General features: G+C 41.4%; 1 long non-coding RNA gene across 3 annotated transcripts; it reads right to left on the bottom strand.

Moving 5' to 3' along the window:
- Positions 1–36,549: 36,549 nt before the first annotated feature.
- LOC140626238 (uncharacterized) lies at positions 36,550–52,464 on the bottom strand. Of its 3 annotated transcripts, none has more exons than XR_012025431.1 (9): positions 52,407–52,464; positions 50,300–50,418; positions 49,630–49,811; positions 48,608–48,684; positions 47,948–48,514; positions 40,106–40,365; positions 38,918–39,080; positions 38,647–38,788; positions 36,550–37,038 (listed from the first exon to the last, which is right to left on the bottom strand). It is a non-coding gene; the product is annotated as an uncharacterized lncRNA (long non-coding RNA). The 3 variants fall into 3 exon arrangements; XR_012025429.1 differs by having other exon boundaries at positions 52,359–52,444; XR_012025430.1 differs by lacking the exon at positions 36,550–37,038 and adding an exon at positions 37,812–37,959 and having other exon boundaries at positions 52,359–52,444.
- Between the last annotated feature and the right edge of the window lie 19,625 nt (positions 52,465–72,089).

Here is a 72,089-nt window from a genome sequence, read left to right as displayed (position 1 = left end):
TTAGGTCAATATTTGTAAATATTTTTAAGCTCTTGCTCATACTGCCAAGTTGCTTACCAAATGAATCATAAAAATGTAGCTTTATAAAAAAGTGATCATCTCACTGTATCTTTGTAAGCACAGGTTATCATTTGTTTAAACCTTAAGTTAACTAAATTATAAACAACATGACTGATATGAATGGACAGTGAAATGGACCCCACATCTGAATTTCTCAGCGGTCCATTCACTTCCACTGATATGTTGGTAAAAACTGGTCAAAAAAGCAAAAAGTCTTAGAAGACCCTCAAGCACACTTCTAGGACTCCTTTCCTCCGCCAGGTATATTGAGGTACAACTGAAAAATTGTGATATATTTAAAATGTACAATGTGGTGATTTGATTTATTTATACTTTGTGAAGTGATTCCATATTTCTTCATTACAGCTTGAGAGAGAAACACATACTGGGGTCCAAAGTCAAAGAGATCATTCGATCATTTGGGATCACCTCTGCCTTTAAAAAAAAATTGTTATTGAAATTTTGTTGACATGCCACTTTGTATTAGTTTCGGGCGTATGACATAGCAACTCGACAACTGTATATGCATTATGCAGTGCTCACCATGACAAGTGCAGTTACCATCTGTCACCATATGTTATTACAATGTTATTGACCATATTTGCCATGCTGTACTTTTCATCCCCATGATTTATTTATTTTATGACTGGAAGGTTGTATCTCTTAGTCCCCATCATCTACTTTGCTTATCCCCCATAACCCTCTCCTCTGGCAACCACCAGTTTGTTCTCTGAATTTATGAGTCTGTTTCTGTTTTTCGTCTGGTCGTTTGTCTGTTTTGTTTGTTGGATTCCACCTGTGAGTGAAATCATATGATATTTGTCTTTATCTCTCTGACTTCTCTTCTTAGCATAATACCCTGTAGGCTCATCCGTATTGCTGCAAATAGCAAGATCCCATTCTTATGTATGACTGAGTAATATTCCACTGTATGTGTGTGGAATCTTCTTTATCCATTCATCTATCAGTGGACACTTAGGTTGCCTCCATATCTTGGCTATTGTAAATAATGCTGCAATGAATGTAGCTTCTTGCGTTAGTGTTTTTGTTTTCTTTGGGTAAATACCCAGTAGTGGAATGTTTTCTAATCTAAGGAAGTATTACCAAACAATATCAGGAATTGAATATAATCCAAAAGGGATTTGTCAGAGATGGGCTGAAATATATACATACTTGATTCAAAAACAAAATTGAAAACCAGCTATTTGCAAAACCATCATATGCTTATGCAATGTTGCATTTCATATATTACCTAAAGGATTACCAGATAGAGCCATGGGTGTGTCAATGGATGACAATAAAATGTCTGCTTAAACACCAATATTATATGTATGTCCAAAGTCAGCATGGTTTGGTAGATTAAATACAAGCTTTAACATAATACAAATCTAGATTTAAAATATGATTGTGGGGGATCCCTGGGTGGCTCAGTGGTTTAGCACCTGCCTTTGGCCCGGGGCATGATCCTGAAGTCCCAGGATTGAGTTCCACATGGGGTTCCTGGCATGGAGCTAGCTTCTCCCTCTGTCTGTGTCTCTGCCTCTCTCTCTCTCTCTCTCTCTCTCTCATAAATAAATAAATAAATCTTTAAAAAAATATGATTGTGCTACATACTGGCTTTCTGATTTTGCCAAAGCTCTGTAACCTTTCTAAAACTCTATGTGAAAATTTCTAGCACATGGTAGGTGCCTAATAAATGGAGATAAAGCATGAGGACTGGGTCAGATAATCTAACTAATATATCTTATAATTATGGAGTGACTGTTGCACTGCAGATTAAACAACTCTATTGATGTGGGACAGTTGTAGTTATGGAATTTAGATTCAGCAGAGTGGTAATGATGTGTCTTTGAACATAGTTATCACAAATGCAGGCAAATGCAAATGTTAAGAACCTTGGAATTCATATGTGATTGGAGGTTACAAGAAAGAAAGAAAGAAAGAAAGAAAGAAAGAAAGAAAGAAAGAAAGAAAGAAAGAAAAGAAAAGAAAAGAAAAAAGAAAAGAAGAAAAGAAAAAAGAAAAGAAAAGAAAAGAAAGAAAAGAAAAAAAAGAAAAGAAAGAAAAGAAAAGAGAAGAAAAGAAAAGAAAAGAAAAGAAAAGAAAAGAAAAGAAAAGAAAGAAGAAAAGAAAAGAAAGGAAAGAAAAAAGAAAAGAAAAGAAAAGAGAAAAGAAAAAAGAAAAGAAAAAAGAAGAAAAGAAAAGAAAAGAAAGGAAAAGAAAAGAAAGAAAAGAAAAGAAAAGAAAGAAAAGAAAAGAAAAGAAAAGAAAAGAAAAGAAAAGAAAAGAAAAGAAAAGAAAAGAAAAACAATTAGCAACTCTTTCAAATCGGGTTCCATAGCTGTCACGCCACATGTTTCTGGGGACTGTTTCAGCTGCTAACAATGGGATCATTGAAAGATTCTTTGGACAAACTGGCAGGTGAGTGTGACAAATATAATTACATTGAGAAAGTAAGATCTCAATTCTCAGGGAAGGTAATTCAGAGACTTTAATGCTAAGGGAAGAAAAACTGGTTCAGATAAAGGGGGCAATGGGGAAATAAATTAGTACAGCAAAGGTGTCATTCACTCATATATCCTGTCATTTGCAAAGTCCAGGAGCCGGCTGGAAGTGACTGGACCCAGAAGTCTGTTGAGCTGTGGACTGTGAGTCTGCTGTGTCTCTCACACAAACCTCTTCCTTTCCAGAAGGAAAGTGGTGATTATGAGTATGGAGATCCCGTTATCTTGTAGAAAACAGACAAAACAAGGATAGATAGATAGGAGAAACAGTCTCCACCTGCTAGCCTAAAAACACCACCTAAATTTTAAAAGTATAGTAAAGAGAAATTGAAAATGAACCACCCAAGTGTCCTCATGTGATGGCTCCAGTCAGAGAAGACAGGGTCTTCATTCATTCATTAATTCATTCATTCAACTTTAATTGAAGGGCTACTGTGTACAGGTGCTGGTAGCACCAGAAAGGACCTATGACCCTCAAGGAATCTCATGGTCTGGTAAAGGAGAGCAACAAGTAAAAAAGAAGCCCAGTGCAGTGAAACAAATGCCATGATGGATGGTTTCACAAAATGTCAGTGGATGTAGAATGGTAACCATCCCTGGATTCACATTTTATGTGCCAACGGAAGAAGCCTGTCATCAACATTATCTGAGCCCTTACTACCTGAAAGTAAAGTTGAGGTTTTTTGGCTACGAATAGAAACCATCCCCTCACTAAAGATTGCTACAGACATGAGAGAGAGAGACAAAAGTAATCAAGTAATTAATTATTAAAGCGTTTTCATATTATACCTTGCAGAGAGATGTATAAACCAAATGAAGACTTCCACTTGTCTTCACTGGACATTGTGAGGAGCCATGCCATAACTCTGGTATCTCTCTGCTGAACTTGCTTCCACTTGCCAACAACGTTGTTCATATTGTGTGCAGAACCGAATGTGGTATTGTGCAGGAGGCCTTGCTACTCCCAAGGCAAAGGAGATGTGATAAAAGACACATAATGCCAGTAGAAGAGAGAGATGACAGCCCAGCAGCTGTTGATGCCGACTAGATCGTATGGTTGTTTTCCTGCTGGATTCTACGCTGGAAGTGAAGAGTGAAGGAGAGCATCCTCTAACACTCAAATGGCTTCAGGGAACATTTCAAAAATGCAATTAATTTCAGCGTTTTAGAGATGAGTACAAGCAGGGCTCTTGTTGTCTTTTCCTCTCTTATAGGAATTAAATTCACAATGTGAAATTTCACCTGTCTATTTTTTTCCTCTCTGTAAAACCTCGTTGAACGGCACAGGCTCAGTAGGACACGTCCCATTGGTGCTATCCCACTAACCTCTCGTCACCTGTCTGATGCTCTGCTCCTCCCTGCTCTTGCATGACTCACATGCCAGCCTCACTGGCATTATTTCTAAAAGTTGCCCTCAAATCTCTAGCCTGGAAAGTGTTGCTCATGTCTCGAGGCTTTTGCAAGGATTGTTTCTCAATTTAAATAAAACATTATTGCATTCCTGTCTACAGGTTCTCCTGGGCCTATGCAGATGATGATATCCTGATACTTTACTTAGGAAAACAAAAAGGATCTTGCAGCCTTCTTTGCTCCCTTGGGTAAGACTTCACTTCACTGGTTTGACAAGAGTCAACTGACTTCCATGGAGCGCGCAGCTATATGGTCCCTCATGCTCCCTTGTTTCTGCTGTGATCAGTCAGGTTAGAAAAACCACAGGTGTCCAAAACCAGTTAGACAAGGAAAATCTCATTTTGTTCCCTCTTGCTAGGGATTTCTTGGTTCTATTGCTATCACTTGCTTACCTGCAGAGGACGGCAATGCTAAAGGCATAGCCATGGACTGGCATCTGAGCGGCCATTGGAACAGGAAGGTCAACGAGGTTAGATTTGGGCTTCATAAAATTGTCTCCAGGTCAACCAGTAGCAGAAAGAACTAATATTATCTGTGGCTGAAACTTTTGCTTGTGCAATGTGAAGAGAGGTGACAGTCCTACTCTACTTTTAAGCAATCAGTATCCTCCCTGGAACCTTTATCACATATTCTCTGAGAACCATAGAGAGCAACACTGACTCATGGGTCTAATTCTTTCTCCACGCAGAATTCTCTAACAAGGAGAAATCTAACTCAAGAGGGTCTTAATTCCTAGTCATTGAAGGTATTGAAGAGTGTATGTCATTCAAAGTTCAGATGGTTACGGCAGTCACTAGATGACCTCGGTATACCTGGCCCTGAAATTCTATCATCCCGTATCTTTGAGCAATCTCAGGTCATGATGAGCCACATTCCAATGCCTAAATGAGATCCTTCTTCCAAGGCCCTTATCTTGCTATGGACGCTACTGTCACCAACACTCCAGCCAGCAATCCTCCAAAAGCAGGCCCCGATACCAGATTTGAGTACAAGTAATTTACTTGGTTAGTGCAAGGAACATTGGCAGGAAGTGAAGAAATGACACAGTGAGGGAACTTAGCCAAGAAAGAATACATCACTAAGTCAACTAACTGTGGGCAATTGGAGTCTTAATCTCAGAGGGGAAGTCTGGGTAACAGTGTGAAACTCAGGCTTTAGACATTCCATATGGACAAGGGGACAAGCATTTACATACCATCTGCTATAGGTCCCTGGTTTAGTGTTGCCCCAGCATGGTGTTCTTTCCTTGGTACTTCTGGACTGCTGTTGGCTGGAGCAAGGGGGTCTCCATGGTTACTGAAAGAAGGCTCAAGCATTGATAGGTAGATTCTAGCAAATGGGAGATATATATAAATATACAGATTGAGTGAGATAGAGAGAGATACAGTGAAGCCTGATGGAAATGAGCTAGGCACTGGCAAGTCTTTCATATGCACTATTCCACCTATTTTCTAAGCCTCAGATGCTGACTTCCAGAATGTGCCTCATTTACCCAAATAGAAGCAACTATTAACCTAACTCTCCTAGAACCATGTTTCTCTCAATCATGGTCACTCTGCGCTCTGGGTTTATCAAACCACAACCCACAGTTTTCTGACGAGACAGGTACCAAGAATTTGTATCCTGAGGAAGGATACTCAACATAGGGAGTCAAACAACCACAGCCTTCAAAAAGTATCTTGTCATCAATTTTAAAATAATCCAATATTATTTATTATTGGATTATTATATTATATTATATTATATTATATTATATTATATTATTATTATATTATTTATTTCTTATTCTTATTTATTTCTTTTCCAAAACAATGTGTTAGAGATAAAAATAAAAATACCTTAAACCTTTGTGATCCCAAAGGTCAAAGAGAGTAACAATTAATATTTTGGTATATTTTCCTTCTCTTCCTCTCTCTCTCTCCCTCACTCCCTCTGTTTCCCCTTCCCTCCCTCCTTGTCTCCTTCTCTCTCACACACACACATTAATTTAATTTATCTGAGAAAAAAGTGAATTTAAATAATTCAATTATATCAAGTTTAGTTATGCATAAAGAATCAAAATATATCTGAGCCCAAGAAAGATGCTCAAACTACAAGCGGTAGAATATTTCTGTTGAGATCAGAATATGACTATAGAATTTCGATTCAAAAGAACCAGATGGTTAATTTCCCATTTAAAAAAAAAAAAAAGAGTACTTTTGAATGCCTGGTACATATGTTAATATGTCGTGATTGCCAAGATCACCCCCAGGAGAAAAATGCCAAGTGAAAATAGCGTGTACATTCTCCCATTTGTGTGACAAAATATAAACATGGACTTATATACTCACAACTGATTTCATATGGAGGTGTTATTTCTAGAAACACAGAATCTTTTTTCTTTTATTTTTATTTTGAAACACAGAGAAAAATCACAAAATACTACAAATGAATTTTCCTAAATTATTTGGGAATAAATTGCCCCAAACCCTTGAATAATTGAGATTATTTTCTAACAAGGAAATTCTCTTACCTAACATGATAGTGCCAAAAAAATTAGGATATTGACTTTGGTATTTTATTACATTTAATCTTCAGACATTTCAAATTTCACCAACGTCCTCTTAAAGTTCTGTCGGTTTTCCCAACAAATATGTTTTTTATAACAGCAATGTCCAATCCAAAGTCTTCCTGGCATTGCATATAGTTGTTATCCTCCATTAGTTTCCATTGATCTAGAACGTTCCTCAGTCTTCTCTTGACTTCTATAACCACACTTCTCATAGGCCAGGTACCGTGCAGACCTTCCCTCAGTTTTGGTTTGTCTAATATTCCCTCTTTATTAGATTTAGGTGATTATCCTGAGCAATAATATAATAGTCGTAATGTCATGTTTTCATGGCATCCTCTCAAGTGGCCCTGAATTTCAATGTATTCTATTACTGGTGATGCTAATTTTGATCACTTGATTAAGGGGGTATTTCCAGGTTTCTCTACTATAAAGTTATTTTCCCATCACAAATAATAAGTATTTTGGGGAGAAACATTCTGATATTATGCAAATCTCATTATTCATCAAACTTTCAGTTAACTTATTCATACCACTAATTTATTTATACCACTATGATCCTATGGATTTTTTTTATTCCATGGGTTTTAATCCGTTACTTTCATTATTTAATGCAATGTTGAAATTCATTCAGATTTGGCCAGAGGGAGCCCCTTTAAGCTGGTGTCTGTGTTATTTTTATTTGCCCTCATCATTTGTATTTTCTGGCTTATTTTTTCTCACTTCAACCGTGGAATCAGTCATTTCTCTGAGGAGCCTTGATTCCATTTAGTAGAAGTTATATTTAGAAACCATGATCTGGGCACTAAGTATGCTCTTTGCTACGGGGTCTCATAGCTCACAGGCTCTTTCAGTGGACAGGGCTAAAAATACATTTATTTATTCACATATCCATATCCATAAATATCACATTTATACTTAATATCTAATCTCTATCTCTATCTATTGAAAACAACAAGATATATAAGTATCTCATCTTCCAATTCAACGCTAGGGTTTAAGTCACAGGGTTTTTTTTCCCCCTTTTTGCATTTGAAACACTCAGATGACGGGATCCCTGGGTGGCGCAGCGGTTTGGCACCTGCCTTTGGCCCAGGGCGCGATCCTGGAGACCCAGGATCGAATCCCACGTCGGGCTCCCGGTGCATGGAGCCTGCTTCTCCCTCTGCCTATGTCTCTGCCTCTCTCTCTCTCTCTGTGACTATCATAAATAAATAAAAATTAAAAAAAAAAAAAAAAAGAAACACTCAGATGTGAAAGTGAGAAACCAGGCTTCTATTATAGTTAACATATCACATTTTGATCTGTGCTCTACAAGTAACCGATCTCTTCAGGCTCACCTATGTATGTGGTGGAGACCTTGGAGACGTGGCTCATCATTCCAGGCTCCGGCTCTCCCCGGGTACCTGCCCTACCACCCTCCCCCTTGGACTCTTATACCCACACCAAGTAGCCTCCTAACCTTGGGCACAGACTGATTCTTCATTTTGCTGTGGCTCTGATAAATGCACTGGACGACTGGAGAACCTCTTACCTTGTCAGGGTGTCTGTCTTGCTTGGCCCCATCTGATGATTTTAGATAATCATTTGGAAAAAAAAAAAAGTAGAATAACTAAGGAATTCAACTGCCGTTGTTGCTAGAGAGGAGAATTAAGTATTTAAAGATGAGAGACTGCTTTTATTTTTTGTTCTATAACCTTTCTCATGATTTGATATGTTTAACATGAATGATACCTTATATTACTTTTCCAATTTAAAAGATACATGAAAAGAGTTGGATGGATGAATAAATATAAACATTTTAATTGATAAACAGTAATCATTTTATGAGGAACGCAGAGATTTATGTTCTTACATACTTGCTTTTAAACAACTATGAGTGTTTTAGTTCATTCTCATAAAGAAAGAAAAAAAAAGAAAGAAGGAAAGAAAATTTGCAAATGGTGCCTCTAAAAACTTAGCGAAATCCATGTCTTCCATTTCACTAAAGAAGAGCTAGACATGGCCAACATGCACGTGAGAAAATGCTCTGCTTCACTTGCCATCAGGGAAATACACATCAAAATGACAATGAGATCCCACCTCACACCAGTGAGAATGGGGAAAATTAACAAGACAGGAAACAACACATGTTGGAGAGGATGCGGAGAAAAGGGAACCCTCTTACACTGTTGGTGGGAATGTGACCTGGTGCAGCCACTCTGGAAAACTGTGTGGAGGTTCCTCAAAGAATTAAAAATAGACCTGCCCTACGACCCAGCAATTGCACTGTTGGGGATTTACCCCAAAGGTACAGATGCAATGAAACGCCGGGACACCTGCACCCCGATGTTTCTAGCAGCAATGGCCACAGTAGCCAAACTGTGGAAGGAGCCTCGGTGTCCATCGACAGATGATGGATAAAGAAGCTGTGGTCCATGTATACAATGGAATATTCCTCAGCCATTAAAAAGGATAAATACCCACCATTTGCTTCGACGGGGATGGACCTGGAGGGTATTATGCTGAGTGAAGTAAATCAATCGGAGAAGGATGATCATCATATGGTTTCACTCGTATAGGGAATATAAGGAATAGTGAAAGGGGTTATAGGGAAAAGGAGAGAAAATGAGTGGGAAAAATTAGAGAGGGAAACAAACCATGAGAGACTCCTAACTCTGGGAAATGAACAAGGGGTGGTGGAAAGGGAGGTGGGGAGAGGGTGGGGGTGACTGGGTGATGGGCACTGAGGGGGGCACTTGACGGGATGAGCACTGGGTGTTATGCTATATGTTGGCAAATTGAATTTAAATTAAAAAAATTGAATTTAAATTAAAAAATACTGCATCTTCTTTTTTTAATTTTTAAAGATTTTATTTCTTTATTTGAGAGAGAGTGGAAGAGAGAGAAGGAGCTGGGGGGCGGGGTAGGGGGAAGCAGACTCCCCCCTGAGCCTGATGCAGGGCTGGATCCCAGAACCCCGAGATCATGACCTCAGCTGAAGGCAGATGCTTAACCGACGGAGCCCCTCAGGTGCCCCAAAAGACCCTGTCTTCTAAATCAGTCACACTTGAGATCAACTCAAAGCCTCCTGTAAATGATAAATAGCTATGCAAAAGGAGTCATTATTTTTATTCAGTAGAAGTGATCCAGTTCTCAGGTTTTCAAGTCAATTGGGCTCGAGAATCCGAGCCCAGGCTTTAGGGATGACATTCCACGTGGCTCCTTAGGGTCTAAGCGGTCTAACCCTGCAACGTTTTAAACCTCAGCAAGCTACCCAGACCCTCCTTATGTTATCACGGTTCTATAAGAAATTAAAACTTCTCCATAAATAAGAAATTGTCAATACTGAAAAATAAAGTGCCTAAGAGATATCTGTCATGGAAGAAAAAATCTATAAATATTCATATTTTATAGAGTAATCAAGATGTTGATGTTAATATTAGAGCAATAACTTTAATTGTATTTCAGCAAACGGATGCCAATTAGGAAACAAATTATCTCATAGAAGCATGTCTTGCACACAGTTTTGCCCTGAAGGTAAGCCGAGGGCTATGCCAGCTTCCTGAATTTTAATGCACAAGTGAACACCTCCAAAATTATTAAAATTAAAAATAAGCATTTAAAGGGCTTTAAATTATGCCAAAAAAATAAATGACAGCTGCCTGCTTACTGGTAAAGGCAGAATGTTTTCTCCCATAGATGGAAGAAGAAAATTACTTCTAAGAAAAAGTAAAAGAGGGGCATTTAGGCTGCAATCCCCCCGCCGTTTCTGATCAAGAGCTCAGAATTATACGCTGCCATGCAGACCTCATTTGAACTTTCTAAACTCTTTAAAATTCCACATTGTCGAAAATAACAAGTTTTCACTTCAGATTTCTCTTTGCCTATCTAGGAAAATTCTGATGTGAAGATCCAACAGGGTAAGAGATATGCATCAAAAAACAACTGTTCAAAGGGACCCAGGAAAGGCTGGGGAACCGCTGACTTTTCACGGTCTCCAGGAGCTCTACTCCACCTGGTTCTGGTGCAGTGTCTCCCCCAGTCCCGGCTTCCAGGCCTGAGCAGGGGCTGGCCTCCCAATGTGTGCTGTCGGATTTGCCTGCGTCAGGGAAACTGAGGTGCTCCAGAGCTGGTCACCCTGCGAGCCTTCTGCTTATCGCCATGGCAAGCGTGTACGTTCTCGATATTGTGTGGATCAGGTTGCCGTGTGTCTGGCCACCATGGTCTCCCTTATTGGGTGGAGGCATCGTTCGGGAAGGCCTTATTTCCACAAGCGTATCTGTGTTTTTAGTGTGACTCAGGTGTTAGCTGGGATCCCCCTGGATCCTCCCTCTTTATGTAAGTTCATCTAGAACATCCATGTTCGTGACACGGAGAAGTCTAAGCTTCCTCTACATTTAAGAAAGTTTCAAGGGGGACGCCCGGGAGGCTCCGTGGGTTAAGCATCTGACTCTTGGTTTTAACTCTGGTCATCTTCTCAGGGTCATGGGATCAATCCCTGCATCAGGCTCTGCTCAGTGGGGAGCCTGCTTGAGATTCTCTCCTCCTCCTTCTGCCCCTCCATCCACTTGTGCTCTCTCTCTCTTAATAAACAAATATTTAAAAAGAGAGAGAGAGAGAGAGAAGTCTCTAGGAACTTATTTTTCCACAGAGCCTATTGTTTCTGAGTTCACACATCTGAATATGTGTGTTCAGACATTACCTAAGACCCTGGTTTCAACACCCACAATTCACTTACATATTTTTCCCTGAATAAAGCTCTTACTGGGGTAACGTGTTGCTCGGCATGCCCAAATTGAAAGAAAATCTCATCTTAGACGTTCCTGTCTTAAGACAACCTTGCCAAAATCCCAGTCATGGGCCGCACTTAAATATTCCCCTAGTCCCTCCTTTTTTCCCTCTTTCCCATTGTCCCCTTTATCCCCAGCACCCACATTCAAGAACAACAAATTTATTTCTCCTTTGCATTTTTTAATCTCCAAATTTTTATAATAAGCTTGCCCTGCCTATCAACCCTGAACATAGTTACCAAGCTATTTTATTCTACCAAACTCCCCCGCCTCCAAATTAAGTTTCATCTATTAATAGAGTTTAGAGGCATTAAGGTCAGTCTATAACAAAGTGGTGGTAAGGGTTCGATGCGTACTGAGTGCAAGGTTTATATAGCGGGGCAAAGCGTCGGGCCTGTTTGCCCAGCTCAAATATACAGAATGGTGCAATCACTGTTGATACCGCAGACTCACCAATCTGCTTGGAAATTAGAAGTCACAGACTCATCCGTGGCCTGGGATTAATTTATCTCTGAGTTAGGACTTCCATAAAGATTCCTACAGCCTCTTGATTTGCTTTCAAGACAACATTCTAGCGATTGCTGAACAATCTTTACAAAACTCTGAGTTTTAGTTTCTACATTAAGTGGTGGATCGACCACTAAGAACTTCGGCGCATCTGCCAGACTCGCAGCTTGGAAGTTCACACCCGGTCTATGACAGGCTTCCAACCCGATGGCGTTTCCAGCCCCATTTTCAGAGTGGGATTTATGTTGCCCCCCACCCCCGTCGGTTTTTTTATGCCCCTGCTTCGTAGGGGCACCTGCGTTTCAATGCATCATTGCAACCAGCTCCTCAGAGGGGCCTTTCAAATTGCTGGAGAAGGGCAGTCAGACCTGCTGTGGAACTAAAATACATGATGGTCCCAGTTCTTCTATTCCAAAGTCTGTCATGACTGCCCACATACTGATCAGGACAGCGATTCCAGGAGCTGTTCAAGCATTATTACTATGAGGAAAGAGCCAATGAGTTGTAACCTCACGCCTCTACTGGTATTTTTCTTAAACTGTGGCCTGTCTGCAACTCATCTGGATTTTATGTTCTTGAAAGAGCACTAAGAGAGTCACCAGCTTTATGGACTGTGCCGCCTAAAAATATATATATATATATATATATATATATATATATATATATTTGAAAGCTTTAAAATGAGACCCACAATTCCAAGTCTGAGAAACTGTTTTCCTGAAGATAGCCTACTTGCCAACTACCCTCTCACACGGGCTCCCTTTGAGGCATAAAATTGAATGTACCAAGATGCTTGGTACTTATATTTAGTTAATTGTGGGTGCAATCAGCCAATTGAGGATACAATTAGACACTGCAATTAGCGGCTGTGGTCCAAATTATCGGAGAGAGGCAAAACAGGAGGTCTAGTCACAGCTTCTTTAAAGATGCAGGTCTGTGGATGAAATCACTGATGAAAGTCATTCAAATGAATATATCCATGAAGCCAAAGAGAAAATGGGAAAATTGCATAAGCTAAAACTTATTTGTACAACAGAAGGGCAATAACAGTATCACTGCACTTGCAGATGTGTATATATATATATATATTTTTATAGTTTACAAATTGGCTATCAAAGCCATTGTGTCAGAGGCTTCTTTTACCTAAAAGACGTCCACCTCAACCACCTCGTAGAAGCCACAATGTGCGATTTTGAAGCAAAGACAGAAAAACCCTCTCCCGCCGCTGTATGCCGTCTAATTGAGATCAAATTGTTCTCTGTTAGAATTCCACAATTTGATAAGGCGAAAGGGAGGAGAACTAATATTTACTCACCTTCCCCTATGTTCCCGGACATGCAGTGGGCACTTGACAAGTGATGTTACACGTAATCCTCGTAACGGCTCCACACGGGAGATGTTGCTGCTTCTTTCACAGATGAGGAAACTGAGCCTCAGTGAAGTTATTGATTAGACAAAGCTCAATAGCACTGATAAAGCCAATTTGACATCAAAGGCTCTTTCTTCAAAATTGTAATCTTCCAAATACGTGGCTTATTTTCCGTAAGATTTGAATACCACCAAACCTAACTCCGGAAAGCACCAAGGTCTAAGCTCCAGGAAAACGTCAATCACCTCATAAAGTTTGGTCTTAAACGTTTGGAAAAGGATCGCTTTCCTTGGTGGAGATCACACTGATGATGAATAACAGCTTAATAGCTGCCATCCTATTCCATTCTCATAACTTTATATATACTCCATGTGGTTGTGGTTCCTCCAAATAATCGGGGGTTGGAGGAGAACTGCTTTGAAGATTTACCAATGAGTTCTTCCATAGAATTTTAATTTTGAATTACGTCTTTGTTTCAGCATTTAATTAAATTCCATTTTAGAAATTCACCAAAATGGAAGAGGAGGAGAGATAAATGGTCATATGGAATTCAATGCTTTTTAATTACAGGAATCCATTCACTTTGTAATATCAGTGTAACAACGCCTTAATGAAATTGAATTATTTCTCTTAAAATTGACTTAATTAATGATTCAATTTATATTAGATTGATTTTATAATCTAATTTTAACTGTAATAGTAAAGTTTAGAGTTCCTTAAAAAAGATACTTTCAAGAACTATTAAAATCTGAACTTCTTTGAAATGGAAGTTTATATCGGAAAAAAAAAGATGAGTTTAGTTAAGACACTCAAAATTTTACTACTCTATTTTGTTTAAGGAAAAAAATGCAATAATTTTATATTGTAATTAATTTTAGGGTTTTAAAAATCCAATTATTTCCTGAATAAGCTATTAAACGTTATTTCCTTATGTAAGAAGAGAACGAACGGCTTAGAGAAGAATGGCTCCACGGTATTTAACGGGCTTTTAGTCTATTAATGAATCTCGGTACTTGCAACCTGCCAAGTTCTCCAACTGCTCACTGTAAACCTGCCTCCCCTTCTGCTGAAGTCGAGGCCTGGGCTTTAGGTCCGATCCTTTGTGTTTCAAAACTTGTTCATGAAAATAGTTCACTAAACAGTTATGGAGAAGGTGAGAGTTTACTCTTTTCTGCAATTTCTCGTAGACTTTCCCTAAGGAAGCATATATGGCCCTGACAGTCTTCCAGCGACTTCCAGCTCGGGATACACCTGAAAATCTCTCAGTAGGAAGAAAAATAGTAGCAGAAAGCCCTCTTTAATGCCCTCACCAGGACACCCGGGTGGCTCAGTGGTTGAGTGTCTGCCCTTGGCCCAGGGTGAGGAGATCCGGGATCGAGTCCCACGTTGGGATCCCTGCATGGAGCCTGCTTCTCCCTCTGCCTGGGTCTCTGCCTCTCTCTCTGTCTGTCGTGAATAAATAAATAAAATCTTTAAAAAAATTTAAAAAATGCCCTCACCTTTCTGAAGGTCTTGCATACAAAGAAAGGTGTGTAGTTACTTCTTCACAAATATGAGGAAATGAGAATAATTGTATAGTATTGATTCATTTAGCACTTAGTCATTAATCATCCCTGCATCACCCTATATTGCTGCTACAGGAGACCACCATATAGTATTTTTGAGCCGCACAGACTTACTCTCTTACAGCCCCGGAGCACAGATGTGTAAAACGGGCCGCCGGCTTCCCTTCCTTGTGGAAGCTTTAGGGAAGAAGTGGCTTCCTTACCTTTTCCTGTTTGTGCAGGCCGCCCACCACCCTTGGCTCCTCTCTCCACGTCTGCTTACCTCCTCCCAATCCTCTGACTCTGATTCTGTCTCTTCCCTATAAAGACCCTCAGGATTTCACTGGACCTACCCAGATAGTCCAGAATAAACTCCTCGACTCAAAGTCCTTAACTTATTCCCATCTGTAAAATCCATATTGGGTGGTTTCAGGGATTAGAATGTGGGTGTCTTTGGGGGGGGGGGCATTCTTCAGCTTACCACAATTTTATACAGAATCCATTTCAGATTATTGATTTTTTTCATGTGGAGGAAAGGGAGGGTGGGAACCCAATTTTCTTGGTCCTTTTTTTTTTAAGATTTTATTTATTTATTCCTGAGAGATACAGAGAGACAGAGAGAGAGGCAGAGACACAGGCAGAGGGAGAAGCAGGCTCCATGCAGGGAGCCTGGGACCCCGGGGTCACGCCCTGGGCTGAAGGCAGATGCTCAACCACTGAGCCCCCCCAGGATCCCTTTCTTGGTACTTTTCTTAACACTTTCCCCCTGTCCTCGCACACCTAAGGCTGTATGTGCTTTTGCTTGCACACACACACACACGCACACACACACACACACACACACACACACAGTTCCCATTTCCACCCTGGAGAAGCAACAGTCTATGTTAAAGACCTGCTTCTCCTGGTCTATAAGGGAACATAGATATATCTAAAGGGGGAGAAACATCGATAACATTGTAATACCTCAAAGACCACCACTCCCCTCACACACACACACACACACACACACACACACACACGCACTCCTTCCGAATGATAGAAAATCCAGAAGAAAAAGAGAAAAAAAGCGGAGAACAAGGTGCAGGTAAGATTCCACCCCGCTGCCCCTCGTTGCCTGAGCCTCCCCAGAACACTTTCAATTATCTAGTAGTTTGCAGGATTCAATTTTGAAGCCTTGATTTAATTTATTTTGTGTATCTCCCGCTCCCTTTCCTCTCCCCTGCTAATCCCGTCTCCCTCATGAACCCCTTCTTTCTTTTGAAAGAAGCTGGAAAAGCAAGAACCACCTTGCTTCCTCTTCCTTACGTGGCGCACCGGAAAACGACGTGTGCTGGGGCTGCTCAGTGGGGATGGTTCTCTCGGCCTTGAAAACCGTTTTATTCCACAGTAAAATCACAGCTACTACCTGGTCGCTCTTCCGCCCAGTACATGTATTGTGGTTCGGGATCCGTCTCCACCGCCCAATGAAACCCTCTTTTCTCCTCTCCCCAAATCTGGAACCAATTGAGAGGCCAATCGACAGATGGAGGTCAAAACCAAAACTTCGCTTCTAAGAAAGCAGATTAGAGAATGTGGTTTATTTTCAATCTCAGACAAAATAAGCATGCTATCTCTTTAGTCCAGAATTAAGGCTTAAAGCCAGACTATAGCAGGCTGCTCTGACTATCTGCCCAGCTTGCAGAGCAAATTGAGGGAAAAAAAGGGGCTTACTTCCCTCTCCCAAAGTCACTAAGCAGGTGAATTATTCTCGTCCCTTGGAGTTTGTGAGGAGCTGGAATTATTTTCATTTTCATGGGAAATTAAATGGATATAGCCCTCATTTTGGAGACAATATAGTATAGGTTGGGAGCGGGGCGGGGGGCGTCCCATTCTAAGAGGGAGATTCTATTTCCAAAGGGAAGGACATACAGGCTAAATGCTTTCAACATATTAGCAGAAATGTCTTCCAAAACCAAATATAATGAAATGATTTTATTTTTTTTTATTTTTTGTTTTTTAATGAAATGATTTTATTTTATTTTATTTTTAATGAAATGATTTTAAATTGCTGTACTGCCTCATAGGAAAACATAGTGGAAAAAGGCAGAAGAAAGGGTGGCAATGGAAGTAGTTGGACGAATGATTGGTTTGGCAAAAAGATCAGCGGGCTTTAGGTGAGTCAGCAGAAGGAAACAAAAGCATTTCAGATGGACGAGTAGGTCCTAGGCGAGCTGTAAATTCCTGAAGGGCAGATCCCGGGGCTTCTTGCATTTGTGTGTCTAGCTCTTGGCAGGGCACCTGACACCGCGGGGGCGTTCGAGGCCTGGCAGTGATACCAGAAGAAATCAGAGCGCTTCACCTGATGGGGTGTTCATCCCGTTGGGTAAGAGACAGCGCGTTCACCAACGGAGGACAGTCAGCCCACCCCGTGGGAAGCTCGGAGGCACCACGTTTCAGGATGGCCTCCTCCGAGGCCAGACAAGGAACTGGCTTCACCTTCACCTGGGGGCTCCCAGGTGGCAGGGGGTTGGTGTAAGACGACGATCTGATACACTGTAGGAGGAGACCTTATGTTTTGTTTGCGATTATCAGAATCATTCGTAAGAAATCACCTCCGTGTCACTGATGTTCCAGAAACAAAGCTCACACAGCTTCAGTGGTTCTGTCTGTTTGGGGGATTTTTTTCTTTATTCTTTTTCTTTTTTTTTTTTTTTCGGGGGATTTTTTCAAGTCTGGTCTCCATTTTAATTTATTTGAACAGTTGGTTGACAGGTCTGGGATATTGCCTTCGCCTTCTGAGGTCTCACATCCCTGGTTTGCATACGGTGTACGTATTTCCAAAAGCCCTTTCGTATCTAAAAATCTTCTATCTAAGCGAATCTTCTCCTTTTCCTCCCTAACCAGACCCTGCTACAAATCATTTTGCTTCCTTCCAGAGAGTTTTCTGACGCCGTTTTTTGTTGTTGTCTTTTTTTTTTTTTTAATGGCTTTAACCTCATTAACAAGCTCCCAGTGAGCCCTTTAATATACTATTTTAATGCCCAAATTCGCTATGAGTTCCAGGAGAGAAAATGCTTTTGAAGGAAACCCCAGGCTGGGTTTCAGGTATTCTTAATCCTGTCTACACGAGAAGCATAGTTAGATAATTTCAAAAGCATACGCCTTTAGGTTTCAAGCTGTTAATGTTTGCAAACCAGACAACCACCCTTAATACCACTGCTGGTTTATTGACACAAACTCTTCGCTTCCCACAGCTTGTAATTGAATCCCCCCACTGCTTAATTGGAAATAGAATGGCTCCACAACCAGATCTGAAACATCTTCTGAAGCTGGTAGGAACATCAGCTCTCCCTTTTAAAAATAAAAATTATATCATTAACTGTGTTAAGTGAAGATTGGTGTTCTGTTGAATATCGGGAAATGAGCGCCCCCAGGACTGCCTGAGCACAGGGCAATTAGGGCGCCTCCCGTTTCGCCGGGCGCGAGCCATGGCCTCCCTGCCCCTGGCCTGGAGGCTGACGCTGGATCTGCCCGTGCCCAGGGAAAGTCCTGACGTTTGCACTATTTGGATGCCTTTTAAAGCTGTTCTCTCTTGCACTTCCTCATATCCTTGAACGAGGAATTGCATTCAAACAACCAATCGTGGAGTCCTCACCGCGAGCCACGTCCGCTCCCCTAGGCATGAGAGATGATCAGTGGAGGAGAGAGAATAAAAAGAAAAATCCAAGAGGGTAAATCACGTGTCGTTTGGGTCACATACACAAGCATATACATCTATTTGGACTCTGTCAAACTATAGAGAGAAAATTGATCTTTGATTATTTTAATATTTCCTTGGTTTGGTTGGACACTTAAAATCTTGTTACATGCTTTGATCGCGGCGAACTAGACGTCCAGTAAGGTTCAGCCATTGTAATGATTCTTAGGTATCAATTCAGGGGCACTAAGTGTACCCACAATGATGGTCAGTGGCCGTCGCCACCGTCTATTTTAGGAGAAACTCTTGTTTTCCCTGTTTTCTTAACTCAGGGATAATCGACGTTCGACGCTATACTTTTGTCTCGTGCACAGCATAACGATCCGATATTTGTAGATGTTGCAGAATGAACTTACAGGACCATTCACTGCAATATTGGTTGTAGTGATAATACATTAAAACCAAACTGAGGGACTCCAAAGGGGATGGGTGAGATAAATATGGCGTCTTTGGTAAGGTGTTACACAGACCACAGAGTCATCGTTTCAAGGTATAGTCAAAGCCATGGGAAGCAGTAAGTAACTAGAGTAGTACCAGTTACAATATTTTATTAATTTTTAAAATTTTATTTGAAGTAGGCTACGTGCCCAGGGTGGGACTCGAACTCCCCACTCGGTGCTCAAGAGTCACACACTCTACCGACCGAGCCAGCCAGGTGCCCCTAGATATTCCAAGTATATGACAATGATATTCAGTGTTCACAGGGCTTATCTAGATTTACAAGAATTGAGATTATTGTATAAATGTTCCTCTAATGTTTTGTTTTAAATGTTTATTTTATATTTCTGTGTGCTGTAACTGGGCCTGGGCCTGGGCCTGGGCCTGGGACTCAGCGTCGGGGCATTCGACTGCATGCCCTGCCCCAGGCATCTGGGGGTTGCATCAGCCGTTTAATGTGTGACCTAACCGCTCCATCGGAGAGAAAATATTATTCCCATTATACAAAAAAAGAATAGTCGTGGCATCAGTACTCTGAAAGTAGCAGGCTTCCTGGCTGTTTGACAGTGAGAGCGAGCCCGCGTTGAGCATGCACTATTTCCCGGGGTCTCAGCCCTCCCCGCTCCACACCCTTCTTCACTCCCTGGCCCCCGCCTCCCCCGCCTGCTTACCTGGACCCTCAGGTGTGCCCCTCCGGCCCCGCCAGCCCGTCAGTGTCGAGTCCGGATGTCCCGCTCGGAGATGCCGCACGCTAAGTCTGCAGGTGTGGGGGGTGGAGGCGGCCACTTGCTCCTCCCAGCGACTTGCCACGGCCTCGGGGGCCCGTCGCACACCTCTCCCCGGCCCTTCCTTGTGGGTACGAGTCTAGCTACCCGGCTCCTCTTTCTCTGGGACATGCCTGCGAAGGCCCCCCACCTCCTGCCTTTCCCATTGCTGGGCCTGCTCCCTGATGCCCCAGAGACTTGCTTCCTCCATCTTGGCAGGTGTCGGGTCCAATGTCACTTTCCTGGGGATGCCCTCCCGGAGGCACTATTTCGGATGGGGGGGGCTCATCACCCCGTTCACTCCCATCACAGTCCTAACTGCCACCTCACACGACAGTGCCCACGGGGGGAGGCAGGGACGACCAGGTGCCACCCACGTTTGTTGCTCAATTAATTGTGGTTGCCACCACCCCACACGTGTGAATTGTGGCCCACAACATCCAAAAGAGATGATGCACTGCAGCCCCCAGGAGTCTGTCCGGACTCCGCTCAGTTACACGGTGACAAGAAAACCCTTTTGGAAGACTCCCTCTCTACTCGAGCATTCAGTAAGCAGCTGTGCCCTAACGCGGGGTGTGGAAGGGCCTCGGCCTGGGCGGGATGCACGACCAGTTGCTGCCACGGGGTAGGCACGCACGCTTGCAGCCTCGGGGAGAGCTCTGCTGGGGTGCCCCACGCCGCCCCCGGAGCACCAGACCAGGCCACGCCGTGCCGTTAAAGACATCTGCTAAGTCGTCCCCGAGCAGGACGACGGGTTGAGATCTGAGGCTGAGCAAAGGTTACCGAGGCGCCCGGCCCGACCAAGGAAGACTCCAGAGAGCACAGAGCACAAGCGCCTTCCCCAGCGGAGGGAGCGTGTAAGCTGAGTCCTGCCCTTAGATCTGAGACCCCAGGACTCTGGCTTGGACCCCAGGAGGATGCCCAGCTTGCTGGCTTGCCCCGTGTTAGCCCTGAATACCCTAAATCCAGGGAACCTCTACCAGCTCGTGAAAACACATCTCGAATACTGCATCTCACTGGAAACTTCCGTGAATTATCAGCAGAACATTCCCCCACCACGCCTCCCCACAATACATAAGTAAACAAATAAATAAATGGAAATAAAAGGGAAAAAACATGTTAGTTACTGGCTAAGTGGATCATTAGGAAGCTAAAAACAAAAAGACAGTTCATTCAGGAAGGATGTCAGCCTGAGAACGGGCCTCACGTCTCCACCTTATTAGTGGGGTCTCCTACCACCACCAGCCGCGCGTGGGCATCGAGGACTCCTGCATCACCGACCTCAGAACACGGTGCGTTAGTGTGTCTCTACCTTCTAAACGCCTGGACGCATCGTTTCTTTCTTTTTTTTTTTTTTTTCTCTCCTGGATATCATCAACAAGAGCTAGCCAACAGACCCGCACCCCAATCCAGGATAATTAACAAGAGCCCTTTGAGATCTGGAGCCCCCCGTGGGGCCAGCAGCGACCTTCTCATGACTCCTCTCCAGCCCATCTTCTCCCTCAGCCCAACGACCCTCCTTGCCTTTGCTCCAGGTATTTTTGCAGATCCCAAGAAATTTCTACAGATTTCTCTTCGTGTTGACCTGCACGTGTGAGTTGGCTTTCCCGTGAACCCACCCGCCACCACGCGTGTAGTCGCCGTCTTACTATTAGGCATTTTCTGTAAATCATTTCATTTAACTCTCGCAACTTTCTGATGAAGTTGGTGCTCTTGATAATACTCATTTCCAAAATGCTGAAGCTGAAAGTCCCTCAGTGCGTGCGGCTGAGTAACGGAAGCGCATACAGGGAGTAGGGGAGTAGGAGCTTCCTCTATCGGCCTGCGTTTGTGCTTTTTCTCGAGCTCTTTAGATTTTGACATGGTATGTCCATTCACTATTCATTTATTCATCTATCTTTTTATGGGGGTTGGTAATCTGGATCCATCCAAGACCGTAGTTGGACAAAGTCCATACAGCTATCACTCCCATACTATATCTACAGCAGGAAAGAAAGGAGGACAGAATGTTGATGATATCTAGGAGAAACAAAAGAAAGAAATGATGCGTCCAGGGGTTTAGAAGGTAGAGACACACTAACGCACCGTGTTCTGAGGTCGGTGATGCAGGAGTCCTCGATGCCCACGCGCGGCTGGGGGTGGTAGGAGACCCCACTAATAAGGTGGAGACGTGAGGCCCGTTCTCAGGCTGACATCCTTCCCGAATGAACTGTCTTTCTGTTTTTAGCTTCCTAATGATCCACTTAGCCAGTAACTGTAACATTTTTCCTTTTATTTCCATGTATTTGTTTGTTTATTGTGGGAAGGGAAGGTTGGGGGATGTTCTTCTGATAATCCATGGGAGTTTCCAATGAGATGCAGTAATCGAGATGTGTTTTCATGAGTTAGTAGAGAGGAGGGTTTTTTAAGCAGCTTCTGTGCAAATCATGACTTCTTATTCTTACCTCCGGGCCCTGGGTTAAGACAGTCGCTCTGTTTGGAAGAACCTCTAATCCCACTCAGGTGATTCCTATTCTTCCTAAAAAAAGTAGCGATGTTAAGCTAACTCTGGAAGGCCTGCTCCTTGGTGTTTTGTTGGATGGTTACATCCTGGCTTGGACCAGCCTGTGCTGCTCCCGTCCCACAAGGCTAAATTCCTCGGGGCCTCACTTCCTCATCTGTCAAATGGGAATGCACAGGCCCACCCCAAAGGGTAGTTGTGATCACTTCGGTTGCTTTCTATAGATTCCTGCCCAGAGGAGATCCCTGCGAAATTTTACCCCTTTTCCTTCTGCACATGCATCAAAATACTTAAAGAAACAGCCAAGGATGGGCAGAAGGGTGTATCCTTCACAATCCAATCCCTTTCCAGTTCCACCTGCGAAGGGCTAACAACTCGATCCGTGTTGCCAGGCGCCTGAGTCGCAGCCCTACGTGGCCATTTCTCTACAGACAGAAGAGCAGCCACCTGAGGAATGACAGCTGGTTAGTGAGAGGGAGTTGACAAAGGCTGGCCTGATGCTCTTCAGGGAGGAGGTCGTCTGCGTTCAGGCCCTTCCTGTGGCCCTAAGGGCCCGGCAGCTGGGGAGGGAGGGGGCTGGAGAAGGGGTCGCAAGATGGAGAAGAGAGGAGGGAACCTGAGAGGGGGGAGGGAAGACAGGAGAGGCTGCAAATGAAGCATCCAGGGCTCCCAGCTCCTCCAACCAGGTCCTTCCCCCCCACACCGAGGCCCGCCAGGCTGCTCCGCCGCCTGCTCCCTCCCTGCTCCTGAGAAAGGCTCACAGGCTCGGGAGGCCCCTGGGCCTCCATGAGACTCCAACCCTTTGTCGTCAACCCACGGGCCTTGCAGGGAGGCCTCACTCTGCAGCTCGATGCGGTTGCCAGCGGGGAACACTGGCTCTGGACGCGGGGGTCGGGGTGCCCCTCACCAGAGCCCCGCCACCTGCCTTGGGACCGGGCACGAGGTGGGGGCAGCTTCCCCAACGCTGTGTGCTGCGGAGCAGATGTGTGAGAAGCAGAGGGAAAGTGGTTGCCAGGGAGACAAGACACTCGTGCCAACCCGGTTGCAGACTAATCATAAAGCGTCTCCAGGGGGCATTTTACAGGCGCAGCGCAGACAGGAACACGGCCAAGCCAGGGATCCAGATGTTGCCCTTGGAACCCGGCACCCATTTCGGGGGCTGGCATCTGCCTCCTGCCAAACAGAACGTGTGTGGCCACATCTGCGCGCCGCACAGAGGTAACACACACTACACACGGAGGAAGGGTTGCCATAAAATAACGGTTTGGCACCAGGCGCAGGGCAGGCGTCAAACGCCAGGCGAGGCCTCTGTGGACCAGGAGCACTAGGCTCCTGCGCTGCTCCTGCGGGCCTGCGGGCCCTGCCTCCCAGCAGCCTCCGTTCCACCCGCCGGAGAGCAACCGTGTTGGCAGATGATGCCTGAGCGATTTGCCATCTCCCTAAGTGCATGTGACGGCAAAGGAGAAGGCAAGTCGGGATGGGCCAGGTTCTCCAGTTAATCGGACACAGGGCAGCTCCTGCTTTGCAGCTCCTAGGAAGGCACCACACACGCGCGGCCCGAGGCCCTGCTGTTAGGTCACTATCGCCCGTAAACGGTGGACAACAGCAGGTACGTTCAAGGAGTTTATGGTCACTAGCAGCCAGACTCACTCACAATGAGGAGGTTTTGGAGCATTTTGGAGCACTAAGCTATGCCATCTTAACATCTCAAGAACTTTTTTTTTGTTATCACCGCAGAAAAAGTTCAATGAGGCATAATTTAAACGAGGACCGCCTCGGATTCCGTATTCGTTTCTCGTGTTTTCATACTTCCCAAGGCTTTTTTTCACTTACTTTGCTGCGTTACTGCGAACCTATCGTTAGCAGTTGCTTAGAACAGGTAGGATCAATGTCGGTTGGCTTTTTGTTTGTTGTTTGTTTGTTTGAAGTTGAGGACACTGAGGCCAGAGAAGTTCAGCGACTTATTGAAAGTCGAAGCGATAATAAGAGACATGATCAGACTACTGCACGCGAATTGCCGACCGCAAATTCTCTATTCTCTGTGTTAAAAAGACAATCCTGAGGTTTTGAGGAACAATGAGCAAAACCTACCCTCTCACGAATGGCAAGATTTTAGTTGGTTGGATTGGATTAGGATCCTCCTACCTGTATTAGTTGCCAGTTTCTGTGTAACAAATTGCCATCAGTTTAGTAGCTTAAAACAACACCCACGTATTATCTCACAGGTCCTGTGGGGCAGGAGTCGGGCAGGGTGGCTGAGCAGGCTTCCCTCCGGAGAGCCTCACCTGGCCACGCTCTATTCCAGAGACTCTGAGCATGACCTCTCTTCAAACTCATTGAGGGCGTTGGCGGGATCCAGTTCTTCAAAGGTGTAAGCTGGACTGGATGACTGTCTTCTGGCTCTCGACTGGGGGTGGCCTTCACCTCTTGGAGGCTGATGAAGTCCTTCCCACAGGCCCCCCCCATGTGCAAAGCAGAAGCATGTCATACTCTTCCTATGCTTTGAATTTCTTTGACTCCTCTTCTCCCTCCAGAGTCTGCCGTGTAAAGGTCGCATGAGATTAGATCGGGCTCAACTGGATAACCTCCATATCTGAAGGTCAACTGACGTGAGGCTTTAATTACAACAGCAAACTCCTTTCCCAGCAGTCCTTAGATTGGTGTTTGATTGAACAGCCAGGGTCCCAGGGTCTTGGCTGGACAGGGGCACCGTTAGCATCCTGCCTAACACACTGTTCAGAATGTCCTCAGACCAGCAACATCGGCGTCACCTGGGAGCTTGTTAGAAATGCAGAATCTGAGGCCTCACCCCAGACCTAGTGAAGCAGGGATTTATCAAGAATACTGGGAGATTCGTATGCATATTAATGAGAAGCACTCGCTACTCGCTTAGACTGTAGTGATGAGGGTTTTTTTTTTTTTTGTAGCAGACAGTTGGCAGAAACAAGAAGACCATTCAGTTCTTTATTCTATCTTGTGAGTGTTTCTTCTCTCCCAACCTGACACGGAGAAAGGGGGTCAGATAAGGCCAAAGGCAACTTTACGGATCATGGCCTGAGAGTGTAAACAGAGCTGTGTCCTGCTGAGCTGTGGAAGGGAAAGGGATTTTTCAGAGCATTTGCAATGGAGCTTTTGATGGTTTATTACTTCTTAGCCTTTAGCATTCTTAGTGGCACTTCTTTGCTGCTGAGAGTGGACGATCTTGAGAATATTATGGAATCTTTTAGTGTTTGTTTATGGCGCATGGCTGAAATGTTTGAAACTTTAAATGAAAATAGATCCCTCTGCAGAGCAGGGATAATAGTTAGAAGACAAAAATCAATTTTGCTTTAGATGGAGGGAATTATGCACCATCCAATTGTTACAATATGCTGCATTATTTAGACTGTATCTCGTAGGGGCCAGCGCTCCATGAGTGCGTATTGATTTCATGTCCACTTAGCTATAGACGAGCATGAGACCATAAGGAAGTCCAAGTGCTTTTGGTCAAGGGTTTTAAACATATGCTCAGCCACCCAGTGCTAATCAACCTTACCAGGAGTGTTGAAACATCTAATTGTACCTCCACTTGGTGCCAGCATGCCCGCGATGTGGCAAGTCCTCGGTCCTGGTCCTGAGGTACAATGCAGTATGATGTAACGTGGAGGTAATGAAAGAATGGTGGGATCAAAGTTCTACCAGGACTGTTGTAGCCAATGGAAACATGAATGGCTGCTGATTAAAAAAAAAAAAAAAAAAAGAGTGTTCATATCAAGAAGTGTTTGAATTTAGGACATGAAAGGTGGGTGGGGAGAGCCATAGAGGGAGGCATTGAATGCAGGAAGAAGCCGCAAGACCTTTTCAACAGTTAAGAGCCAGAAACACCTAGAATATATCGTGAAGAAGAGATATGACTCACATAACATATGCTACAAAGGCTTCTTTATTGCATTATATTAAAACTGCACCATTTTCCCTGGTATATGGTAGACATACCAGGATTTTTTTCATGCTTTATGTGAAGCATGATGGAAATTTCTTCTTTGATTTCTGATTTTCTCCTACCAGTAATGTGTCCAAAACCGAAATAGGAATGCCTCTCTCGGGGGGCAGGGCGGGGACAGAGATGGGGGATAAAGACTGTGAGATGTGGTTTAATAGTAAAAACTGTGTTTGTCCTAAAAAAAAAAAAAAAAAAAGAAAAGAAAAAAAAAGGAATGCCTCTCTCAGATCAATGGCACTAATATCAGTAGGCTAATATGGCTGCATTAAGCAAGCACATCCTGAATGACAGACCCCTCTCTGCCAGATGCCATGCAAGGTGCCATGAATACAAAATGGAATACGTCTTTGTTTCCAGAAGCTAGCTGTCCACAGATGTAGACAGGCGTGCAGAAAATTGTAAGATAATTAGATATGAGTGCAAGAGGCACGTGGAAATGGTCGTGTGGCCACAAAGAGGGAATGGCCAAATACAGGAGGCCAGGTAGACAGAGTGAGTGAGTCTTCAGAGAGTTGAGGACATTTCGATGTGTTTTAAAGGACAACAAAAAAGTCACCCAGCACGGCAGAAGAGGGACTCTGTAAAGTGAAACAAGTAAGCTATTATTATATTTTTAGACACTTAAAACCAAGCATATTGATGGGGATGAGTTGTAGCAACTCTATAGATCAGTGAGCACATGGAAACAGCTGTTTTATAAGAAGGGAAATCAGGAAAAAATAACAAAAAAGTAGAATATTGTATTATTATAATGTCTGAAAAATTATGAATTCTGATATTTTGTAAATACTCTGCTCATTGTCTCAGGATTGAACCCCCATCCTGTTGGGATATAATAAGCAGCATTATCCACATTTTACAGATGCAAAAGTAGAGGGAAAATGTCTTGCTCAGGCTTTTAGAGCAAGGAAACATTCGAAGCTCTAAGGCCGCCATTTCTACCGTAATCAAAGACCTCCCACAAAATACGATTCTCCACTCCACGTTTTCCTGGCTATTGTTTGCTGGTTAATTCTCAACTGCTCAAACCTAGAATTAACAAGTATAGAGCACAGTGCGTGCTCCCAGAAATCAATTAATGGATGCAAAGCTCCTTTTCTTCCTCCTCCTGAGGAGCTACATTGCCACCGCTTTTCAAATAAACCATCAGCCCCTGTGCTCTAGGCCTAGCCCACTGACCAGCTCCCTCCCAGCTGGATCTCCAAATCAGCCGTCCTTAAGAAATGCCTTTATCAGTCTTTCATTCTAAAACCTATGCGGCTGGGGTACCTGGGGGGCTCAGTCAGTTAAGAGTCTGCCTCCGGCTCAGGTCACGACCCTGGGGTCCTGGGATTGAGCCCCACGTCCGGCTCCCTGCTCAGTGGAGTCTGTGTCTCCCTTCCCCGGCTCTTGTGTTCTCTCTCTCTCTTTCTCCCTCTCAGATAAGTAAACAAAAATCTTTTAAAAAATAAATAAATAAAATCTATGTAGCTTTATTAATAACAATAACTAATGTTTATGAGAACATAATCTAGAGCAACCTCCGGGCTGTTTTGTATATATTATCTTAATCAATATTAACAACAATCCCTATGAAGTGGGCACTCTCATCATCCCTCCTTTTAGGTAAAGGGGTCAAAGCCAGGGTGACAAGGTTACATTTATTTGCACAATATAAAGGGGCAGGGTCCTGATTCATTCCAGTCTGTTTGCAGCACAAATGCTACTAACCCCTAAGCTTCTGCTGCCTCCTGCAGCAAGCTGATGGCCAAAAAGGTAGAAATAAATATTTTTTGGATATGCAAAGTAGATATAACACAGGTAAGGGGCTGTAAACTTTGTCTTTTCTGATTTGGGATCTGGGCCAGGCAAGATAGAAATGCATCCCCTGGAAATGAGACTTTGCAATTTGGGAAAACTGTAGAGCATTTCCTAAATCAAACTTTTTTTTTTTTCTGTTCTTTTCTTCCTTCCTCCCTTCCGTCTACCCATCCATCCTTCCTTCTTTCCTTTTAATTTAAAATTAGAAGCTCAGAATCAATTGCTTTGCTTTCCTTGGCTAGAGTCATTTTAGAGTACAGACATCATCACCTCCATCAGCGGCAGCAAATACGATCATTAGGCTGTAAATTGCCCTTACATTCATGGTCGTTTCCTAGTGCAGTCGGATTGAAACTTGGTTATTGCATTACAAAATGGAATGTGTTGAGTTTGCTCAAGTTCAGCTCTGGAGTTTCCATCGGAGTGCTGTGATTATACGGTATTTGGACTAAAGCTAAAATCGACATTTTCTTAGCATATATAAAGATTAGATTAAACTATTTCCCAAAATAAACAAAGACTAAGAAAATCCCAATCAGCTTAAAGGTCTGAGAATAGACCTCTGACGTCACATGCAAAACTTCCTGGGCTGGCAGCAGCTCCAATGTCTAACTCAGAGTCACAGCAAATGCTGCCCAGTGACGGGATTTGGTGCCCAAATCTATCAGCCCCAAATATCGGAAATGTTCTCGGCTGTAGACACTCAGCAATATGGACCCGAGAGTTGTTTAAGGCAGATACAGGAAGGTGACTTCTCGCTGTAGCAATTACCTGATCCCATTCTGCTATTTCTTACTTCTGCCAATTTTGATTTCAGATGTAAACTTGAAATTCCATCAATTACAACGTCACTCCCATGGCAGCACGGTGCGGTGTAGTGCTGTGCTGGTTTTTACCTGCTTGTTCAAGTGCAGATTCCCGGGTCGTCCTCCCCTATGCCCCAAGATTCTCGGGTTTCTATAGTTCTGAAGGGTAGGGTGTCTCATGAATAACACCCTCCAAATATGGTCAGATGAATTCCTAGCCAGGAGTCTAGGCCCATTGGTGAGTCTGCTGCAGCTGGTCCGTGAACATTTCGAGAGACATCTGTTGGGGAAGAAAAATGGCTTTGCAGTCAGAATGGCTGCGGTTTGAATCCCAGATTCTGCTAATCAAGGACTCCAGGAATTGCAGAGGAGTCTCTGAATCCCTGGTGGCCTCGATTTCTTCATAATAGAGATAAGAATACTTATCTGCCAGGATTGTTTTAAGGACGAAAGTGAATGCATCTTCACCACTTTGTGTTGTTTATGCGGAAGAAGAGTTTATTTAATAGAAGCGTTTATTTGAAATGTCAGGTTAAACATGTAAAAAGAGGAGGAGGATGACCAAAACGGCCAAATTCTACGGTGCGTAGTAACATACTCCCCCGTCTAGGGAGAATGACTGCATCCCGTCTCCACTGACCATCTTCCCAACCCAAACATGCTTACTCAGGCGTAAACACGCTTCCAAACTACGTTTTAACTTCTACCAGACCATGGGTTCCTCAATCCCTGAGAAATAGAGAAACCTTCCTAACAAGGTCAAATTCCATCAGTGTCTACATAGTATTAGTCAAAATCTAGTGTGCACTGGTTGAGAAGCCTCACCGTGCCTGTGGATTCCCGGACCCCTCTTCTAACTGAACATCCCCCTCTCCACCATCTCTTGGCACCCGGCCTACCCCTGAGAATGGGGCCTGTGACTCAGGCTGTGAACCCATAACCTGAACCATACCTTAAAAAAATAAAATAAAATAAACACAGGTTTTGAAGAAAAAAAAAAAAAGAAACTAAAGACTATTCCTCCACTTTATGATTTTTAAAATGAGTTAATTCCCGTGACTAATTCACTTAATTGATTTTGATTTAATACAACAAATATTAAGAGTTGCCTATTAGCCCAAATCGATGCTAGCGGTCCCCACATACCAAAGGGAATAAAAAAACGTGGTCCCTGCTCTCTTGGAAGTCGGACCGGAAGGGGATACTACGTTAAGCATATTTTAACGTCTAGACTGTAAAAAGAAAAAGAAAATTAAAGGAAACCTCATTTAAATTGGAGCTGAGGATCCCTGAAAGGGGTGCCCTCAAGCACCCCCACTGGCAGCTGGAAGCACCCCCCGCAGCTTCACACGCAGCTGAGGAAGGAGGATTTGCCTGTGCAAGGGTCCAGCCAGGAAGAACTCAGCGAACAGCCCCACGCGGCCCCCTCCGTCCCCCGTGGGACCAGCCCTTCTCCTCTGCTCTCTGCCCTTGCCTGTGGTCCACCAGTTTGCCTGGAGTCGCAGTTCCTCTGCTGCTCCCCAGTAAGCTCACTCTGCTGGTGAAATGGCTGACTCTTTTGTTTTTTTTCATGTCAACATTACATCATTTAAATCTATTCACCATCCCTGTGGCAACTTCGCAGGGGATTTCAGGGGTGTGTAGAACAGGAAGAGCACGCACGCTTCGGGAATGTTGAAAGCAAGTGACAAGATGAAGAAGGGTTACGGGTCCCCTAAGAGTCTGGTTTTTAAAGCCGTGCAAATATTTCTGGTTTTGCTTTTAATCCCAGATGTATGGTCCCAACTTTATAGACAAGGTAGAGGAGGGGGTGGGGTGGAAAGAATGTTTATTTCTCTTGCTTTTTTTCCAAAACAAAAACAAAAACAAAACAAATGAAATGGAGATATTTTTAAAAGTGATTTCTCCGCTTAACAAGAAAATGAGATCTAGGGTGTCACGCGGGCATATGCATATAGTCATGGTGGCCTAAAGTCTCGTCACCAAGTTCAGTTTATTTCAAGTTATTTAATAACACGAATGGCACACTCCAATGGAAGAAACTCCGAGAAACCTTAAAAAGAAAGTAGTCTAGGGATCCCTGGGTGGTGCAGCGGTTTGGCGCCTGCCTTTGGCCCAGGGCGCGATCCTGGAGACCCGGGATCGAATCCCACGTCGGGCTCCCGGTGCATGGAGCCTGCTTCTCCCTCTGCTTCTCCCTCTGCCTGTGTCTCTGCCTCTCTCTCTTTAAAAAAAAAAAAAAAAAAAAAAAGAAAGTAGTCTAGTATCATGGGAGCTCTTTGCTTCCAACTCAACTGAAGACCTTTGCAGGCTCGATGTTGTTGCATATCAATGACAAATTTCTGACATTTGAGACTGCAGAGAATGATTCACCCTCGGGTTTTGTGTGTGTGTGTGTGTGTGTGTGTGTGTGTGTTTTTGCTGTTTGTCAACAGAAGGTCTCATATTTGAGCTTGAGTGTACGCAAGTCTTAATTCATCTCAAGTATCTACAGAGCCCCAAGCTCCTATGGAGGAACACAGATGCCATCACAATGCAACCCAAGCCCCAACGGCTTGCTACTCCTCGTGAGCCTTCGTTTACCCTCCATGCACACGTGGAGCGCACACGGGAACACACCGTGACTGCACCACCCTTTGCAACTTGTCAAATGTGCTATGACCTGCGGCGTTTCTGAGACTTTGGACGTGGGCTTTCTTGTGCCTGGAATACCAATTCCAAGCCTTCATTGTCTCAAAGAATTCAGATTCAAAACTTAGCCCAGGTCTCCACTTCTGTAGGGACCATCCCTTTGTTCTACCAGACGTGCCTCCTCCGGCGGTTACGAAAACACCTTCCTGTGTGACCAGTCCGTACTCGGGTCCATGTTTCTAATGCTCCATTAAACTCTGTCTCTGTTTTGTCGACTCAGGTCTGGCTTCATGGGTACGTGGCCAGTCACTTCACCCTCTCCAGAAGGGTTTCTGCTTGGGAGATAATGCTCTGGTTGCTGCTACCTTCAAATATCTATTTTTTTCTTTGAGTTTGTGCATTGTAGGTTGGGTCAATGGAACATGTGCCTGGGGCGAGGAGCCTTGGTCCACCAGTGGTTCCACGTCCCATAACCTGAGAACATACTCTCAGCCATCCATTCCCTTACCCCTGGCATCCCAGCCCAGTCCAGCCTCCCGCCCCGACCCCTGCTCCACGTCCTGCAGCTGTGCAGGTGCACATCCCCGGAGCTTCTTGGGGAGGCGCATGGTGGCAGCCATCCTACATTGACCGGACAGCCTCCCAGACAGAGTTTCTGGCAGGTGGCTGGCCACAGGGACATTCGTGGTGGGAATGTGTCTCAGTGACCTTTCTCTAGGTACCCAGCACTCCCAGGCACAGAGCTTAAAGATGCCTGGGGAGTCTGCGCATCCGCCATGGTGGAGATGATGGGCTCGTGAAAAAGGGGAAAGGCTGGGCTCAGATTCCCACACCTCAGCTCTGGCTAGGACACGGGGAATAGGTCCGGCAGCTGACATGAGGCGATATACCTGTGAGAGTCTCCGTGACTGGCCCCCTGCTCGGAACACTCCACCCTGTCTGGGGCTCTCCCCCTTTCCTCCTTCCAAGCTTTCCGAGGCTGACTTACGTTCCTCTCTTCTGGCAAGCTCAAGACACCCTTGAAGGATGAACCATGTATTAAGAATAGGTAATTTCAGCAACTCTGCATAAAGGTTACAGGCTCTGATATTTGCATTTACAACTGTCACTGCACAATATAAAGATGAATGGTAAAATGCATGCTAATAACTTAAGATTTTAGTTTTTCTTTACTTAGAAAAAGCATATGCTAGCAAATTAAAAAAACAAACAAACAAGAACACCATGACAAGTTGAGAGGGAGAGTCCATGGAAAACAGAAAAAAAATATATTTGTGTGTATCTTTAATCACACTTTTTTCTGCTTGAACAAAGGACCCCACATTTTCATTTTTCACTGAGTTCCTTAAAGTTGGGGCACATGTTTTGACATCTTGCTATTCTGTATCTAACATAATAATTTGGCATTTATCGGGTGCTCAAAAATGTTTTTTGAGATAATTTACATTAATTGAATTTGACTTATGTATGTGTGTGTATATAAATATTATGACAAATATATGCATGTGTATCCGTATACCTGAATATCTACGTATTTATGCTCATACATTTATATGGTACAAGTTAATATAAATATGTGTTGTAAATATATGTTGATATATGCAGAGGATAGATATAAAATATTTAGAAAACTGATTTTCAACGATTTTGGTCTTTCATGGACCATTCTGTATTAAGAAACTACTGCTGCAGTCTCTCTGAATTTAAAAGGTCATTAATCCAAATGCTAATTTAATCAATATTATATTTAAAAAACTATAAAAAGTAAATTAATATCAGGTAAGCAGATTCATTGCGCTATAAGCTTTCAGAATGTGCCTAGTGTCAGCACATTTCTATGAGAAATGACTCCTATTTATAGCAAACAGAACTCACTTATGAAAACTCACTTTCTTCATTGTTTATACTTTGATTCATTGTGAAAGCTAAGATAAATATGAATACTCTTACAATTTTAGGTTTGTCTACTTTCCAAGTGCTTATCATTTTTTTTAACACCTGTGGCTGAGTGTAGACAAAACAGAATTTGGTGTAAGCAGATGTCTTTTAATATGAATTTTTCCAGAACATTAGGCTCTAAGTAGCTTATTTTTTCTGCAAGCAACACTTTCATTTATTTAAAAAAGTAGGAAATACATTTAACGGTGCCTGTGTATAGACACCCAACCTTACACCAGTAGACACACATGCATGTATAACTATCCACGCAGACACACACACAAACTCACACATATACAAAGGCACATATGTGCACAGAAGCACATGCACGTCTACACGGGCACACACAGATATATGGATTAAAAAATACACGCATGTCGACATGTACATATCATACACGCATTGACACAAACACAAAGATACACACAAATCTTTACATACAGACCCAAGCTCACACATACAAACACATGCACACAGATACACATCTATGTGCACATCACACAGCTCACGTACACAAACTCATGCATTTACCAACACACGGGAGAGTAGGCACATACTCATGGATACATACAGACGCACACGTGCAGGCAGAAGACACACAGACACCTATACACACACACTCACATCTATTTGCCTTTGGAATTGAACAGAATTATTTGGAATGAAAGGAGAAAATGTCAGAAGGATGCTTCATCAAAAGAGGATACAAGAGAAAAAGCAGAAAGAAAGAAAAAAAAGGAAAAGCCATGAAATCATCATGAATACAGAAAAAGGTACCCCTTCCTCTCTGATAAGTAAGCGACGTTAGCTAAGCCCTCGGTAAGTTTCCTGAGCACCTGTGTGACAGTCCTGTCTACATGCCGTAGCTCCCACGAAGCACGCTTCACTGGGCGCAGACGAGCACGTGAGTCTTCGCTTCATTGTTTTAATGCATTCGATTTATTGCAGAATTGCGGGGGTACCGTGAAGTGTCTGTAGGGTCGCAAAATTCACCTCCTCAAAAACGTGTCTCCTTGGCCTGTGGATTATTTTAGGCTGATACTTTCTAAGAAACCCAAGGCTCAAAAATAATCTTCAGCCCTTCTCCTACCTGCCTGAAGGAAGATAGTTGGAGGACCTGCTGGAAGTGTATATGGGATCAAATAGGATTTTTACTATAAAACATTTACCAGCAACATATGGCATTTGAATATATGGCATTCTTTGGTTACTTATCTCTTATTTTAAGATAAAAAAAATCAGGCAGCCCGGGGTGGGGCTCAGCGGTTTAGCGCTGCCTTCAGCCCAGGGCCTGGTCCTGGAGACCTGGGATCCAGTCCCCAGTCAGGCTCCCTGCATGGAGCCTGCTTCTCCCTCTGCCTGTGTCTCCTCCTCTCTCTGTGTCTCTCATGAATAAATACATAAAATGTTTTTAAAAATTAAGATAAAAAATCTAGGAGTCAAGGTACATCTTTTTTCCATCCCTTTCCTTACAGGAAGCTGTGCCATTGTATTTACACATCACACACACACACAAACAGACCTCATTCTACTTTTCAGGATCAATAGGATTCTAGTTAAACAGAAAGGGAGCAGCCTTGGCCACCCCAAAATATGCTTTTTGGCATAATGATTATTTTAAGCTGCTTATTTTTAGGAAGAGGCAGGTACCAGGGAAAGCTCGAGAAACGAAAGTGAAAGCTCTCCTTTTGTAGAGAGACATTTACTTTATAAGGGAAATCTCCGTGGGTAAGAGGCTCCCTCCCCGGATAAAGGAGAGGAAGAGCACCAGGTCTCTAGAACCTGCTCTCCGCTGCAGGGAGGGCCAGGACTCCAGGCTGCCTGGCTCTGGTTCCTGTGCTCGGCCTGAGAACCTCCCTAGCCGGCTTCCCTGTCCCATCCCCGTCCCTTCCCCGTCCCACATGGTCCTCTCCTGTCTGTAGGTGGAGGCCTGGGCCGCCAGGCACACAGGATATATGCACGTGGATAAACTTCCCACCTATATCCATCTTGTATTATGGGGAAGCCTCAGCCAAGAATCTGGAAGGGTAAAGGGAAGATTCTTCTTCCTCCCCTACACAACCGAGATTAATTAAGTGCTGACAGTGTTCCAGGCACTTACCTCCTGAGGTTGTTCTGTCTATTAAATGAGAAAAGACATATGCATCCTCATGCTGCTCTAACAGGTGGAAACCTGAAGCGCAGAGAGATGTGTGTGCGGCGTCTGTCTCCCTCCCTACTCAGGCCAATCTCCTTTCATCACGATGCATCCCCAGCCCTGCTTCTTGCCCCAGCACCCCCCTACATTCACGCACCGTATCCACCTGCCCTTCCGACCTACTCGGACAGTGTGTAAAGGGAATGGGAGAAATCGTAAAGGACTCTCTGCTCCGTCTTCGGTCTCCTGCAGCCTGAAATCTGCCCCCTGATTAAGTGTGCAAGCCTCAGCTGAAAGGCTTGCACTTCTGTGAAGGTCTCTCGGATGGAGGCAAGCAGGTTTCAGTTCTCCATCTCCCGATGAGACTCTTCCTTATTATAGTTCTGCCTCTTATTCAAATCCCTCTTCTTCTAGAAACTGTCTGTAATCATTACCGTCCTCCCCTGTAGACTGAAAGTCTTGAAATCAAGGGCATGTCACGACACGTGTCATAAATGAACCGACGGTACGCCCAGGGTCACGGGAGTGCAAGTCGACCTTGCATCTTTTTACAGTGTTTTGTTGTTGTTGTTGTTGTTTCAATAACCATATCCCAGTGACCTAGACATAGCATTCTTACGTTGGGTTCTTCCATTTCAACCGCCGTTGTCTCTCTATTGACAGGGACCTGCCGTTAGGAGAAGAAAGAGCCCCTGGTCTCATAATAATTCTCCACATGCTGGAGGAGCTTGTGATAAGGTCCTGGATCACATGTAATGTTGTTGACCTTTACTGACTCTATTCTGAACATCCACAGGAATTGTCTATAGAATTAGAGCAACTCAAAATAGAATTCTGCTCATTTAGTTCCAACATACATCTTGAGAGGTTGCTAGTAGTAGTATTTAATTTGTCATTTTCTTGGTTTCTTTCCTAAATAACGATTGCTTACTCGTGTTAGTGCATAAATAAATAGAATTATTAGAGGGTAAAATGACATCTCTTTCTGTTTCTTGCCTAAGCCCTAATAAATCCTGAACTACAGCTTTAAATTTCATCTATTGTTTTGATATTATTAGGAGACATCGACCGACTCACTGATAAGCTCACAATTGCTCTTTATTCAGTGTTGATATCTTGATAACTGCACATGGAGGTAAATCAGGCTACACCTGGCCAGGGTGCACGTAGGACCTAAGATGGGTCAGTAACTTGCCCCCGCGACAGAGATTGGTCAAACCGTCACTGTGAAACTGCAGTCAGAGGACCCTCGCTGCAGAGCCCTGGGTGGGAAGGCTCTCTGTAGTGGGGCAAATGCTCCCCTCTCTGTCTCTGCTAGGTGGAAGATAAAACAGGGCAGGGGGGAGGAGGAAAGAGCAAGAGTAGGAGAAGGCGAGGCTGCAGCTGTGGCAGGCCCAACATCCCATCCCCGCCTTTTCTGGGTACTTCTAAAAGAACCCAATCCCCTGGTTGGTCCCGGGGGAAATCACTCTCCATCCAGCACTTGTTATGCAGAGGGTGGTCTTTGGACCAGGAACACCACCGGCTCGGAGGGCCCTCTGGAGGAGCTGCTGTTCTCAGGCTCCACCTCAAACCTGCCAAACCAGAACCTGCATTTAAAAGAAAATAAAAAAAATAAAATAAAAAATAAAAATTAAAAAATTAAAAAAATTAAAAAAAGAAAATCCAAAAAAACAAAAACAAAAAAAAAAACAAAACAAACAAAAAAAAACAAAAAGCAAAAAAAGAAAAGAAACCCCCAAAAAAATAAATAAAAGAAAAAGAAAAGAAAAGAAAGAAAAAAGCAAAGAAAAGAAAAGAAAAGAAAAGAAAAGAAAAGAAGAAAGAAAAGAAAAAAGAAGAAAAGAAAAAAAGAAAAAAGAAAAGAAAGAGAAGAAAAAAGAAAAAAGAAAAGAAAGGAAAAGAAAAGAAAAGAAAAGAAAAAACAAAAGAAAAAAGAAGAAAAGAAAAGAAAAGAAAGAAAAGAAAAAAGAAAAGAAAAGAAGAGGAAAAAAAGAAAAGAAAAGAAAAGAAAAGAAAAGAAAAGAAAAGAAGAAAGAAAAGAAAAAAGAAGAAAAGAAAAAAGAAAAAAGAAAAGAAAAGAAAGAAAAGAAAAGAAAAAAGAAAGGAAAAGAAAAGAAAAGAAAAGAAAAAACAAAAGAAAAAAGAAGAAAAGAAAAGAAAAGAAAGAAAAGAAAAGAAAAGAAAAGAAGAGGAAAAAAAAGAAAGAAAAGAAAAGAAAAGAAAAGAAAAGAAAAGAAAAGAAAAGAAAAGAAAAAAAGAAAACCCCCAGATGTATTTTATGTGCACAGGAAAGATGGAGGAGCCCTGATAAAGCCCCATCGTTTCTCTGCTCGGGTGTTAGATTCGCACTCGCCTTTCCTCAAACTTCCACAGCCAGTCCCAACCACAGGGCTTTTGCAAGTACTGTTTCCTCTGCCTTGAAAACTCTTTTCTGCTCCTTTTCTCCTGGTTAACGTATCCTCAGATTTTAGATCTCAATTCAAGTGTCGTTTTGCACGGGCATCTTTCTGAACAGATTAAAAAAGTCCCCGGTATATGTATGGGAACCTTTCAAGTCAACATGATGCATATTAAGCTTCAGGATCCTGAGGGGGAGGATACGCCAGCCCCAAATAGGCCATTCGGGCATATTGATTATTTTGACTTAGGGTTACTTAAGAAACAGCCAATGCAAGAAACACACTCTGAGCCTCCTTTGAACCCTAGAAAGCAAAAATAAATCTCCCATGGGAAACGTACCCTCCCTGTCCCGGACTCCCTCATCTCCAAAGCAGGGAATTTAAGGAACAAGAAGGCCATATAAATAAACCTTGTTTCTGCTTCACTAATTGGCCACCCCCAGCCCAAACCTTTCCGTCTTCTCACTTCTTCACAAGCATATCGTTTCTTTGTCTAAAGGTATTAAAGCTGCCTGCACTGGTCACTCTTCTTTGAGTTCCATATTTTTATGAGCTCCCATATATACAGAATTAAATTTGTTTCTCTCCTGTTAGTCTGTCTTAGGCCAATTTACTTATTAGAGCAGTCAAAAGACTTAGAAGGGAAGAAAGGGAGAGTTTTCATCCCTTACAATCCATTGACAATTGTGGATTATCTTCTCACCATTGTATTCTTAGCACCCAGATGGCTGCGTGCTAGGTTTTCGGTATATACCTGTTGAATGAATGAATGTATAGGTGAATGATGGATTTTACCGAAAGCTGAAGCCCAGAGGAGTTGGCTGATTAACCTCGTCATCTGAAAAGTGGTAGATCTGAGTTTGTAATGCAGGTTATTGCCTTTCTGCCTCAGAATGACATCTTTGCGTTCTCCTTATTTCCCCCACAGTTGGTTCACCTAAACCGGGAAAATTAGAAACAAACAGCTGCCAGATAGAAAACAAAAGTCCAAAAATAAATAAATAAATAAATAAATAAATAAATAAATAAATAAATAAATAAATAAATAAGAAAACAGAAGTCCAACCTTGAAAACTCATGAAAATGAGAGGAACTTTTTTTGTAAAGCACCTTCTTTTCTTTAATCAGGAAGACTGTCAAATATCCTGCTGCTGAATGGGTGGCTTGGCTGATTCAAGTATATCCATTACCAAGTGATGGCACTTCTGTCTGGATGCCAAGTCCTGCGGCTGCAGAAAAAAATAAGATGCAATGGATCAAAATAAGACTGCAGTGGCTGATGAGCTTCTGACCAACTGGCAGGTAGGAAGTCCCCCGCAAGTGGGAACCCAGGTACTCATCTGATATATGCTCCATCCGTAGCAGACCTCTCAGATACGGGATGAGTACAATTTATCAAAATAAACTTTATGGCATTTCTATTTGGGTGCAGGGCAGTCCTTATGACTGGGAGGTTTTTATCAGCAGAGCAATGTTGGGAAGGGCTCAGAGAAATCTAAAGCAATCGTCATCTGGTGTGCCTTGGCATAAAGTGGATGCGAAGGGATGAAGGTCCTTTTCGTTAACTATTAAATTGTTGTTAGTTAGTTATTTCTGCAGCTCATCTGAACAACTTCCCTTCCGTACTGTGAAACCCACCAACTGCCCTGCACCCTCAAAACCCACCACCTCTTACGACTTATCCCTAAGCATCCCTTCACTTACCGTAGCCCATGTCCCAAGCAACTTCTCTTTCCCACCCTCGACCCCCATGTCCTCAAGCGTCTGTTCTTGTCCTAGCTTCTGAACTTCTATTTCGTATCACGCTGATAGCCTTGTGCTTTTGTTTCTTTTGGATGTGCATGTTGGGCCGCTACGACTGTTCTCAAAAGCTTTTTTTGTTCAGGAATGACTGAATTGCTGTCATTCTTTGATTCATTTATTCAAGCCTTTACTTTGTGCACACAAGATACCAGACGCTGCTAGACGCTGGAGGATAAAACACGGCACTCTGGCCACGTGCATGTAATTGTAGTGTCTCTCACATGCATTATTATATAATTCTAAGGCAACCGGCTACTTCTGTGAGCACAGATTATCTCCGGATAGGTTAAAGACCTCAGAAGAGCCATGCCCCACCCAAGACCCTGCCTGGGCACCACTCTGCCTCCTCTGGGCTTGTCCTCACGCCACCGGCTGTAGACTTTCAGGCAACCCATGAGGTCCACCTATGCATCCCCTCCCACCCTTTGCTTACCTCTACTCATATACTTACAGATTCAGAAAACCACAAATTCTACTCTGTAACTCCCACCAGACATTAAATATCTTGACAGAAGTGACTGTTCTCCGCTCATCTTTATAACCCTGGTATCTAACACGGTGTCTTCCATTTGAAGGCATTCAGTAAACGTTGAACTCACTGGCTCATTTGATAAATGCAAAACAAGCTTTAAGTGTCATTTTCTTCAAATGGAACTCAAAATAGGATTAACTTTGTCATCCCTCTCAGAAATGAAGCCATTTCTAATATGCCTTCAGTGAAGGAGGAGAAGAAGAAGAAAAAAAAAATTGCAAATTACAATAACTTGACAGCTGCTTGCTAAACAATACCACATTAATTTTCAACACTCTACACATGGCTGAGTGGGAGATCCCTTAATCCCAGGTCCCATTTTATGTTCGCCTCATTGTCTCTGTCCCCTCATTGTATCACTTGCAAAAATCACCAGTGGCTGTGCACTCCCTTAAACCCTATTATTGCCAGAGAAGTCCTAGACTAGGTTAATGCAGATCTGCTTCCCAGAGGTATGCTAAAATGGATTTAAGTTCTTTATTTTGAGTGATTGACTTTGAGAAATCCCCGTCTTTATCAGTTACTACCAGAGAAACAGAACTTTTCATGAGTGACAGTAAACTAACCACATGCTCTTGAGTGCTACAGGAATAATACCTTTTAAAGGGATTGAGATTAATTTGGCCATTTATGAGGAGGAATAATCAGATGGCCCTGTGTGTTAGGGCCAATGAGACACTGTATCAGGAGTTTAATTTACCGGCTCCTAAAGATCTTATTTGGGGAACGTTTCTGAGAATATTCTCCAAGCTTTCATCATGCCACTAGGATTCTTTTGTTCTTGGCTTACTGTTTCCAACAAATGATTGCCTTTCAGAAGAAAGGGAACGGAGAGTCTAGAGTCTTCGCTTTTCAAAAAAACCAAACTGCATTATCTTATTAAAAAAAAAAAAAAACCAATAACTTGCTTAGGAAAACTAAAGATACCTTTCAAATACAAAATATGAGTGACACGAAATGCAGTCTCATAGAGAAGAGGAACGGTAATTGCGACGGAGCCAGCATTTTGGTGAATCAAGCATTGCTTGATATACCCATTCTCATCCAATAATAAGTAAAGGGATTAGGACAATTCATATATTTTGCTATCCAATGCTATTTTTATTGATTTGTTTATTTTGGACCTTTCAAAAAAATTCAGATATCAATAGGCATTTCAGAAATCACTGACAGAGTCCCGTGTGTAGGAATAGGACTCAGCAGTCCCATTTCTAGGAATAATGATGTAAGTTGGGAAATTATGGTCCAAAAAGTACATTCTCATGGTACACCCCACACAAAAGCTAAATGGTACCTTAAAGTCCTTAGAAAAGACTCTTTTTGGGGACTAATTAGGGAGCAGAACACAACTGGTTTCAAGAAGCCTGGCATGACATGGAGGTGGCGAAAGTGGATACTGACCGCACTCCTTATCAGGCCATTCACTGAGATGTTGTGATTTTCCTAATCCGAGTAAGATCATGCCTCATCAGGACTCAAAATAATAAGGAAGGGCACAAGAAGATCTTTTCTTTTTTTTTTTTTTTAAGAAGATCTTTTCATCATTCATTCAAGTTTTGCATACTACACAAAATGAAACAAGAAGGAATATGATCACTCAAAATGTGACTATTCCTATAAGAGAAAAGAACAAAAATTGCAAAATGAAAGGAGGATCAAGATTCTTCTTATGCGGGGCAACCGGCTGGCTCAGTGCAACTCTTGATCCCAGGGTTGTGAGTTCGAATCTTACTTTGGATGCAAAGATCACTTAAGTAAATAAAAATTTCTTTAAAAAATGATCTATCCTTTGTACTAATTGATAAAACCGTAACTCACAACTTATACTTTGAAAATATATAGAAAAAAAAGAAAATATATAAGGGCGCCTACATGGCTCAGTTGGTTGAGTGTCCGACTCTTGATTTCAGCTCAGGTCATGATCTCAGCCCCATGTTGGCCTGCACACTCAGCAGGGTGTCTGCTTGAGATTCTCTCTCTCTCCCTCTCCCTCCGCCCCTCCCCTGCTCACACATGCTCTTTGTCTTTAAAATAAATAAATCTCTTTGCTTCTCCCTCTGCCTATGTCTCTGCCTCTCTCTCTCTGTGTCTCTCATGAATAAATAAATAAAATATTTAAAAATAAATAAAAAATAAATACAATAAATAAATCTTTAAAAATACATATATACAAACATATGTATATATGCATTGAGTACATATGTGAATAGATGTGTATATATTTGGAAATTATATCTAAATATATAGTATATTTAATATATAATAAATTATATAATAAAAATAACTAACAGTTATACATTATATAATAATTAATTATATAATAAATTTTATAACTAACAATAATAAAGTGTATAATAAAATAACTAACAAACTAGAAAGCACAGACTTGAATGTCTCAAATGCTTATCATACCTGACAGCTACGCTCCTTAGTATATGAAAGCACTTTGTTAACTTTTCTCTCATAAAAGAAATTGTTTTCTTTTGTGTATAATTATATATATTATTATATATTTTATATATATACTACACTAACATATATAATTTTATATATGTAATTTGAAGGGGCCCCAAAATGACAGCAAATAAAGATAAACATGTGCTTCCATGCACTTTCCTCTTTGGTTCATGGCCTGGCCACAGGTTCTCAGCCTCAGCTGCCACACTCCACAACAAACCTTTCTATGTGGACATCAGAGCCATATGCAGCCTTTAAAGTCATAAGGGAAAAAAAAGGGGAAAAAATAAATAAAGTCATAAGGAGTCATTTCAAGTCCCAAGTGTGTATTTGTCCATCTTGCTGTGGTTTCACCTTGTAGGCTGAGAAATTATGAGCCTCACCTTGTCCATTTGGCAGAGCTCTGCTCATGTTTCATGAACAAAAAAAAAAAAAAAAAAAACCACCTATTTTAGAGAACATCACAAACTCCTTCAGCCCATATTCTCAGTGCTTCTTTCACTCTGCGACACAAACATTTATCAGATCTCTGAAACTATATATTCCCCCAATATCGTCACCCCTACAGACCAGGAGACACTGGAGGGCAGGCAACAGACCTCTTTGACTTTTCCTCCCAAGTACTTAGAGCTACATTCTAGATTCAGATTCAGATATAGATTCTAGGAAGTATTCTTATTCCACATTTACTCTATAAATGGCCACTAGACACGTGCTTCCCATTTCAGGATTCCTTTAACCACACTTCTATTGTAAGCTCCATTTCCTCACATTTTAGTTACCATCTTCCCATTCACAGACACGAGCTTTTACCAAGAAACTATAAATAATGTTGTAGTGGTGATCTGTACGAGCCTATAAATTCTTTGCCCACATAATCTCTCAGAGTTATCCTTCAAAGATATTGTATAGGTTTAATTCTTCATCTCTGACACTACTGGATCGAATCCAGAAATAGAAAATAAATAAAATTGTGTCTCCTGCAGAGAAAACCATAGGCTTGTTTATATTTAGAAATGCTCACCAAATCTTTTGTTTTATTTTTCTCTAATGGATTGTGCAGTTTATCTGCCTTAACAACTTAGACTATGCTCGGTTTTCTTAATAATTGTGCAATCCAATCTCCTGGATAAATAGCAAATATTTCTGTCATGTTAAATAGATAGAGTCTATTACATGTCGTATTGAAACAGAAATAACTATTTTCTTTTAGAGTTCTTTTGGTAAAGTCAAAAGCATGAACTATGCTTTTGGTGTTTTGTTTTTAATTTTCTTAAGTTTTGCTTTCCTCTTCTATGACACAATAACCTAATGAGGTATTGATGATATATAAGTAAAATAGCCACTTGGTTGTTCGGCACATAATGGATGTTTGATAAATACCAAATTTTTTATCCACACTTTGTTATAATTATTTATTCTCTTGTCCACTTATCTTTTCATGAATTTATTCTTTTATCCTTAAATCCATTCATCTAAAATTTCCACAATTCTACTACCCTCCATCTTTCAGTACTCATATACATCAAGCATCTTTTATGTTACAAGTAACTTTGCTAAGTGCTGAGGATATAGCAACAAAACCTGATTGCTGCCCTTAAGATTGCAGCCCAGTGGGCATGACATCCATGATTCATAAATAAAACACAAATTTTGTTATGAGAGAGAAATTAACGAATTGCAAAGGAGCGTAGCTGTCAGGTATGAAAAACCATCCGATACATTTAAGCCTATGTTTTCTAATCCATGAGCCAAATTGGTTTTGTTTTGTTTTATTTTGTTTCGTTTTGTTTCATTTTGGGGAGCAAACTTGGTATTTTTTTGTTAAGCGGTTTAAGAATTCATAATCTTGGTCCAGGGTTGATAATATTGCACCACTTTCTTCTCCCATACAAAAACATTTTTTTGTTTGTTTGTTTGTTTTACCTAAAATACTGCACCTGGTCCTTACAATATCACAAATAGTGCTTATTTTAGAGGTAAAGATTCTGAAGCTCATGTAAATAAGTCATGTGGTCAAAGTCAAGTTGCAAGTAGTAGATCTTGGACTTGACCCCAAAACGTGTTCTCAAAATTACTATGCTGTTGCCTTTATGGATAGGGAGCTTCGAGGCAGATGTGAAGAGTATCATGGCCTAAAAGTGAGGAAAAGCAGAATTGCATTCTCCAGTTTCACATTTATATTGTCCAGAATGGAGTTGAAAGAAGAACCTAGATACATAATGATTAATGACCCAGCTTCTTCCCACTAGAAAAACACCTAAGTTCCTGAGACCAGTGATTAAAAAGCTGAACAGCAGATAGAGCAAGGCGGACTAAGGGATCATAGCACCCTAAAATCCATGATATGTATAATACGTGTATATAATACATGTATCAGTGCATGTAGAATGTTGGACCTCTTGCAAATAATGGCTATTGGACTCTATGTGGAGTGTATCCTAATTGTGTTTTGTTGAAAGAAGTAAATTCAGATGAACAATACTTTTTTTGTTTGGTTGTTCTTTGGACATGGGCAATAATTTCTGTGACGTGTAATGAGAAAGAACAATGTGTTCAACGTTATTTCAGCTAGCGTCACTTTGAGCACTTTTATTAAATGAAAGGAGCTGGTTTCTCTGTCTTTTATTTTTAATTAGAAGTTATCATATAGCCTTCTTTCCTTCCTCCCTTCCTTTCTTCTTCCTTACTCTATAATTCTGTCCAACAGCCATTAAATGGGATTGTGTAAGTTTAGGAGGATCAGAAGCTGCATGGGTGCAAGTGATACCCATTTGGAGATGATTAGGACACAACCATGGGGGGAATGAGTGGCCAGGCACAGGAAGTCAAAGCTCAAATAGGTAAGGGAGGAGTTTGTGCCGGGGTCTTGTGAGTGGCAGCTGAAGCCCACCCAGGCTGTTGGAGCACAAACAGCATGAAGAGACTCAGAGACACCACTTTGATCAAGTGATCAACATTACTATCTTCAAAATTGGGACATAATGCATCTGTAGATCACCTGACAGGAGTCAATGACAAGAATACAGCAATATTTCCATCACATTCCTGCCCAAAGCTTTGTATAATATGAATCTAATCATAAGGAAATATAGATAAGCCCAAGTTGAGAGAGATTATGTAAAACAATTGACCTATTATCTTCAAAAGTGACAAGGTCATGAAAGTCATGCCAAGAATGAGGAATTCTGGAGATGAAGGAGACAAAGCAAACATGACCTTGCGATACGACTAAACGCAACATATGATCCTGGACTGGATCCCTTTGCTAAAAAAAAAAAAACATTATTGGAGCAATAAGTTAAACTTGAACAGTTCTGATGAAGTCTTGAATTAGAAAATCGGTATCAATTTTATTTTTCTGATATTGATGGCTCCATCGTGGTAAGGCAAGAGAGTGTCTAGGTTGTAGATATTTTTGCTAAGGTTTTCAGGGGTTGTGGCAACAACTTTCTCTCAAACAGTTCAAGTAAAAGAAACTGCTAGTCTCACAGGGCTTTGGTAAATAGAATAATAATAATAATAATAATGATAATAATAATATTGTAATCTGTTGTTAAGATGAGGACTGCAAGTCCAATCTCTAAAGTGTCATAGAACCCTTGATTCAAATTCAAGTCCCTCCTTTCCTAGCTGTGTGATACCGACGAGTTGTGTAACCTCTACACACACGCATCACGGGGAGTAGGTTAAGTTTCACACAAAGAATGAAATACCACATAGGTTTCACACGAGGATTAAGTTCTTTAGTGCATAAAAAGTGATTAGAAGAGTGCTTGCTCTCTCTGTGTGTCTCTCATGAATAAATAAATAAAATCCTAAAAAAAGAAGAAGAATGCTTGACATAGAAGCACCAAATCCAGTTAGCTACTGTGATTATGATTATTATTACTAATTGTCATCATTGTATTGAATGGTTCAACTCTAGGGACCCACAGAGCATAAGCTGGGATTTGAAGTCATAGAAACCTGGGTTCAAACGACCATTAATTAGCTTAGTAGCCCAGAGAACACTTCTTAACTTTGTGAAATGTCATTGTTTTCCATCAATTTCTGTGACCTCACCCTGAGCTACAGCTCATCTTTGCTCACTACGTCCAATCTATACAGGCCTTCCCTCAGTCCCTCGAAACATCCAGTTGTTTCCAGCTCTAGAGAATAACACGTTCTCTTCTCTCTTCCTGGAACACTCCCTTGCCCCCTCCTGGCCAAGATGGCTCTTAGTAGAAGTAGCAGAAGTAGTCTTCAGAGCCCTGATAAAAATTAAGTCCTCACAGTCCCTGTTCATTAAGCAATTCTCTTTCACAATCTCTACTTTTTAATGGAACTTATTGAAATCCATAGTTTTTCTCATTTTTGTTGTCTGCCTCTTACCCTGGACAAAAACATTCTTGAAATTGGTGTTTAGGTCTATGGGTTTCTGTTGTATTCACCATTGTGTACCCAGGATACAGTACCAGACCCAGCATATAGTAGTTTTTTTTCCAAATTATTTGACAACGAGTTAACACATGAGAGAGCAGAGCACAGCACCAGGCACTACAGATTCCTTACACTGGTTCTGCATCATCCCGCCAAGGCTGACAGCAAAACAGGCGCTGGTATCACCGTTACCATAAACACAGTCTTGCTCCTTACCCAGGCAAAAATAAAAAAAAGTGTTAGTAGATCTTGACAATTCTCAAATAAAAACTAATTGTCAAGTATTAAACATCCAGACAATTGAGTAAAGGAGCCTCACCCAAATGATGTAGGGAGACAATGCTGCATGCAAATTCCAGTTCCCACTAAAAAATGAATGATTACTTCAGAAGAAAATGCTTTGGCACTAAATGCAGCTGTTATTTATGTCACATGATTTATAAGACTGATGTGCATAATACTCTTCCCGCCCTGCTATAAATTAAAACAATCCAGGAACATATTATCTACAGATACTTATGAGCAGATATGTTGACACTTGCTACAATGCTGGTTCTAATAAGAATAGGATATTTTCTCAAAGATAAAGACATTTTATGTTAAAAAAAAATGAACAAATAACCTCATCATTGTCACACTGAAGTGATGGCTGACCAATGACCAAGTTACGTGGTACGAAAATACCCTCGTGATTTTAAGTCACTTATTTTTAGTTGCTCAACCTTAGATGTAACATCTGAAGAGATGTAAATGGGCATCACAACCAGAAAACATGGCTCCGACTCCAGCCTCGACGAGCTCTCTAAAACTTGGGGCCTATTATTCATCAAAATCAGCCTTATCTTCCCCCATCTATAAAATGGGAATAATAATAACCCTTACCTTGTAAAGCAGTTTTGGGGATCCAATGAGACAATGACTGTACCACAGCTCAATGAGGCTGTCTGATTCTGCTTGGGCTGCTGAAACAAAGCTCATAAACAGCAGAGATGTATTCCTCATAGTTTTGGAGGCTGAAGATTGAGATGGAGCCACCAGCATTATCAGGTTCTGATGAAGGCCCTCTCCTGGATGACGGATTGCCTACTTCTCATTGGGTCCTCACATGGTCGAAGGGGTAGGAATCTCTGTGGGATCTCCCTAATAAGAGCGCAAATCCCAGACAGGAGGGCTCCACCTTCATAACTTAATCACTGCCCAAAGGCCTCATCTCCAAATACCGTCACCTTGGGTGACGGTGAAATTTTAATTGGATTAAAATTTCAACATATGAGACTTTGGGGGGAAACACAAACATTCAGAACTCAGCAACTGCCATATAGAGAATGTTCGACAAATGACGATGATGGTGATGGTGGTTTTGGATGGAACCATTTAACGTCTTCTTCGGGAGTTTGGAGGTGTGGTTATTAACAACACCTAATGTGACAGCAGTTTGAAGGCACTGGCCTATTAGGAGGAGGGGAGAGAGTTTGATTTTACTTGGGGACCATGATCCAGAACATAGTGAAAGTGGAAGCAAGATGAGAAAAACGGTCGTACCTTGGCTATCATTTCAGTTTTACCCTGTCACGGGTGAGATCCTGCTACCGGGGGCTGGAGCAGCTGAGGCATCTTCCCTACAAACAAACACCCCCACCCGAGCGGGGATAGAACCAAATGGCACACAGCATCCCTGTGTATCAGGTTTCATTGTCAGCACCCTATTTATTACTAATGAGGGAATTGATACTTAGAGAGATTCCGCAACTTACCTATAAAAACCTCGAGTCCCTTCAAGGACAAATTTGGCCAGGGACTTAAGGAATTGTTCAATAGCTTCTTCTCTGATACAACCGATGGGGGAATTTGATTTCTAACCCTCTTCTGGCAGAAGCTAGTGATGCTGGCAGGGAGTATCAGCTTTTAAGGGAGTTTAATGGTGAGCTTGCGTGAAACAAGGTGCCTCCGAGTGGAAATGTCCTCCTGGGCTACCCTGTGAAACAGCGACTAAAACAGCCCTGAAGGCCAAGGTCTGTCTCGGGTCTCATCACAGCCCCTGCCAGACCTCACTTAACCAGCCAGAATGGAGACCCGGGTCCATCTATGTACTCTCTGGGCTTCACCGCCCCCTTGCCTCGAGCCCCTTTGGAGGGGTACCAACTCGGTTTTATTTCTAAAGAAACTCACTCTCTCTTTGTATGATGGAAATGTCTTAGGATAAGGACTGGGATGCTGAGTATCTGTGTGCCAGGCACCATGCTACGTGCTTTAGATACATCATCTCTGACTCTTAAACCTGGAAATGAGATAAAGTACATTGACTGTCCAATGCCGTGCAGCTCTCAGAACGAGACCACGGGGTTAATTGGGTCTGGCCGATTCCAAACCCATCCCTATCCAACCGCAGCACAATACAGACAAATTTATAATTATCCTAGTACTTTCTACTATCATGATTATTAGGGCAATTAAAAGCTAATAAATACGTTGGTGATTCACAGTGAACCATTATTCTGTTAATCGAATGGCACCATAGATCTATATTCACAATATAATTTACACGTGCATTTCATGTGACCTACGTCCTCGGTCCTCACACCTGTCTTGTGTCTCTCACATGCAGCTTCCTCTCCCCCGACGCTCAGAGGACCATCTAGATGCAGCCAGATACTGGGAACTGAAGCTGTTGGTGTTTAGGATTATCATTTTTCTTGTACCAGGGCGTTGGCTGATGGGACTAATACCAGATTCAAGCTAAGGAGGCCTGAAGTAAAGAAGTAGAAAAGCTTATACATCGTCTTCTTTCCTTTGTTAAGCTACTCTTTCCCACAGCTGAGCGTCAGTTCAGATCCCCTGTTGTAATCTAATTGAAATCTCTGAGCTAACACTTGGAAGTTTCCCTTCCTGGGGCGGAGCGGGGAGGTGTTATATGCTGATTTTTGGAGACTGGGTTTGCCCAGCTTCAAGTCACTGATGTTAAGTTGTAGCTTTCCATTAGCCTGTCCCAACTTCTCTGTTATCTCCCTAATGTTAAAAAAAAAAAAAAAAAAAACTACCATTTCTTCTAAGCATATAATAGGCAAAAACATGTTTTAAAGATTTTATTCAGTTATTTGAGAGAGAGAGCACACAAGCGGGGGGCGAGGGGCAAAGGGAGAGGAAGAAGCACACTCCCCCCTGAGCAAGGAGCCCCACATGGGGCTCGATCCCAGGACCCGGGGATCATGACCTGAACTGAAGGCAGATACCCACCTGTCGGAGCCACCCAGGCGGCCAGGCAAAACCTTTTGCGGTTCGTGAGATCAGAACTGAGCAACAGATTTCAGGTGCAGGCTCCACACAGGCCCATCATAGGAGAGAGATCAGCTGGCCTTGTGGGAGCAAAACGGAATGTGAAAGACGAAGAAATGAAGAGAGACCTGTGACCCCGGAGATCATGAGATGTGCACGTGAATTACTTAGAGACTTTCAAATTTAAAAATAAACCGCCATGGTCTGACATAGGATGCTCATGATTACATGGTTCAAATGATCTGCCTTTACCCTGGGCTACTCGTAATTTTTTAAATGATGGCTTAATGAAAAAAAATGCAAATATGGGAATTGCTTAATAATGAGAATAAAACTGGCACCCGTTATGTGGATTATTCTGTGGGATGGAGATGCTAATGAGCAGTAGTGTTCACAATAGCCTCACCTTAGTACAATGAGAGATTAGTAAACTAGATTGCATTGCCCCCTTGAAATTGTGCATTTGAATCATCTCTCCCTCAATGCAGCTCTTTCCAAGTGACACATTCTATAGCAGGCCAATAACTCATTTCTGCCTCCCAGAAGGTTTCTCTCCCTATCTCTGAACCCAAAATGCATTACTCATAAATATTAACATTTGGTTAGTGCGGGATCTTAGGCCAATTTGAATTGTCGAGATTGGGATGTGATTTGACTTGAAAAGAGTAATGAAGTTATTGTGAGTCCAAGGATAAAAATGAGTTTTGCAGAAGAAAATACCTGGAATCGTGCATAAAATAAGTGACAACCTTTGGTTTCTTTAATTAAATGCCAAATAAGGAAAACCACAATGAAGATATTAGGCCCTTTTATACAGCCTTAAAGTTGGATACTGACCCTTCAAACTCATTTTTTTCTCTCTTCCATAAGCCATGAGAATAGTTCTTTCAAAATAAAAGGATGTTTAGCGCATATTAACGGTTACTATGATTAGCTCTACGTGCGTCGTCTCATGACAACCTCATAAAAATTTAGCTGAATACTTATTGTTATTATGCTCCCTGAGGCTTGTTGTCCTGTTACTTCCCTACAAGTTGCAGGCGTGAAATTTGAACCCAGAACTGGTGAAATCCAAAGCCTGGGATCATAGCCACTAAGTATACATACTGCTTAAAGTTAACAGGACCTGGGTAAGAACAGGGTGGGGAAGACCTGGCTCCGTCCCTTGCGATGTGAAGCTCTTCCTTGCTGTTTAGAGAATCACTTTGAATTCACATTTCTCCTAGCGTAATGACGGCACACATCATTAGGCTCAAATAGGTAAACTTAAACTATTTTTACACGCTTTTTTGGCAAAATAAGATTCTGTATTAGACACCTTCAAGGCGGTGTTTGTGAGCAGTGCACATTTGATATCTCTAAATGTCTCTATATTGATGGACTCTTTGACTACTTAATGTTTTAAGGTAATTAAACCACAAAAACTCATTGGAATAATGTTTAGGGCTGACTTAAACCCTTAAAAGCCATTAGCTGTTAACTGCCAAGTTGCTCTGAGTCTCTGTCTGCATGAAATTGAATCATATTTGAAAGGTTTTCTGGCTAGTGGCAAGATTCATAAAACCCCGACAGCTTTACATCCTTCATCACAAACCAGGAAATCAGAGGGAAGGGAAACAGCACTTGATTTCTCATCAAATCTTTCTCTAGAATCTTCAACTAATTAACCCCATTTTGTATTCACGTGGTAAAATTGCAAATATTCGTTTACCATTTGTTTAATTCAATTCAAATCAAAGAGTATTGGCTCTAGACCTACAGGGATTGATCCAGGGAACAGAGAGATTAATCAGGCGACGACCCTGCCCTCAAACAGCTTTAGAGTCCGGAGACACCAGCAGATGAATCCACCGAATAAAAACATTTAATGTGATGTGATAAACCCATCAACAGAGCAATGTACAAAACGAAAAAGGGAGGATTGTGAGGGGGGGTCAAGGAAGACTAAGAGGAGTTGCCAGGCAGAAAAAGTAGCAGTTTTTCAGAACGAAACAAACAACCAGAACAATCAAAAGCATACCGGAAAAAAGTAATGGTATTTTTCATTCAAATTAAGATGTCAGAGTACCTCATACAAAGGCATGCACAGCTACTCAAGAGTCTGTTTCTAACTTCTGAACACCCCGCCTTCTAGGAGATTATGACATCACCTGCTGACCCTGCTCACCCATGACTCTGTTGGGTTGAGGATGCTCTGTCACAGAAGACCGGCACGCTCACAGCCCTAGTCCTCCTGGCCCTCCCGGGCCCACCCCAGGGCTGCTGGTGCAAGCCCTTCCACCTGTCTCTCCGGGAAGGCAGAGTGCTCTCCAGCATGGACACCTCTGCAGCCCCTCCTCTGGTCGCCCTGTCCTCACATGAGCCAGGAGAGGCTCAGAGTTTTGAGTTCCCCGATCAGATGGAGATGATGGAGCCCATGTAGATTTCAAACAGATTCCCCATGATTTCAGCTATAAAATAAGGTAATGTAGCCAAGAACATAACTACCATTCATGGTACCAGTTTCAATCAGTGTGGTCTGAACTTGGCATGGGTAAGGAACTGACGGGTGGGGAAAAACATGTGCATCTGGACTGAAATACAATCCCCTTCTTGTTCCACACTTGTCTCAGAGTTGTGGTTGCTGTGTCTTCATCCTTACGGTAGGGATTTTCATGCTTACTTCCGGTGGCTGTTATGTGGATTAGTGAAATAATATATATATACAGTACCCCTGATACAGTCGAAGCTTAGAGCATAAGAGCTACACAGTAAGTACTGCTTTTAGTTAATGCTCTAGGTTATTAGAAGATGGGCCAAAAGAGGGGAGCCTGGGTTGGTGCAGTCGTTAAGCTTCTGACTCTTGGCTTGGGCTCAGGCCGTGATCTCAGGGTGGTGAGATGGAGCCCCATGACTAGACTCCTACTCAACGGGAGTCTGCTTGAGGACTCCCCTCAATAAATATATATATTTTTAAAAAGGTGGGGGATGGGGTAACTGGGCGATGGGCATTAAGGAAGGCATGTGATATGAGCGCTGGGTGTTGTATGCAACCAATGAATTACTGACTCTACATCCGAAACTAGTGATGTACTGTATGTTGGCTAACTGAACTTGAATTAAAAAGAAGAAGAGGAAGAAGAAGAAGAAGAAGAAGAAGAAGAAGAAGAAGAAGAAGAAGAAGAAGGAGAAGAAGAAGAAGAAGAGGAGGAAGGAGGAGGAGGAGGAGGAGGAGGAGGAGGAGGAGGAGGAAGATGAGATGGGCCAAATGATTTAATGGCTTCCCTTTGTTGACAGAAAAAAAGGTGACCAAATCTTGTAATGTAATCTTCTTCCTTCTTTTTTTTTTTTTTTTAAGATTTTATTTATTTATTCACAAGAGACACAGAGAGAGGCAGAGACACAGGCAGAGGGAGAAGCAGGCTCCCCGTGGGGAACCCAATGTGAGACTCGATCCCAGGCATCCAGGGTTATGAAGGCAGATGCTTAAGCACTGAGCCACCTGGGGGTCCCTAATTGTCTCTCTTCTGATGACTATTTGACTACACACTCCTTCCTCAAACATGTTGTAGCTCAGCAAAAGTGGACGAACTAACCTTTCCTGAACACATAATTGCACCTACTCTCATTCTGTCCCTCAAAAATCTGTTAAGAAAGATTGATGAAAGCGTTGGACAAGGTTTTTTTTTTTTTTTTCTTTTTTTCCATTTGTGCTACTGTACTTAACCAAAACATCAGCCCAAGGCCTTTGGTTGTTGCTTTGCTCTTTGACTACTTTCATCCTTCTACCATCAGTCTATGATGGAAGTCTATCTTTTTGTTTCTCTTTTTTACTAAGGTCCTCAAGTCTAAGCTCCTCAGGGAAATAAATTCTATAAGAATTCTGATAACCTTTTCCCCAGGATTCAGGTTAAAGTGTGTTCCTGGAATATTCCTGGGGCCCTCAAGGTTAAACAGGGCCACCTTGGTTGCCCAATCCCAAAGCCCCTATTGGCATTTTAGATTTTAGGGTAGTGTTACCCATATAAGGCTACCCCGCTCTAGTAGCCTAGCCATCAAAATCCAGTAGAAATTACCTTTTAACCTATACTATGTGACCCTTTTTATTACCTGCAGAATCCTCACCATAATATAAAGCCATCAACTTTATATATTGATTTACCATCTGGTTCCCTTTCCAGAATATAAGTTGCTTGAAATTAGTGATCTTGTCAATATTGTCTAACATTTGAATTCTTACTACTATGTTCCAGCTATTGTGCTCAGAAGAGCAGCTAAATAAATAGTTGGTGAATGTATGACTGAGTATCAAATGTAATTATACATTTAAAATAATATTTAAACTCCAAAATGCCACGAAATATCACATCCTTTTTGTTAACACCTCAATTGTTCAATGGCTCTCCAACTTAAATATAGCTACTACACCCGCCACGCTGTAACCCAGCTGCCATTTATTGAATATTTATTTATGCTTACTATTTATAGACATTATTCCATTAATCTTCATGTAATATCTATGAGAAAGGGTTATTATTTCCTCCCTCCCTTCCATTTTACATGTAGAGAAACTAAGGTGCATAGAACCTAAGAGATTTTAAAGGGAGAAGTGGTAGGAAACAGCTCTGGAGGAAATTATTGACTTGTGATAATTTCTCTAATAAGATTTCTCATTCTGTCTTTATGTAACAGAATAACACTGAATGACACATCTTTTTTTAGAATTTTCAGACTGTGAAGAAAAAAATGAAAAGTGCACACACATACATCCACGTGGTGTTTGTACATGTATAGAACACACAGAAAGATACACACAGAGCTAACTTAGACTCTGAGATAGGAACTTAGGCTTTAAAGAGGAAAGGATCTATTTTTTATCTAATATCTTTTGTTTCTTTTCAATTTTTTCTCACATGCATACTTTAATTTTTTAAAGATAAAAATGGAAAAAATGGAATGGAATGAAGTGGAATTGAATAAAATAAAATAAAATAATGAAATTAAATAAAATAATAAAATAATAAAATAAAATAATAAAATAATAAAATAATAAAATAAACATAAAATAAAATAAAATAATAAAATAAAATAAAATAATAAAATAAAATAAAATAAAATAAAATAAAATAAAATAAAATAAAATAAAATAAAAAAGGACCAATCCATATCAGTGGCAGCACAGAAGGAAGAGTGGTCATGGATTCAAGACTTCCACTGGAAACATGGTTCCAGTTGTGATTTGAAATAGTAAGAGTTATTAAGTTTAAAATAAAGATTCTGTATTCCGATATGACCTGGAATACTCTTAGTAAATAATGGTGATGACCTCTCCATAGCACTGTTTTGTCAGGCTGTTTAAATGTCTGATAGGCCTATATTTCATTCTCTAAGGATTTTTGTCTCCTAAAGAGAATGTCATGGATACAATGTTCTGGAAAAAAAAAAAAAAACTTTGGCACATGATCATCTAGAGCAGGATTCAGCAAACTACAGCTTGTGGCCCCAATCCAGCATGCTGCCTCTTTTCATAACTAAATATGGAACACAGATAGTCATTCTCAACTGTTTACATTGTCTATGGCTGCTTTGGGAATATAGCAGCGGAGCTGAGAAGTTTCAGGAGAGATCATAGGGCCTGCAAAGTCTGAAACATTTACTATCTGGCCCTTTCAAGAAAAAGGTTGCCAAGCTCAGTTCAGAAGATCAAATTGCCAGAACTTACTGGTCATTTTAGAAACAATGAATGACATAAAGGAATTGAACAGACTTTAAAAACTCAAATCCTTACTGGAGCCAGACAGGAAACGTCAATGAGTGAGGTGGAGGAGACACAAAAGGATAAAGAGCAGTAAAGACTAGCAAAAGAAAAAGTAGACTCATCCTAGAGGGAGCAGGACTTGTGTCAGCCAAAACCATTTAGAAATCTGGGCCAAATGTTGCCAAATCTACTAATCTTTCCACAAAAAAAAATGACGATTTTCATATTTTTGTAAACTGGTTATTTTCTTTTCAATTTTGTGGCTAAAGAAAACACAACTGCATATGGAGTACAGCCAATCGATGGCCAATTTGAAATCTCTAGTCTAAAGAGAATTCCAGGTTATTGGCTTGTTTAATTAAGTGGTGCTGATGCTTTCATTAAATCCAATTATGTCTGAAAACTGTTCAGTAAATTCCAAGTATTTGCCATGCATTCTCTAAATGTGTAAATACTACCACCACTACTACTGCTGCTTCTACTACTACCAACAATATTAATAACAAGTATGATTGGAGAGTATTTTCTACTTTCTTGAGGGATGAGTAAGGCATAGGAATGGATGCTTAGCTGAGTTTGTAATAGGCTGATATTCTACAGTCATAAGAGGAACTGTGTTTTTCTAGCCATAAATCAGAAAAAAAAATTGCCTAGAATGGAGGGCAGGGAAAGCTCAAGTTGCCTAGAAGAAAGTGTAGGGGTAGGGAAGGCTGTGGGCCTGAAAGCCTGGCAATATTGGGAGAAAGTCCAAAGCAAAATAAGCAAGCAGGAAATCAGACGAGAATAAGTCAAAAAGGGACACCTGGGGGCTCAGTGGTTGAGCATCTGCCTTTGGCTCAGGGCGTGATCCCGAGGATCGAGTCCCGCATCAGGCTCTCTGCAAGGAGCCTGTGTCTCTGCCTCTGTGTGTGTGTGTCTCATGAATAAATAAATAAAATCTTTAAAAAAAGAGTAAGTCTATTAGAATTAAAATGCAACTAGGATCAGGAAGGAAAGAGGCTTTCCAAATGAAGAATATGTTCAGTAATAATGAGTTCAAGTATTTGAAGACAGTTAAACCTTTTTGGATTTTTTTAAAGGATTCACACACACATGTGCTTGCACACACACACACACCATATACATACATGCGGACACATACGTTCAGATGTCTGTGTGTGTGTGTGTGTGTGTATTACTTTCTTTGAAAGACAGAGAGGTTGAGAGAGAAAGAGAAATGTAGTCACTGTGGAATATACAGGAAGTACCAAGCAAGGAAAAATATTTTGGTTGAAAGGGAACCTTTTCCATGAACGTTTATTGAGTCCAGCTCTACTTATCGAGGAGTTGAGGATTAGTGTACATTATAAATGCATTTAAAAATGAGAATGAAATAATCTTGGCCAACTACACTTTTTTAATCAAATTTTTTAGACGTTCATGGTAATTGCTGAAATTCAAGTGCAACCTGCCAAATGGGACCAAGTTGGACTAAACATTTCAGCTTTCACCTGTGGGTTGATGAATGGTATGAATTCCTCCAAATAACGTTGCTGGCATTGTGGCCCCGTGATCATAATTGGACTTTCATCTAGTAAGACGGCGAATATTTTTGCAATTGGTTTTCTAACTGAAGTGATAGCTAATCTGATCCCAAATTGTACGCAGGTAGGTTACTCCTACCAGACAGCCGGCGCGGTTTTACTCCTGGATCTGATTTCCAGGAACACTAATGATACATCTGTTTTCTCCTTAATTCATTTGAATAGAACCCAAATTTGTATAAATCCACAAATGCAATGAAAATGCTTAAAATGTAAATTATTTTAATAAAGTTTGAATGCAGTTCTCACAGCTAAGATGGATGTAAATAAACATGTTATTGACAAACTTTGCTTAAGCACAAATTCATTGCATTTTCATTTGGGATACCTCGAGATCTGGAATGACAGTTACCTCAGTTCTTGTATATCAAGGTTGAACATGACATTATATCAAGACTATTACCTTCAAAAATTGGGTTTTAAAATCTTTTGAAAACAAAGCTTTTAACCATGTATTGTAAAATTTTAGCAAGTAACAAGTTTCAAAACTTATTTCCCATTAGTGCATTTTCCCCCAGTGTGGCATCTTTCAAGAGAAGAAAATCCTATCATCACCACTAAATCCTTCTTAAAGTTCTCATTGATCATAGCCTTAGAACAAGATTATAAAAAATAGTCGTACACTGAGATAATGCGTAAGAGATTTTGGAAAATCTCAACACTCCATTTTAGATTACATCTAGCAGGTTTTCAGGCTCATGTACCATTCCATTGATGAAGATGGATTATCAGTGTTCGCCTCTTAATTAAGGACAGACAATACCTATTGCTTCTTATAGTCGTAGCACAAACACCATAACCTTTCCCTTCTGTATTAAAAATCCTATATTTGATCTATTTGTCATTTAAGTGAATAATACAACTATTGTGCCTTTAAAGAATCAGGTATTGACTTAGGAAGGAGCAATCTACCTCGGAGTAAGATTGTGTTTTTTATCATGATTGGATTTAAAATTTTGCTACTATTGCCACTAATTCAAAACTAACAAAAGAGAATGGTTGAATATTAAGTCGGCTTCTGATGGTAATAATGGATATATAATTTTGTTTAATTTGGAAGCATTTTTAATTTGGAAAACAAGAAGCCAATTAGGAAGACATTTCATGCTTTACTCCAAAATTACATAAGTAGTTCTGGATCACAAGTGTTAATGATGGCAAATCTTCAAAGATACTTTTTTTGTTGTTGTTATGTTGCAATATGTTGGTATCCATGAGCCAAAAATCAAAGCAATATTTACTCTTTGATAAAACAATATTTGTTCTTAGATCAAAGAATAATTTACACATGGAATAATCATTCAGCACCACTATGATCTAGCACTGAAATATAAGAAACAGTGTGCTGATCCACATTACAGTCAGCATTTGATAATTCTAGAATCATAAAATTACAGCAATTAATGGAGTCATCTACTATAACCCTGTCTTTTTTTCAGGTTAGCAAAAAAACTAAAGAGAGAGAGAGAGAGAGAGGCTCAAGAATAGATGAATTGTTCAAAGATCATGTTAACTGGAGGTGAAAATCCAGACGTCGGGAAATTGTTTTTGTAAGAAGCAGAGGGGGGCCTCACTGCACCCCGAGACCTCAGTGCCCCTTAAATTCCTGTAAAGAGGGAAGCGAAGAATGCCCAGAAAATGAATCAGACTTTTTAGCAGCATGATGGTAAGAAAGTTTTGCCCAAACAAGCGGGTCCTGGAGCCAAGGCCTGAATGGTCCTGTCGGAGGGCCCTGTCCTTCCAGGAAGCAGCCTGCTTCAGAGTCTGCCGTGTCAGGCCTCCGGCTGGGAGCGGCCAGTGGGGAGCCCCCTCCCCGTGGAAGAGCCGTGGAGAGCTCCAGGGCAGCCGCTGCAGTGGTGCGAGGGGCATCTCTAGGGCAGCCACAGTCCCCTGACCCACTGAAGGCCCCGACTCCTACGTCCGAAGACTGTCCTCTGACGTCCTCCACCTGTGCGGGCAACGCTCCCTGCCTTCTGGAGAGACATTTGATTTTACGGAGGGTGAAGATTCACTGTCGCAGAGAAACAAGGGCCACGTTGTCAGGAAGCCTTCACAGGAGGAAGCGAAAAGAGCAGTAGCTGTAGGTGACGGTGATGGTGCTAATAGACAGGAACTGTGATCATTAGGAAGTGTTTGCTATTCACTAGTTATTCCAACAGTCATTTCACATGAATTAACTCTAAAGCTCGCGTTAGTTAGTTAATAATAACTCCACAGGGGGTTGTTTGTTCTCCACTTTAAAAAGAGGGTACAGAGGCATCTGGGTGACTCAGGGGGTTAAGCATCTGCCTTAGGCCCCGGTCATGACCCCGGGGTCCTGGGATGGAGCCCTACCTGGGGCTTCCCGCTCATCAGAGAGTCTGCTGCTCCCTCTCCCTCTGCCCCTCCCCCTGCACATGTTCTCTCTCAAATAAATAAAAATAAATAAATAAATAAATAAATAAATAAATATTTTAATAAATAAATAAAAATAAAAAGAGAGTACAAACCAAGCTCTGAGCAAGATCACTCAGTCAGCTAGTAAGCGTCAACTCACCTTCTCTACATCTGATTTCCTCATCTGCAAAATAAGATATTAAAACTACTCTGAGGGGATCCCTGGGTGGCGCAGCGGTTTGGCGCCTGCCTTTGGCCCAGGGCGCGATCCTGGAGACCCGGGATCGAATCCCACATCGGGCTCCCTGTGCATGGAGCCTGCTTCTCCCTCTGCCTGTGTCTCTGCCTCTCTCTCTCTCTCTCTCTGTGACTATCATAAATAAATAAAAATTAAAAAAAAAAAATAAATAAAAAAATAAAACTACTCTGAGAGGCCACCTGGGCGGCTCAGTCGGTGAAACATCTGCCTTCAGCTCAGGTCGTGATCTTGGGGTCCTGGGATGGAGCCCCACATGGGGCTTCCTGCTCAGCGGGGAGTCTGCTTCTCCCTCTCCCTCTGCTTGCCCCTTGCCCTGCTTTTTTGCATGGTCTCTCTCTCTCTCTCTCTCAAATAAATAAATAAAATCTTAAAAAAAAAAAAAAAACCCTACTCTCAAGCAGGTGTTCTGAGGATTCAGTGGTACAATAACTTGGACTAAATACCTACCGTATCTACTTGCTGCATTTGCACACCTCTCACTCCCTAGTTCCTGTACCCCGAGACCTCAGGGTGCAGACCTCCCGTGGTGCAGCCTCTTTTCCTCACTCAGCACCTTATGAGCACCTACCTTACAGGAGCTCCTGTGAGACTCTCAACTATTTGCATACGAGTCTACCGTTTTCTTTGACTAGAGTGCAATACCCCAGCCCAGCAATGAAGACAATACATTTTGGAGTTATGGAGTCAGAAAGTCATTTTTTACACAATTTCCCTCATTTTTAACCTTGAATTAACCTCCCTCCAATTGACACACACTAGTTATGGATTTTTCTATTTAATTTTCTTAAGCCTCAGTTTCCTTATTTCATATAGAGAAAGCCAATAATATTAATTTCGTAAGGTTCTTAGGATTAAATAGTCAATTTATGCAAAATGTCTGAATGGTAGGGAGGTGGGAGCCATTACTATAATAATTATTATTATTATATTTTTTAAAAGACAGTATTAAGTGATAATTCTCTGGTTCAGAGTCGATAACTAAGCTTGAATTCTAGCCTTTTCCTTTTTTGCCTCTCTGGTCATGATAAATATTAGTATGCTTGTCAAGAAAGTCACTAAAAAAAAAAAAAAATGGAGCACCTGGGTGGCTCAGTCGGTTGAGCATCCAACTCTTGATCTCGGGTTGGGTTATGATCTCAGGGTCCTGGGATCAAGCACCACATCGGGCTGTGCACTCAGCTCAGAGTCTGCTTGAGATTCTCTCTCCCTCTCCCTCAGCACCTCCCCCCGTCTCCTCCCATGCCCTCTCTCTTTCCCTCTCTCAAATAAATAAAATAAATAATAAAATAAAATAAGAAGTCACTAGAGAGATAGGAGCTACTCACAAGCTAATTCACCAAAAAACAAGAAAGTATCTTCAAAACTTGTCTTATTCATGGCAGGGCTAATATAATGTTTAATTTTAACAGCTCTGACTCCTAATTCAGAAAAACCAAAATATTTTCTGGAAACAAATTTTTATAAAAACACCCAAGATTTATACATTAAATGAAAGTATGGTTGAACAAAAATAATAGTCCAGTGACACAGAATCCATAAACTCAATCCATAGTACAGTTGATTTTTACATATTTCTCCTCTTGTGGCATATAGAGAGCAGCAGCAATTTAATCGAAATGTAGACAATTGTCTGCTTTGGAGATTTTGTTTGTGTGTAGGAAAGAGAGAAAGAGAGACAGAGAGAGAGGGAAGAGTGACAAACAAAATATTCAAGTAGGTTCACATTTTAAAACTTTCTGAGAAGCTACTCTGTTTGCTTCTACATAAAGGCATCAAATTTTGAACAGTTAAATAGAAAGAAAAGGGAATCAAGACCTACGTAGAGAATGCACAACCGTAAACCCACTTCCTTTCCTTCCTGTTCCCAATTTCAACATCACAATGACAATAAACGTTGAAATGAGATCTGATGCCCCAAGTTGCTCCAGCTTTTGAGGGGGGCCTCCGTTGCTTCAGGTATGAATTTGCACAGTTTAAGAACTATGTTCCCTGATGATTATAGCTCTTACTCTACCCCACTTGTCTTATACACTCTCTCTCTGTGTATACCTTGATGGTTTCCATGATAGTGCTAATCATAAACTCTACTCCCTTTATTTTTAATTTTTCTTATATGTTCTTTGCTGAGATGTAAGCTCCAGAGGCCACCTGTCTCTTCCCTAGTCTTCAATGCCTACAGCCTAGCAGAGCCTCCACACCGAGGAGATAGTCAAATGCTCTCTGAGAAGGAAGGGAGAATGGCAGATTATAAGCAAGAGAGGGGCTGATGGATGAAAGAAAAAGAAAGGACAGCAGAGGGGAAAGCAAAGAGAAGAGCGATGAAAAAAGAAAGAAACAAGAAAAGGAAAGGGTAATAGCTCAAGCCTCTTCCCATATGTTGAGGCTTGACTGTTTCCTTCGGGGTCCTCCTCCCCACCTGCTTTATCACGGCCTCACAATCCTAGCTTGCTCTCTTCATCCCGCCATCCCATCTCAACGGCTGGCAAGCCTCACAGTGGAAACCATCATTTCCCCCAAGTCCTATCAATTCAAGGCTGTCGTGGCAGCAGGATTTACCGAAGCTTCGCTGTGGCAGAGGGAAAGTCTTTACAACAGACAAGCCCCTACGCTGAATGTAAGATTTCTTGGTTCCTACAAACCAGTGGAAGGCCCCCACTCAGAATTTCTCCCTGGGAAGCGTAAGTGTTTTCCACTTTACCCACCTCCTCTCATCTCTTCACTCTCCTAGTTCCCAGAAAGTGCCACCTCCTCCCCAGCCTGGTGTGTCAGGCACAGCCATTTAGATCTCCTCCCTCCCAGTCCTGCTTCTGCAGTCATTTTCTTCCTGCTGCAAGGTATTGCTTACTTACTCATAATTTATTTATACCTTGCTCATTCCACAAAGGATTTGTTGTACTACGGGATCACCTGCAAAAATAAAAAGAAAGAAAAAAGAAAATGTAAGTACAATATGAACAAAGGATTATGATTAATCCAGTTCTGTTCAACTGGAGTAAAAAATGGGAACAGAGCAAATTAGTTCAAATAAGAGGTTAGAAAAAATAAATAAATAAGAGGTTAGGGCCAGGGAAGGTATACTTTAGAATGTGACCTTCAGACCTGGACTGAGTGATGGATAAAACACCAAAAGACGTCCTTACAGCAAACCTTCAGACTCTTGATTAACCTGAATAAGTGGCTCTGAGCTTCCAGGCAGCCAAAATTTAAAGGGAAACATGGCCTGTTTTATCACTTTTTTTATTTTCCACATACAGTAAGCATACCAGTTATTTGGGGAGAAACAAAGCTTTTCCCAATGCTTAAGTCTAAAATGACACTTTATGAGATGCATGGGGGGCTCAGTGGTTGAGCATCTGCCTTTGGCTCAGGGTGTGACCCCGGGTCTCGGGATCGAGTCCCGCATGGGGCTCCCTGCAGGGAGCCTGCTTCTCCCTCTGCCTGTGTCTCTGCCTCCCTCTCTATGTGTCATAAATAAATAAATAAATAAATAAATAAATAAATAAATAAATAAACTAAGAAAATAAAATAAAATAACATTTCACGGACACAAATATTGAGACAAATAAGCGGAGGGCAGAGACATTAGTTCAGAGGCAAGATTCCAGGTCTGAACTAATAAACTTGTCTTGAATGAGTGAGTCAATAGCTAATGGGAAGTATAAAGGGCTAGAGGAGAGGAGACAAGAGAGTGAGCAGGAGATGGGTGTCTGGTGGGCAGAGTTACTTGGAGAGGGGGGAGTTGGAGTGAGAAGGCGTCCTGCTCCTTTTGGATCCCGGCAGGCCTCCCACCCATCCCAAGCTTCTGCCTTCTGGCTAGATTCCCTTGTACTTACATCTTGAGATGGTAGGAATGCAGCCTCCTCACTGAGCCACCATCACTTATTTTGGAACCAGGGCCAGACAGAGCTCTGGGCTAGAACTTTAATATGCCACTCACTGAAATAGCTCTTTCCCTTAATGGTCTCTATCCAAAGAATAGCCCAGTGAAGGTGACATTGGCTATTAACCTATTCTGATTGTGGGAGGCCCCCACAAATGATGCCTGAATTGTTCTTCAAGAACAATTTGGGTGTGAATAGAAACTGCAGAATAGGCTGTGTCACCCAGGAATAAAAGATCCCCATCATATATGCAGAAGTTATTCTTCAAGATTCCCGAGTTAAGTAGGCAGGCGTATAACCATGAGTAGATATATAGGAGGATGATTTTTCAAACCAGTAAAACAAAAGTAACAGGCTTTACCACTGATTGTGTTTATTAAATTGCTCAGCATGACATTGTTAATAGTCTCAAAAAAACAATTTGGGTGTACAAAGTGACCCAGAATAGAGCCTATTATGATGCCGAAACTGTTTTAAATATCCACCGAGTGTTTTTTATGAGTTGCCCTTCAAGGAAGGAGATTTTAAAGGCATAGGAGGCAGCTTTTCTCCTGCCTCCACCACTGGCTAATCTCAGACTAATCATCGAGACCTTCACAGCTTTTCAATGAATATAGGTCAGGAAGACACAGCTCAGTCTTTCTTAGGTCTATATCCCCAAGGGAAAACGTGTGTGTGAGTGTGTGTGTGTGTGTGTACATACACGGTACCTGTGTGATATATAGACATAAATGAGTGCATACAGTATGATATGTAGACACATCTATACTGATTTTGGACACATCTATCGATCTATCTATCTACGCACACACACATTTACATAGATACACATGTGTGTTATAGAACAACCCTCACCTGATTCTGCAATCATCATGAATCCAGAAAAGGGATAAAAATGATGACTATACTTGGAAAAATCTTTGTTAGGGAATATTCCTAATGATTTAGACTCAATCCATTGACTTAAACGTCAGAGACTGCCTTGAATGACATGTCAGGAATAGGAAATTCATAGAAAGGGAAAGTGTTGGATGAGGAGGAAGACATGAGAATGTTTAGGGAATGGCAGAAATCTTGAAGGGAAAAAGCTGTGTGGAAGCCCAATGCCCTGGGTGAACTCACGCTGAAACACGGGGCTTTCCAAAAGGGAGAATCACTGTTTGAAGCCTAGATCTCTGGGGAAGGTAGAAATGGGCTGTGTGTTAGGGAGAAGGAAAGAGACAAGGTCAAGGAGGGATGAGCACTTCATATGCACCAGGCTATAGCCAGATGTTTGCTAAGCATTTAAAATATATCACCTCCTGTAAGATCTATGATAAACTTCCATTCTGAAACCCCAAATCTCTTAATAATACATTTTTGTCACTTGTTCATGCAAAATCTGACCTGACCTACACTCATTGTATGGCAGGACCTGACCTGAAAGGATGTAAGTCAATTGTAGTATTTTAAAAATCTGTCTTAATATTCAAAAAATTATTGAATTATTAATGTGTCGGTGCTATATAATATGGAATAAATGCTTGATATTATCTTCTTAAAATCTGGAAAGAAGTTTCTGAATTCTGAAATGTTTGACACTAAGAGTTTAGACTGGATATTGTGATCCTTTTCTACTAATGTAAAGACCTCACTATGTGATATCTAGTTTTATCTCTTTTCAAGTATTTGTTCCTTTAGCCCTCATTACACCTCTTCGAAGTAGATGTGATGATCCTTACACATACATAAGGATATATAAGACTTTTTGAGAATTATTTACTGGGTCAAGTTTACACAGTTCACAAATATCAAGAATGACTTTAATGTCATTCTGACTTAAATGTCATTCTAAACCCTATGATTCCTATCATATCTACATGAACATAAATGCAGGAGAAAAAAAACAAGAATAATGTAAAAAAATAGTTTATTTCTGTGATATCAGCACTCAAGAACAATGATCCAAAGAGCTCCAATTAGTTTTGTTTTTTAAAGAAACAGACAAAAATTAATGAATAATGTTTAAAAAAGGAATACTTTATAAGATCCAGTTAAGTCATTTTTCCAGGAACATTAGAAGTTCATACTTGAGGTTTTTGAATCAGTTTTGCAAAGATAGCACCTCTCTTTCTCTGTCATCCACTAGTTTTCAAACCTTAATGGAAACAAAATCAATGATGAATGAAACTCACATGTTCCTACCTTCCCATATGTTTTGACAAATGCAAAATTATTAGCACTCTGGCAAACACTCCCCACTCACACTGAAGGTACTTGATATATATATTGAATGCATCGATGTTGTTTAACTAATAAGATACCTATCTGGCTAAATTTATTAAATGTATCATTGAGCCTCAAAACTGTATTAATAGTAATAAATCACAAGACTGGTTGGAAAATGCCCCTACAACCTGTTACTTCTAGATCTGCTTCTCTAAGGATTACAGTAGGACTTGCTTGGGTAGCAGCCTCCAAGTGGCACCTCATCAAAAGAGCTTGGGGATATTGGGTGGTAGAAGATAAACTGAGGCATATCAGAAATTTAAGAATTTCTTTGAGCAAAAATCCCTTGGAATGGGGCAGAACCAAACCACAAATAGTTAGGAGCACTCCACAGACAGAAGCCAGGGAAAGACTTATACAGAGAAAATGCAGAAACGAAAGGAAACCATTTGGTTGGCTACAGTTTAAAACCTAGTTGGCTGTTTGTGATTGGCTGTCCTCAGAGTTTCAAGTTTGCAATCTTGAAGCACGTACAAGCTGAGATTCTTGTTTGCCTATGTAGGCCACCGTGGCATTAGAGCCACCTCAGTCTGGTCTTGTTTAATTAGCTTCACAGGAAAAATACACTCTCTGTATCTATAAATGAACTACAGCACACACACACACACACACACACACACACACAAGTAGAAATAGTTCATTTCCATTTCCAAATGGAAATAAAATGATACTTTTTCACAAGGAAATCAAATGCTTAACGAGTAGATGTTTAGCAGAACACAAAGCTTCTGGCAGTCAGCAACCGTGCTAAATACATGGCATTAAATTAATTGCAAGCTGTGTAGCATCCTTATAGGCTATACGTTCAAGTGCTAGTTTCAGAGACTTCCTCCTATATTCCAGGGGTTTGGTTGGCCATTTAGTCCAATTAAACACAGAGCATTCAGCCTAGAAAAGCACCCACATTGAGCAATCTGAAATCAAATGGTTGTGCTGATCACCTTCCGCATACAGAGAGATGTGACAATTTAGAAAGACAATGGGTATGTTAATCTATTCGGTGGAGTTTCGGGGTTAGCAACATTCAAAAGAATAAATAAAAGCATAAAGTCTACAGCTGTTTAGACATTGGAGCCAACAAAGGAACCAGTTACCCATTCATTCCTTGTTAGCACAAAACAGTTCCTTTGCCCTTGGGTTAGATCTTCCGTTTTGTCTTATTTATGTTGACTTGCAATCTTGTCATTATTTTGTCAGTGGATAATATAGATCAAGCATTAGGGGTCAACTCTAAAAGTTATGTGCTATTGGAATTTGTCTCTCTGCCAAGAAAAATTTGCGTGAGAATTTTTTAAAGTTTAGTTCCAGGCACCTGTTTGATAGAAATATCAATTAATAAAGTTTATTTTAATCAAATAAAGACGAATTACACAAATTCGGCTTTTAATTTATATTGATGTTTTCTCCAATCTACCTTACTGTCATATATCTAAATATTCAATCACTATCTGGAAAACTAATACCAAATCTGTTGAGAGGTTTTTGTTAGTCACTTTTTAAATGAGCATGTGCATTATTTCCTTTAATTCTCAGGAAAAACTAATGAGTGGGTACCAAGATTATCCAATTTACCAATCAGAAGCTGAATCATATAGCAGTGAAATAATTTACCCTAGCCCACACAGTGAGCAAGACTAGGGTCATTAGATTACATACAGGACACCCAGTTTAATCTGAATTGCATATAAACAAACTTTCTTTTTAATGTAAGTAAGTCCCATGCAGTATTTGAGACTTCCTGATACTAAAAGGAAAGGACTTTCTGTTCCGTTGTCTATGTGGAATTCAAATTTAACTGGGCAGCCTGTACTATTATTTGGTAAATCTGGCAACCTTGCTGAACAAAGTAAATTGACCAGAGGTCTATTTGATTCTAAAGCTAATAATCTCCAACACTTCCCCTCTTTTCAGAAGATATCTGATGTCCACGTAGTGATTCAAACTTAAAAAAATAATTTTACCTCCTATATGCTTATTTATTTTTTGTCATCTTGTTCTGTCAGAATCATAACAGTGAGAAAATCGCTGTACTCTTTTTTTAAAAAAAGATTTTATTTATTTGAGAGCTAGTGAGAGTGAATAAGTGGGGACGAGGAGGGCAGAAGGAAAGGAAGAAGCTGACTCCCCGCTGAGCAGGGAGCCAACTCTCCTCAGGGGTCTTGATCCCAGGACTCTGAGATCATCACCTGAGTAGAAGGTAGATGCTTACCCAACTGAGCCACTCAGGCACCCCCTTTTTCTTTTTTAATAAAATTACTTCATGTTCAGGCTCTAAGGGAAGTAAGAACTAAACAAGGTAATATGGATGATTGAATAGAAAAGATGAAGACCTGTTTTTTGTTTTTTTGTCTTTTTAAAGATTTTATTTATTTATTCCTGAGAGATGCAGAGAGGCAGAGACACAGGCAGAGGGAGAAGCAGGCTCCCTGTGGGGAGCCCAATGCAGGACTCAATCCCAGGACCCCCCCGGGTCACACACTGAGTGAAAGGCAGATGCTCCACCACTGAGCCACCCAGACATCCCATGAAGACCTGTTTTAATTATAATCTATGCTTTCTCCCCACTCAAACTGATCTTGTATATATAGGACACTCTGGAGTATATAAACAGAAGAAAGCCAGAGCTCCCTCTTAAGGACTCTCATAAAGGACACCAACCTAAAATTCCCCAAAAACCTAAAATTCAGGAGTCATATTCTTTATTGTAAAAACGAAGTTATTGGAACTGAGGGAGATGGGATGAGTAATTTGCCCTAAACATCAAAATTATTTAGTCGACTTAGAACTCAAATCTATGGTATTTAACTCTAACAGTTAATGTTTATATCTGTTTTTCACTCACTCCATGGATATTATGAGTAAACTGAGTGCCTATAATGTGTTCCGGTACAGCTCTAAACCCTGGAGACACCAGCATGAACAAGGTGAAAAAGGTAAAGATGTCAGGGGCTGTGTGAATTTCCTACTGCTGATATAGCAAATGACCACACATTGAGTGGCTTAAAACAACACAAATATACAACCTTACTATTCGAAAGGTCAAAAGCCTGAAGTGGATTACAGAGAGATAAAATCAAGGTGTTAGCGGGACTGTGTTCCTTCAAGAAGCTCTAAAGAAGAGTCCATCTATTTGCTTTTAACAGCTTCCAGAGGCTTCTTGTATTCTTGGTTGGAAGCCCCTTTACATCAAAAAGTCAACAAAGTCCAGCCAAGTGTTTCTCACATCACATCATTCTGATACTGCCTCTCCTACCTCCCTCTTCCACTTATAAAGACCCTTGTGATTACATTGGGCCACCTGAATAATCCAGAATAATCTCATCTCAAGGTCAGATGATTAGCCATCTCAATACCATCTGTAACCTTAATTCCTTTCCAAGTAAACTGACAGATCCACAGGTAGAAAGTGGGCACCTTTGGGGAAACATTTTTCTACCTACTACACGGGCTTTCTTTATGAAGTATAGGAATAGGGATTATCATTTTACCATGATCTAAAAGTCCTGTTTTAGATAATACTCTTCACAAAGATTAAAAAAAATTAGATAAATTTCACATAGATGAATACAAATATAAATAAAATAGACAGTGGATCGAAAGTGAGAGGACATGAAAGTGTGGGCAATTTCAAACTAGACAGAAAAGCTCTCTCTGAGGATTGAATGACAGGAAAAAGTTAATTAAGTAGATATCCATGGAAAGGGCACTTCAAACAGAGGGATTAAAAAGTACCAAAGCCATAAAGCCACAAACCAGGAGTTTGGGATATTCTTAAAACAGAAAGAAGATTACAGAAAGGTGGTGAGCTAAGGAAAGAGAAGAGAATGAGAGTGATATCCAAACTCCTTAACTTGGTTTACATGGTTTTATGTGATCTGTCCCCTGCCTGTTTCTCCAGCTCTCCCTAAGGGTGAAGGTAAACTATTGGACAGGCTTAAGCGGTATTTACACAGTAGACTTTGATTTTTTTTTTTCTTTTTTTAAGTTCACTTGGCTGCTTTATGGAGCAGAGGTTAAAGGAGACAAGAGGGGAGTTTGTGAAACCAATGAGGAAGCAACTGAAAGGCATCATGAGAGAGAGGATGGTAGGACTGAGGACAGAGGGCAGTGGACTTACCTGGAATGTTCTCTAGAGGTAAATTCGGCAGTGGGGTTTCTCAACCTTGAAACGATTGACATCATAAGGCAGATAATTCTTTGCTGTGGGGAGCTATTCTGTGCACTGTTGAGAAACACTGATGTAAATGCAAAGGTGTAAATGAAGAATGAGGGTGGAGGGGAGGGAGGAAGAGAGATCTGAGATGACCTCCGCATGTCTAGCTTTCCTAAGTATGATCCTTTCCCAATTTTTCTCACTACACTTACTGCTGATTTTTATATTAATTAGAAGATTGGTGACACTGCAGTCTTTAAGAGGAGCTAAAGGAGAAGAGTTTGTCAGAAAAGCTTAAGACATTCTTTTTAAAATATTTTATTTATTTATTTGAGAGAGAGAGAGAGCTCAAATGGGAATGAGGAGCAGAGGGAGAGGGAGAAGCAGACCTCCATCCTCACCCCCACCCCCACCTGGAGCAGGGAGCCCAACGTGGGGCTCGACCCCAGGACCCTGGGATCACAACCTGGGCTGAAGGCAGACACTTACCCAACTGAGGCACCCAGGGGCCCCTGAAACACTTAAAAAAATACTTCCTCTAATAATAAAATGGCACACTTGACTCTCTGGAAGTGAAATTTTATGGGCTGCTTCTCTCAGGCACAAAATAATCAGTTTGGGTTCTATTTTGTCTAGGGTGATTCCATTTCTAACCTCTTATTTCTAAGCTCCAAGTCCATTTTAAAGATAATTCACTTTGATTGATTGATAGAAGGAAGAGAGGGGTAGGAATCTGGGAAGGAAAATGTCAATATATACATTGTTGCTAAAATTTCCCAAAGACAGAACAAGAAAATCACAGTGAGTTGTGCTCACTTGAAACATAAGATATAACATTAATAATAATAACTCTAAGAAATAACTCTAATAAACACTTATTTTTGCCTTTAAATTTTATTCATAATTCTTTACTTAGAATGATATGACCTGACACTATAACTTGATTGGGAAATCCTCTCTGGCATAGACCACATTTAATTCTCCTTTTTATCCATGCTTCCTGGCACATAGATAGTCATCATGGACATTCCTTGCTTTTTGTGTGCAGGAAAGCTCAAACCCACCCAAACCACCTCCAGCTTTCCTTTCAATTCATATCATTCCACAGGAGCTTGCTAAACAAGGTACCAAGTCTTCCTAGACTCAGGAGGGAGCCTATCATAATCTTCTGACCAGTTGGATTGGCCCGGTTAGAGCATTTGTCTTTCCTTGGACCAATCAACTCTTCTTGATTCTTCTTCTCACACATTTTTAATTTGAGATTCAATTTCAATTGTGCAGAAAGGATAGGATGCTAGGCTTTAAGCCCTTGTATACAGGACTCTTATACTATGAAAAAAAATGGTCTGAAAAAGAATCACATTTAGAAAGAAGAGAAAACAAGAATTATAAGGTGTGTGTTTTTCTGGAGTCACTGCTAAGACTAGCTCTCTTCTAGGCTGGGTCAGCCAAAAAGATTCTTCATGGTTAAATTTGTTGGAGTCAGGCTACCAT

This window comes from Canis lupus, chromosome 3, assembly GCF_048164855.1.
Source record: "Canis lupus baileyi chromosome 3, mCanLup2.hap1, whole genome shotgun sequence".
Taxonomy (NCBI): Eukaryota; Metazoa; Chordata; class Mammalia; order Carnivora; family Canidae; genus Canis; species Canis lupus.
Note: the sequence above shows the minus strand (reverse complement) of the source record. Positions and strands in the feature narration are given on the sequence as shown.